At 41.9% G+C, this 72,089-nt stretch overlaps 5 protein-coding genes across 5 annotated transcripts; 2 read left to right on the forward strand and 3 right to left on the reverse strand.

Moving 5' to 3' along the window:
- The first annotated feature begins 3,529 nt into the window (after positions 1–3,529).
- LOC116314349 (olfactory receptor 10J5-like) lies at positions 3,530–4,456 on the forward strand. The gene has a single exon (XM_031732332.2). The coding sequence runs from the start codon at positions 3,530–3,532 to the stop codon at positions 4,454–4,456; it is 927 nt and encodes a 308-aa protein (XP_031588192.2).
- A 5,554-nt stretch (positions 4,457–10,010) lies between these two features.
- Positions 10,011–10,952, reverse strand: LOC116335338 (olfactory receptor 10J5-like). The gene has a single exon (XM_031758998.2). It carries the CDS (start codon positions 10,950–10,952, stop codon positions 10,011–10,013), a length of 942 nt encoding a protein of 313 aa, XP_031614858.2.
- An 8,208-nt stretch (positions 10,953–19,160) lies between these two features.
- Positions 19,161–19,976, reverse strand: LOC116325936 (putative olfactory receptor 8G2). The gene has a single exon (XM_031747000.2). The coding sequence runs from the start codon at positions 19,974–19,976 to the stop codon at positions 19,161–19,163; it is 816 nt and encodes a 271-aa protein (XP_031602860.2).
- Positions 19,977–28,618: 8,642 nt separating this feature from the next.
- LOC116325931 (olfactory receptor 51G1) lies at positions 28,619–34,001 on the reverse strand. The gene is made up of 3 exons (XM_039597973.1): positions 33,879–34,001; positions 29,775–29,852; positions 28,619–29,581 (listed from the first exon to the last, which is right to left on the reverse strand). The coding sequence occupies exons 1-3, from the start codon at positions 33,999–34,001 to the stop codon at positions 28,619–28,621; spliced, it is 1,164 nt and encodes a 387-aa protein (XP_039453907.1).
- A 13,524-nt stretch (positions 34,002–47,525) lies between these two features.
- On the forward strand, positions 47,526–50,398 carry LOC116325930 (inner ear-specific collagen-like). Its single transcript, XM_031746993.1, has 4 exons — positions 47,526–47,769; positions 48,004–48,084; positions 49,317–49,397; positions 49,479–50,398. The coding sequence occupies exons 1-4, from the start codon at positions 47,526–47,528 to the stop codon at positions 50,396–50,398; spliced, it is 1,326 nt and encodes a 441-aa protein (XP_031602853.1).
- The last annotated feature ends 21,691 nt before the right edge of the window (positions 50,399–72,089 follow it).

Below are 72,089 nucleotides of genomic sequence, written 5' to 3' on the forward strand. Positions count from 1 at the left end.
CGAACAACTTCATGTCTTCTGTATGAAAAAGTCTTTTCCATCTTGAGTTTCACCAACTCTGTTACTCTTTTTATGTCCATGTGGTGGGCTTTGACATGTCAATAGCTTTAAGAGTCCCTTTGTCTGCTACTTCTGAAACTGAGGTAAGGTTAAGAAACTCATTCCCAAACAAGGAATCCACAAACTGAAGTCTGAAACTGCCCCGAAGACCACACTGTCTCTTGACTTCAACGATGAGATCCTCAGTTGATTCAGGCGCTCCATTAGAGAGTGAGCCTTCGACAGGTTCCGTCAGCCAAAACAGTCTTTAGGACCACAGGACTCCCCATAGGACTCTGTAGGCAAAAAAGAATTACATATCAGACATTCAGAAAGAATCATTTCAGTTTAGTTTTCATACAGCTATCCATACCCAATAGTCAAAGTTATAAAGATCAGACATAAAAAAAAAAGAATTTATCTAATGAAATACATGCGACTGAACCTATTACACTTATCTGAACACCTTTTATTTCTATATGCCTTTTTAAAGTCACAATGTGGACTGATCCAATCTTATAGTCAACCAATGGATAAGTATCAAGGAGTTCACAGAGTGAAACGAGAGTGAATATTCTTGTGGATACTGGGCTGAGCTCAAAAGCTCTGTCGTGCTCTCTGTACCAGCCACCAAGCTCTCTGACAATGTAGAATATGCTGTGGTACAAGGCAGATATGGTTTTTCAGTATTCTGGCAATCCACCTGCTGCCCTGTGGGACAGTACCATTCCCTTTCTATAAGTTATGCCCTTTAATCTCACACACTGTGCAAGGTTGACCTCTAGAATGTCAGGGAATATGTACCTAATGACTTAAGCTATCTCCTCTTTAAGCAAATCCACTAGAAAGGCCGATACAGCTGAGACCTCTAATTCAGACTTGCCAATAGATGGGGAGTTTAGATGGTAAGCTATCATCATCTGATGTTTTGACTTCTGTAATCATAAAGGTAAAAATTCCACCATCACAAAAAACATTAATTTTAATTGAAAAAAGGTATTCCAGTCCAGAAGAGTACCGATCTTTCTCTCATTTATACATAATGTTTTGAGAAGCAGCTCGCATATGTTCTACACAAAGTAGAAAAAAAGGGGGGGGAAAGGGTCCTAATTTTTGTTAGGACAATGTTGGAAAATTCACAATACATCACTTAATAAGACATACTCTGTTGAACGAACTTATCTCCTTGTAGATATCTGCTGTATTATTTGGGCTTGACCAATAGAATAGTCAATAAGTGACACTTCACCTAAAACAATGACTAAATGGAAAAATGATTTGGCATTTATGGGCACAGGTTCTTAAACCCACGTCTAAGGTGGCAGGATCCTTATTATAACTGGAGTGCGTGTCAGCAGCAAGAATTAAGCTATGGCACTGTGGGGCTCCCAGCTTCTTAAACTCTGACGGTTACAGCCAGACTAATTAGCCACTGTAGCCATAACTAGCACAAGTAACACAAACACTATTGCGCTCTCTCAGTGACTTTTTAACTTGCTAAGCCATCAAAAACGTCAGTGCTCTCTGTCACAGACATAAATTCCATATCCGACCGACAACAGCTGCTTTCTCCCGACTATGTGCAATTTGTTACTATTTTTCAGCTTTAGCCACAAAGCTAATACCAACTTTAGCTAGCACTGTAAAAACAACATGTAGATGCATTACAGATTACTTTTCATATAGCATGAACTACAACAATTCTGTGAAAACGTACCCAACTAAAACAAATGTATTTAAATTACTTACCTTCTCAGTATGCCTGACTCAGTGCCAAAGGTTGCATGTGGCTAAACAGTCTTCCAGAATCTGGCGGTCAATTGCGCTCTCCTTAAATTATGTTGTTGTCTTATTGGATAAGACTCTAGGTCTTATTATCCAATCATATTTAGTTGTTGTCTTTGAATATATTGCATCATTTCGGTTGTGGTCAAACATGATTACAATGGTTTTAGTATTCTAATTTAGTCACTTTAAATCAATGCAAGAAAAATGAGTAGTCTCAGTATTGTTTATAATCAAGTAAATGGTACTTTATTCAATCATGTAAATAAGAGAAACATGAAAGGCTTGTGTAGCATTAACTAAATTCATTTGTGCAAATTCAAAAGCCTGCCAATTCCCATTTTTTCAGTGTACGCATCAAGCCGAGAACGCGAAAAAGTCCCGGATGTGTTCTCGCTTCGCCCGTTTTATCGAGCATGCATCGGTGTGGACTTGGTACAGCTAAATATCCCAGAATGCATTTCGTCCAAAACTCAACAGCGGACTCCCGGCACATCGTTTTCAACCCCCCCCCCCTCCGCTCGCAGTCTTCTCACTACTCAGGTTAAAGAAACCCCAGCAGCTGTCTATAGTATTGAGTGTCCACTAGAATAGAAATAAAAGCGTTCTAACATCTCACCTGCTTGTTTTTATTAAGGTATGTACACGTATGTACATGTACACTATTTTCATTAATAGAGGTTTCACTACTGAGGTTAAAAATGATATATAAGTCACTTAGATCACTTCTAAATGTTAATGTTTGGTTTATTTCAGTGTTTTATTTGTTCCTGAGTAAACCGGTTTGGCTGTGATTACAGTTAAGCTTCATAACATGTTACTCACAGTTAAATTAGGAGGGGACGGCAGTAAAACTCCGGACCTGTGACATCATCACGCACGCAGGTGTTCCAATTGTACATATCGCGAGTCCGTGCTCGCGTTCTCGGCGGGTACGTACTCACCGAGAACGCGAGTACGTACTCGCATACTTGAGAATTGAGAAACGGCCAGTGAGTCCTGAGTGATTTGCTTACGCTATGGTTCAGCACAGGAAAGGAGGGGGTGAGTAGCTCAAATGTGCTGTTAGCATGTTAGCAGAGCGATGCTACTGTGAACCGAGGAGCTATTGTCTTGATGTGAGCTTCTACTCAGGGTTTTTTCTTCCAGTTCAGAGCAGAAATGTTTTTGTTAAGATACTGGATGTTGTGTTTTTCTTCACAATTTGAATTATAAGCTAGATATATTTCTACTAATGAAATTAGTTTGCTAACAGCAACAGGGATGAGTCAGTGAGTCAGTTGCGCTTGTGAATCATGATTCACGAGTCAGTAAAGTGATTCTCGAGTATTGAACGATTCGTTCATGATTCGCGCATCACTAAAGCACACTGTGTTATGTTGCCAGTTTGAAAGCATTTTAAGATGATGTTAACACTTCATAGCAATCAGCAGCCAGTGGAAGGTTCAGAGGATGATGTCATTCTGCTGCTGGGGGGTGTCTGCTGAGCTGAAGGCTTTAAAAGAAGCAGCGCTGGTCTGATGCACTCACTACTTTCTGACTTTTTGGAAGGTTTTCAGTTAAAAACTCTGACAGGTTCCTTTCATTTGCTTTGTGAAATATTGTTATGCAGTTACGTATTTCTCATCAGTTCATGTGTGTTTTTATATGAAAATGTTTGGTGTAAGTATTGTTCATTAAGCTGATTGTGACGGACCTTTGCATCATGACAAACTTCACAGAGGACTCATACTTCATCCTTGATGCCTACTTTGATGCCGGTCCTACAAAATACTTGTTTTTCTTGCTTCTCTTGTCTTTATATTCTTTAATAATTTGCGCCAATGTCCTGCTGATTGTGGTTATCTGTGTGAACAGAAGCTTACATGAACCTATGTACATGTTTCTGTGCAGCCTGTTTGTGAATGAGCTGTATGGTAGTACAGGGCTGTTTCCGTTGCTCCTGCTTCAGATCCTCTCTGATGTTCACACTGTTTCTGCTCCTCTGTGCTTCCTGCAGATCTTCTGTGTGTACTCGTATGGAAGTGTAGAGTTTTATAACTTAGCCATCATGTCCTATGACAGGTATCTTGCCATCTGCTGTCCTCTGCAGTATAACACACGAATGACATCCAACACGGTTTCTGTGCTCATCGCTGTGTCATGGATCTATGCTTTGTTGCTGGTTGCTGTGACAGTTTCTCTGAGCTCACCTCTGCAGCTGTGTGGGAACATCATTAACAAAGTTTACTGCGATAACTATGCCATTGTTAAACTGGCCTGTTCTGACACCACACTCAATAACATCTATGGACTGATCAGCACAGCATTCACCATTTTTGTTCCTCTCACTTTAATCTTTTTCACCTACATGAGGATCCTGAAAGTCTGTTTTTCTGGATCCAAACAGACGCGACAGAAAGCCGTCAGCACCTGCACGCCTCACCTCGCCTCACTGCTCAACTTCTCCTTTGGTGCTTGCTTTGAAGTATTACAGAGCAGATTTAATATGAACACTGTACCAAACATTTTACGTATTTTGATATCACTGTACTGGCTTATATGTCAGCCGCTCTTTAATCCTGTGCTGTACGGGCTGAAAATGTCCAAAATTTATGACATATGTAAAAGTTTGCTGTACTGGAAGGTTTAGCTCATTTAGCAGATGTATTAAACAAATGAGAATAATTAAAGACATTTCTTCAATGGATGTTATTTCCTGTTAGGCTGCATTCAGTCTTCAGCCACTTAAACACTGTAAGAGACAGCAAATCCTTTAATCATTTAGCAACACATAAGCAGCCACACGGTACCTTCCACATGTGTTCATGTAGGATGTCCAGATAAAATTGGTAAAAGCGACACCAACATGGTGGACTTTCTGTCACTGAATTCTTTGAGACACTCAAAAAAACAGATTTCAGCAATTTTTAAAATTAGATTCAGCAACTAGTGATGGGATTTCCGGCTCTTTTTAGAGAACCAGCTCTTTCAGCTCGGCTCACTGAAAAGAGCCGGCTCTTTCGGCTCCCTACCGGCTCTTCAGGTTGTTTTGTTGCTTTAATTAATTTATCATTAACAATAATATAAAATTATGCACAACTCATCAGGAAGGCCAGCTCTGTTCTGGGATGCACCCTGGACCCAGTGCAGGTGGTGGGAGACAGAAGGACTCTGGCCAAAATAACATCTCTGATGGACAGAGTCTCCCACCCCATGCATGGAAATGTTGCTGAACTGCAGAGCTCCTTCAGTGACAGACTGCTGCATCCTCGATGCATGAAGGAGCGTTTCCATGAGGTCCTTCCTCCCTGCAGCTGTCAGACTGTACAATCAGAACTGCTCCCAACAATCACAGATGTTTACATCTGTGCTGTAACTGCAATAAGTTAATCAACCGATTTGCACTACAACCTGGTTTGCCTCTTATCTGTAGTTATTTATATTTAATTTAATAACTGTACAGTACTCTGTTTATAGTAACCATTGTCCTTAATGTAAATATGTAAGAAAAATTGTGTATGTTTCTGTTCTGTGTACTGTTTGTCTGTATATGTGTCTTTCTGGCTGCTGTTACAACCAAATTTCCCCTTGTGGGACAATTAAAGGATTATTCTATTCTATTCAAAAGAAATTACTAATGTAAAACAACAAAGTTGTGTTATTTATATATATATTTATATCTAAATATATACGGTGGCCCCTAGAGACAAAGCATGTACAAACTCCAAAACACATTTCTAGCGTTAACTGAACTTCCAAAACAGAGCTACCTAGATCACTTAAATTACACAATTGAAAGCATATGTATGTTTTTTGTGTGTTTATACACAAGCACTCATATATATTCAAATAATAAAAAAAAAAAAAGTTAATTTACCTGTTACTACCACACACCAAATCCGGTCGTTGGTATTTCCTGGCTTGTGTAGCCACTAGGTAACAAAAGCTCAACACTGCGCCGAGCATCCTGGAGCACTTCTGTTGTGTTTTGTACGTGCTTCGGAGTTTGTACGTGCTTTGTCTCTAGGGGCCACCGTAAATATACTTTTATTTATTCACTCCACATAAAATGTAATACATAAATCATATAATACAAAAAACAACTATTCACATTTCAACTTTTAACTATTTAAATTTTCAGCTTTTTCCTTTTAAAAAAATTTAAAGTGAAACAACATAAAACACTACAAACCACAACACAATTAAATATAAATTAAAATATGAAAACAAAAAGAAGATGCACATCCTCTGTCATATGGGCCTGCATGAATAAACTTTCTGAATCCTTTATCATCTGCAACTGAAAATAGTTGTGGATGATTACTATACCTTTCTAATGTGACGTTGTTGTCCCTGGCTCTCTTTCTCTCTCTCTCCCTCCCGCTCTGTTCCTGTGCTACTGCGAGTGTAACTACCGCCCCTCCCCCCTCTGCCCAGCGCAAAGCACAAGGCTCGCGTGCGGAGAGAGGGTGAGAGAAAGAAAAAAAAAACCCCACGGCGCCCAATAAGGAGCCGGCTCGCGTCGTTCACTTCAAAGATCCGGCTCTAAGAGCCGTTTCGTTCGCGACCGACACATCACTATCAGCAACACTGAAAAAAAACCAGTCGGCACAGAATGCTGAGTTTAACTGTTAAACGTTCCATCTTACTTTAGTAAATAACTTTGATGTAAAATGTTACATTTAATGAAATCTAGTTTGAGATGTTCTAAGAGAGGTGGAGTCTAAGACCCAACCTGACATATAGACACAGACTAACAGGCTGTCAGGGGTCGTGTGTGGATGCGAGGAAGAGACGACCCAAACGCAGGACTCATGGTGCAGGATACACAAGTTTATTATAGTGAGCGGATGAACAGAGCATGAACAAATGCTGACTGGCTGGCTGAATTGAAAACACACACGGGAACGACGGCAGTGACAACATCACATCAATGACACCGAAGGAAAACTGAGGACTTAAATACTCTGACTGATGAGGATGATAACGAGAGACCGATGAGTACACAGCTGAACATAATCGGACACATAGGAAGTAGAACCAGAACTATTGACACTGAGACAGAGGGCTGGCACGGTGAAGCAGGAAACATGAATGCGGAAAATAAACGGAACATGAACTAAAATGCTGGGTCAATGACCCAGGAACCCTGACACAGGCACACACAAACATAAACATGCATTCCCACTCTCATGCACACATATACAAATACTCAGCTCACACCCAACATGGAGACACACAGAAATGAACACTGTACACACACTAACACTCCCAGTACATACTCTATAACAGGTACCATCACCCTCAGAAGGGCAATATGCCCTCAGACCCAGGAGATGTTTCTCTTTAAGCTGGGGTGGAGACAAACAGACCGTCCCCCGGTCCTGCAGCAGCAAGGAGGCCCACCATCCCAGACCCCAACCAGATGGCCAACTCCTCCTCCCGGGAACGGGGGTGTGAGAAGACCCCATACCTCACTCCACCCGCTCATATGTGGTGTTGATGCATGCTTTTCTAAAGTGCATTTAAATGGTGGTGCTAACAATCCTCTGCCAAATAGCATCTGGTAGCAGCATAGCCTCTCCCGGGAACCCTCAATGTCTACATGTATTTAAAATTAAGAGGTGGGCACCGGCGCCAGAAGTGAGGTTGAATAAACAGGCTGTTCTCTGAATACCGGTTAGTGAGCCCACCTCCAAGGCCCTATATGTCGACCCAAATTTAGGCCGTTACAGATGCAGACTGCAGCCCAATAACCATCAGACGGCATCTGAGACTGAAGGGCTTCAAAAACAAAAAACTTCTTCAAAGACCTCGACTCCCTGAACGCCACAGAACTGACCGTTTGGACCAAACATTGGACATTGAAAGGTGGAATAAAGTTTTATTCTCTAATGAGAACAAATGTAACCTTGATGGTCCTGATGGTTTCCAACGTTACTGGCATGATAAGCAGATCCCACCTGTGGTGGTTTCTATAACGATGGAGCTACTCATTACTGAGTTCATGTTTGGAACTTTGATTTCTGTTTTCGGGGGTTTACAGTTTTTTTTTTGGAGGTGTGGTCCTAAACTTTTGATTAGCTGTAAAACAGCCTGTTTCAGTTTAATTGATATTGGTGCTGATTTAAATGCTTCATGACGATCGCGTCAAAGCATCATTCAGCATCCCAATTCTCCCTGCTGTCCTCCAGGGTGTTGGAAATGATTAAGCCTATTTATTTAGTCATTCATCAATTGATTGGTATAATTTGAAGCTTAAAAAGGTTAATTCTAAGCTAACATTTAGTTTTGTTTTGACATCACTTACACATTTCTATTCTATCAGCTACCTTTCCATCCTCAGTGGCATCAAAAACTCAAAGTTTTAGTCCATAATGAACACCATTTTTAAACTTAAGGGCATCGAGAAGTGCACGTGGCACCAGGAAATTCTAGGCCAAAGGTTGATGATTGATGTTATAATCATATCATCAGATCTGTGGCCAGATGTTCTGGACACTCGGGTGAAGAGAGAGGCTGAGGTGATCGCCACCTGGTGATGAATTGGATCAGGTGGTCAGGGAGGACGCTGGACAGACTTGGAGCACCCACATGTATAGTGAGAACCAGCTGGGAACACCTAGCAGAGGGCCCGGTCCGCAAAATCTTCCACCTCTGGCAGATCTTCAGCAGCATTCTAAGGAATACTGAAGTACTCAGTACTCTTGCTGCAGCATTTTGGATTAACTGAAGGCTTTTCAGGGTATTTTTAGAGGCCATGCTGCTAGTGAGTCGGTTATGAGCTAAGCTAAGCTAGCAAAGCCTAAAGACAAAGTGAGCGAATACAAATTAGCGAGTGAGTACACAGAGAGTGTGCTTCGGATGAAGCACATGAAGATTATACTATGAAATAAGATGTTATCCATGTTATCCCAACAGGAAGTGATACTCTGCTGCAGAGAGAGCCAACTCCATTTCAAAGCTCCTGACAGTTGATCTAAACCCTTAAGATAACATGAAAAGCAGTAAAAGTAAAACCTTGAATAAGCATTGAAGAGCTGCATATTAGTTAAATGTAGTTATTGCTAAAGCATAGTCATAGAAATGATCAGTTGGCCTGCTGGGGTGTTTATGCAAAAGGAGCTCTGAGGAGAAAGCAGAGTTGTTTTTCTCAGCCATGAAATCATCCTGGTGTTTGATTCCTGAACATTTCATCTCTTTCTCCTGGACGAAGGTAAACCGGTTCCTCTGGAGAAATTAACGGTGATTTTCAGATTGTTTCTGAAAATTACAATTTGACTGTCATTTTGCAGAAGATAAGACATTTCTACACTCAGTTAAAGTAAGGGTCAAAGGTCATTGAACCACAGACGTTGTTCTCTAAAGTGAGGTGTGCTGGCTGGAACAATTTGTGCATTTCACCTATAAAGATTTTACCTTCACATTTTTTTTTAAATCTCCTACATCTGACCTTAGATCAGCTGTGACAGCCAGCTGTGTCTGACGCCTCTGACTCTGTGATGTGTGTCAGCACTTATAAGCTCCACCCACCTCCTCTTTCATGACATGAAGTAGGTGCATTCACAACCTGAGCAGACTGTTGTTTTTTGTGTTGTTTAGTTTTTATGGGTTGTTTAATTTAACTTTTATACCTTTGCATTCTTAATTTTGCCCTGAGACAAAGAGGTAACAAATGTTGAAATAAAAAATTATAAAACAAACAAAAGAAAAAAAAAAGTGAACTGCAGTAATGCAAAGAATTTGTAATGGTACTGAACTGTTGTGAGGGGACTTGTGCAGCTGCTGCTGTTTGCACCAGCTGATCCTGAGCATGTGCTGCCATGACGCCCCAGAAGGGCCAGGCGTTAAAGCCTCTGAGTGTCTGTGTTTTGTTGAGCTGAGGATGCTTTCAGTTCTGTGAGGAAGGAGCACAAAGCCCACGACTGACTGTCTGCTACCTTATCTCCCTCTCCTGTTTAGACGCTTAGACCTCAGTCCAAAAAGCAGAGTACTTTCAGTGTTTTGCAGGTCCTGTTGGTGTCTAACCAAAGAGAGATGATGTAGTAGTTCTTTTATGTTTCGAAGTTAGAAATAACATTATATGATATAGACTTCAGACGCTGCAGAAAAATGAACAAGCCCTATTTGTGGCAGTAATGAAGTACACAGAAAAATAAAATAAATAAAGCCACACACATTTATAGTTTTCATTCTTTTTTAATCTAACTCAATATTGTGTTAACTTTTGAATAAAGCAAACATTTACATATGTCACGAATTTTGGACATTTTCAGCCCGTACAGCACAGGATTAAAGAGCGGCTGACATATAAGCCAGTACAGTGATATTAAAATACGCAGTACATTTGGTAGATTGTTCATATTAAATCTGCTCTGTAGTATTTCAAAGCAGCCGCTGCAAGAGAAGTTGAGCAGTGAGGCGAGGTGAGGCGTGCAGGTGCTGACGGCTTTCTGTCGCGTCTGTTTGGATCCAGAAAAACAGACTTTCAGGATCCTCATGTAGGTGAAAAAGATTAAAGTGAGAGGAACAAACGCTGTAAATGCTGTGCTGATCAGTCCATAGATGTTATTGAGTGTGGTGTCAGAACAGGCCAGTTTAACAATGGCATAGTTATCGCAGTACACTTTGTTAATGATGTTCCCACACAGCTGCAGAGGTGAGCTCAGAGAAACTGTCACAGCAACCAGCAACAAAGCATAGATCCATGACACAGCGATGAGCACAGAAACCGTGTTGGATGTCATTCGTGTGTTATACTGCAGAGGACAGCAGATGGCAAGATACCTGTCATAGGACATGATGGCTAAGGTCAAAAATTCCACACCGACATACGAGTACAGACAGAAGATCTGCAGGAAGCACAGAGGAGCAGAAACAGTGTGAACATCAGAGAGGATCTGAAGCAGGAGGAACGGAAACAGCCCTGTACTACCATACAGCTCATTCACAAACAGGCTGCACAGAAACATGTACATAGGTTCATGTAAGCTTCTGTTCACACAGATAACCACAATCAGCAGGACATTGGCGCAAATTATTAAAGAATATAAAGACAAGAGAAGCAAGAAAAACAAGTATTTTGTAGGACCGGCATCAAAGTAGGCATCAAGGATGAAGTATGAGTCCTCTGTGAAGTTTGTCATGATGCTCTAATTGTTCATCAAACAGTCTTAACACTAATTTTGTTACATATATGAAGGCTAATTAACACAATTCACAAGCATCAAGACAACAAATTAAGTGCAGATGAATCATATTTAGTCACTGACATCAAAAACATTATATTCAATATAAAAAAACCTTCCTCAATCAAACATGTTTGTGTGAAATACCGTAAACACAGGGTAACAGCATGTGAATCATACACACTCATACACACACCCTCACACTCGGCTGAAGCCTTGCTTCTTTTAAACCATTCAGCTCAGCAGACGTCACAGCAGCAGACTGATCTCATTATGAAAACTCCTGACTGGCTGCATGAGTCAGAGGAAACCTGACAGGACCTGCAGGACAAAGATCATATGTGTCGTGACAGGTTTCCTATATGACAGTGGGCCTTTAAAAGAGTTATAAACTTCAATCAAAATTTGGTTTAGTTACAGTTTATAATAAGTTCATGTGTACTTGTGTGTTTTCAGAGTTCTGCAGCAAACACTGCTCCACTTTAGATCACAGCAGATTAACAGCTCTTCAACAACTTGTAACGGCGGTCTGGCGAGGAAGGAGCGGCTAACAGGTCTAGCAGGTATGTGGTGTGGAGGTTAGCCGGACAACTCAGAGGCCAGTCAGTTAAACAGAACAACAGACCTTTATTTGTTGTTAGCAGAGCGAGAACATACAAGCCAGGTCTCCACGGCTCTAATCTGTCCATACATACATGTGCCGGGGTTAAGTAGTCACCGGCGCCAGCCCCGTTACAAAGGTATGGTTTCTCTCTAAATAGATTGCTCAGCTGTAATGGCTGTAGCTGCACTCACACTAGGAGACTGTCCAACTACTACAATAATAGGACGACACCCTCTAGCGGTGCTATACCATAATAAGGGTTACAAACTGATGGCAAAATTTAAAGCATGTGAACCCACCACCCATAATCACTCATCTAGCTTTCGCTAGTTAGTGTCTGTGTCCTGCAAATGCTCTTTTATGTGGTTTTAATCATTTTATTTTATCACTGAATAATCTCTTAGTCGAGTTGTGTTTTGTATTTTCTTTTATTTTTATTTACTTTTATTACATATCACTTTTTTAAAACCGGCTTATTATATTTGTACATTTTATATAAATATTTTCTTCCCTCTGTTAATACTATCCATATGTGTATAGCGCTGCAGAACTGTGCCCCCCCCCACCCAACACGTTTGCACTGAGTAGGAGATGCTCTGTATCTCATTGTACAACCGTATAGTGACAATAAAGGCATTCTGTTCTATTCTATGTTTTGTATTTTCTTTTACATATTTATACTGTGCTGCGGCTAATTAGTGCTCTCCACCTGTAGGTGTGGTGTACCACCTGTTGGTAATTTAGTGTATTATTGTGAAGCACTTTGGTATACCGCTGGTTTTAAATGTGCTATACAAATAAAGTTGTATTGTATTGTAAGTCATCATCATACAAACCAAAATCATTCACAAAAGCAAAATTCGTAAAATCTTCATTTAACGTTGATTTTCATGTCATTACAGCAATGGGCCCGACACCTCATACTCCTGTAGCATCCTTTGCAGGAGATTCTGAGCGACACAATCCAATACCTTCTACAGTCTACAAAAATGGTGAGCAAGCTTCTACACGACCTCAAATATCTCTGAGAGAATAAAGAGCTGGTCCAACAGTCTACAACCAGGGTGAAAACCACATTGTTCGCCTTGAATCAGAGCTTTGACTAATGGACAATATGCTGGAAAAGACCTTCCCAGGCTGAGGAGTCTGATCCCTCTGTAGTTGGGGAAGATCCTCCAGCCCCTACAACATCCAGGAACTCAGTTGAAGTCAGCAACACCCCACCCTCACTATCCACCGTGTGAGTAGAGCGCCACTTTTCCATTCTGATTCACCTGACGGTTTGGCAGAATCATTTTGTCAGACCAAAAGTCTTGTTTTGTGGCATTACCAAACTCCTCCTTCAGCCTACTTTTTGCTTCAGCTACTGTTTCAAGTGCATTCTGCTTGGCCTGGTACCTGTCCAGTCCTACAAATATCTAGGACTGCTTTCTTCCATTTGTGCAACATCTCTAAAGTTAGAAATATCCTGTCTCAGAGTGATGCTGAAAAACTAGTTCATGCATTTATTACTTCCAGGCTGGACTACTGTAATTCATTATTATCAGGATGTCCTAAAAACTCCCTGAAAAGCCTTCAGCTGATCCAAAATGCTGCAGCAAGAGTCCTGACAGGGACTAGAAAGAGAGAGCAGATTTCTCCTGTTTTGGCTTCCCTTCACTGGCTTCCTGTTAAATCTAGAATTGAATTCAAAATCCTGCTCGTCACATACAAGGTCTTAACCCTTTAAGACGTACCATAGAACCAAGTCCGCCAGACATATTTTTACATGCTGTAGTGCCATTTTTGGGAGCATTTCAAGTTGCTATACATCAATACAACCGTTATAGCCCAAATTTTAGTAATATGTATGCATTAAGTCAAAAGAAACTACATAAATTGCAAAACAGTGCAATAAACTAAAAAAGAATTGAAAATCGTTTTTGTTTTTGTTTTTTACATATATTTCTAGTTAGAGAAATTTAAGAGGTTTATTCCTCAAAACTGTAAATACAAAAAAGTTGCACAAAATAGTTTCCAAACACAGGGAATTTATCTTGAGTGTCTTTATAGTTTCATTTTTGAGATACATCAACTTTTATGTATTGCAGGAAAAGCAAAAATAAATATTATAATGCTAATTTGCAAAAAAAGCAGCATGTGCATCAAAATAAACTATTTCCAGCAGTGCAATTTGAGTTCTAAGCATCCCAGAAACTATACAGAAAAGCATAAAGCCAAATATGACTTTTAAAAACACCAGTATAGGCTTATAAGGCCCCGAAAGTTAAAAACTACATTTTCCGCGAAAATGATGTCACTTCCGGTTTTGGCCAGGTAATGGCGGACATACGATAGTTCCCGCTGACGTCTATTCCAACCTAGGGAGTGTTGCGAACAGCTGATTGGATAGGCAAAGTGTGTTTCTGGAATATTATGTTTTTGTTGCTGCAAGTCTGGAATATTCAATTCAATTCAATTTTATTTATATAGCGCCAAATCACAACAAATGTCGCCTCAAGGCGCTTTATATTGTACAATAGATCGCACAATATAATGTTTTTGTTGCTGGAAGTGCTTTTTATGCAATTTTTGCAAAGCTATATGTGGAAGGAAACTGTGACCTAGGACAAGCTGATGGCATAACATGTAAGTACAACTCCTCCAGTTCCATATGCAAAAAAAATTATTGCGCTAGCTTACGTGGTTCCAGTTCTACAAAGATTTCAAAATAGTTACGCAAAACGGAGCGTGCCCGCTCCGACCAGTTTTAAAGGGTTAGGGTACCTCAGTGTACCAGGAGACTTTAACAAAGCAAACCTCAGACAAGCCATGCCGAACCTTTATCAACATATTATGTGCCCGACAAGGGGGATAGAATCTTGGACCATTGCTACATGCCATACAATTTATTTATTTTCTGCTGTGTTTTACTTGCATCTATTTGAAACAGTGAGTGTAAACACAAAACATTATTTTATTTTATTTTATATGCTGGAATATACAGAAAATAAGTTTAAATGTTAAACAAATTTCTTCCAGTCAGAGAATGTTGCATAGAATTTAATTTTTGCTTGACGCATAAAGTTAAAAAATTAAAACTCATAAAACAAATTTTAAAAAGAGACTTTTCCATTTGATTACATTTTATATGATGGAGTATGCAGAAAAAATAGAATTGGGCTGAATGATCTGTTGCTTTATTACCTGTTCAGGTTGTGTATCATGTCTTTAAAAAGTAACTAACTAAGTAACCAGGTAACTAATTACTTTTGAAGTAATCAGTAAAGTAATGGGATTACTTTTTTGGAGAGGTAATCAGTAATTAGTTACTGATTACGTTTTTCAAGCAACTTGACCAAAACTGTTCCTGAGTATAAACAAAACATACAGAGGGATGAAGTAACCACGAGGGAGGTGATACACTGGTCTGCCCAATCAGAAGCTATGTTACAGGATGCGCTCAACAACATAGACTGGGACATGTTCAGGTCATGCCCAGTCGACATCAATGAGTTTAGGGAAGTAGCAGCGAACTTCGTTAACATGCTAGCGGACGAGATCTTCCCCATATTTAGAGTGAAGATATTCCCAAATCAAAAACTGTGGGTGGACAGATAGATCCATGCTGCAGTGAATGCCAGGACTGCCACCTACAATGCTGGTGATATGAGCGCCTACAAAGCGGCTTCATGTGGCGTGCGGCACGCAGTGAGGGATGCCAAACGCTGGCATCGGGAGCATGTGGAGTCTCACTTCCACCAAGGCAACACAAAGAGCATGTGGCACAGACTATGCACCATCACGGATTACAAAGCCAGGGATACTGGGACGATCAACACCAACTCTGCATTCACCAACGAGCTGAACCAGTTCTACGCCCATTGCCCAATGCTTACTACTGTGTGACAACTGAGGAAAGTGATGTCATCAGAGAGGGACTGGTGATCAGCATCGCAAAGCACGACGTCCGAGCGGCACTAAGGGAAATGAACACAAGGAAAGTGTGGGGATCAGGGAAATTATTTTACTGCTATTGTTCATATTACCATGGCATTAATAATTAATATTGATATTGCATTCAGATGTTCAAACATACTGGTATCATATTAGCCTTTATTACAGGTCCAGTGAGAACCACTTTAAACTGTTGAGTTGAATCTATAATCTTAAATGTTTATATGCAGATTGCATTGTAAAAGACAGGCCTAACGCTGAGTACACTCTGTGCCAAAATAAGACAGGAAACTGCATGCTTTGCAAAAGTGAAACCGAAAGCAGAGTCTAAGTGCAAGTTATTTTGAGGAGCTGTTTGGATGATGCTATTTGAATAACCAGGTTATTCTTTATTATCTTTTATTCATTTATATCTTTTGATTAAGCTTTTAGTAGAGGTTCTTGATTAAAACATTTATTCAGTAGATTACAAATACATAGTTTCAGTTCGGTTATTACATATATGAGAGTGGCTTCTGTCTCTCTGTCTGGTGAGAGGTCAGGAGCAAGTTGGCGAGGTGAAATAGGGTGCAATTGTGGTTAGCACACACACACACATAGACACCCACACACACAGACTCAGAGAGAATCATTTATAGGTGAAAGTTTAATCATATTTTGATTGTGACTGCAAATTGTGCCTGCAAAAGTACCGTTTGTTGCAGAACGACTTGTCCTCTCTTTGAGGTCCCCATGGACTTGTCCTCTTCCGATGTTCCAGAGAGACAAGCGGGTGTCCGGTGGTGACAGGAAGCACCTGCCGTGAAGATATAAGTTCTTTTAATTGTGTTAAAAGTTGTCAACAGAACATTTGTGGTTTTGAAACTGATGCATGTGATGACGTGAGGGGCGTCAGTAAACATACCCTGAGGCTATAAAACCATTCTTGTGTAGTTGCTGGGCGGAGATCTGATGCTGTCTGCGTACAGTGTACATCTCCCCACGCTGCGTGTGTTCATTAAAATCAATTGTTTGACCAAGCTCTTCTGGACCATGGTTGTTTTTACTCTCGTCCTTAACTTTGAACCCTTAACAAAAGCCGTGGGGCCAGACAGCATCACGTGCTGTCTGCTGCGCTGCTGTGCTGACCAGCTAGCCGGTGTGTTTGCTTCCATCTTCAACGAGTCCCTGGCTAAGTCTGTGGTCCCCACATGCTTCAAGAGATGCACCATTGTCCCTCTGCCCAAGAACAACAAGCCCTCATGCCTGAATGACTACTGCCCAGTTGCACTGAGTTCGGTGGTTATGAAGGTGTTCGAGAGGCTATTGAAGAACATCCCCTCTTCCATCCCAAACACCACAGATCTGCTTCAGTTTGCCTACCGACCCAACAGATCCACAAAGGATGCCATCGCCCACGTCCTGCACACCACTCTCAGCCACGTGGACAAGAAACAGGGTAACTATGTGAGAATGCTGTTTTCTGATTACAGCTCAGCATTTAACACAATAGTGCCCGGCAGACTGTTCACAAAGCTGAGGGATCTGGGACTCAACAGCCATCTGTGAGCATGGGTGTTGGACTTCCTCACTGGCAGAACTCAGGTGGTGAGGGTGGGTAGGTGTGTCTCTCCGACAGCATCACCATCAACACAGGAGTACCACAGGGGTACTCTACTCCCTCTACACTTCAGACTGTGTGGCCACCCACGGCTCCAACACCATTGTGAAGCTTGCTGATGACATAGTGGTGTTGGGCGCCATCTCCAACAACGATGAGGCGGCCTACATGGATGGAGTGAAGAATCTAGCATTGTGGTGCACGGATAACCACCTCCAGCTGAACGTCGGCAAGACCAAGGAGCTGGTGGTGGACTTCAGAAGGAGTCTGCACAGAGGCTACAAGTCCATTATCATCAACAGAGTTCCAGTGGAGAGGGTGCAGTCCTTCAAGTATCTTGGTGTCCACATCTCCTCAGACCTGACATGGTCTGCCCACATTCAGGTCCAGACCAAAAAGGCTAGGCAGCGTCTGTACCACCTCTGACAACTGAAGAAGTTCAGGGTCTCTCCAGTGATCCTCAGGTCTTTCTATGCAGGCGCTGTGGAGAGCATCCTCACAAAGAACATCTCATCCTGCTTTGGGAACAGCTGTGTTAAGGACCAAAAAGCTCTTTGGAGAGTGATCCATACAGCAGAACACTGCTGCAGATTTTTCCAGATTGTTTTATTTTATTTACTTAATGTATCTAATTCACTTACGTACTGCACATAATGTCCTCTTTTGTATCTAATTCACTTACTGTATATGATATTCTCTTTTGCACAGTTGAGGAGCATTACAGGACACATTTCACTGCGTGTTGTACTCGTATAACTATGCATGTGACAAATAAAGAATCTTGGAGAGGAGGACACGGGAACTGTACCGTGGGCTGGGAATTAACATTTGGGAGTCACACACTGTTGGGAGCTGGGAGAATTCACTGTGCCACTGTGTGAAGATAGTGAATTTATTTACATTGAAAGGAAGTTATAACAGTTCACAATCTCATTTCAAAAGGAGACCTGCATTCGAGTCCGCTCCCTCCACACCCAGACACGTATGACTGCTGGGGAATTCCCATGATGCACTGAGTGTTAATCACAAATTATTATTCATCTCTGGCTCTCTTCCTGTTGTCATCCGCTCACCCCAACCGGTCATGGCAGATGACTATTACTTGTTACTTTATATTTTATTGTATTATTATGATATTTATATTATATTATAAAGTAAGAAGTATTTGTACAAAGCAGAAGAATATGTTCTGTTTCTGTGTTCATAAGGACTCGCATTCGATAGTCACTGTTTGAACAGTGATTTCACCTTCAGAACAAAACACTGTTAAGTTTTTAGTGTTTTAGTAAAAAAACAACCCAGAAAGTCATTGGCTTTGTTTAATTTAGTCACAGAGTAGTCAGTAAGTTTAGTTATATTAGATAGATAGGTTTTATGTATAAATATCTATCTACCTACCTACCTACCTATCTATCTATCTATCTATCTATCTATCTATCTATCTATCTATCTATCTATCTATCTATCTATCTATCTATCTATCTATCTATCTATCTATCTATCTACATGAATGGAGAAGTACCATGGGCTCAGAGAAGAGCTGCGAAGATGTGTAGGGTGAAGGTAACAGTGGTCCAAGTGGTGATCGGAGCAGTTGGTGCAGTGACTCCCAAGCTAGGCAAGTGGATCCAGCAGATCCCAGCAACAACATCCCAGATCACTGTCCAGATTGGCACAGTCCTAGGAACAGCTAAGATGATCAACAATCAAAATCCAAAGTCCAACTTTAGGAACCCAATGAAGTGTACAGCTATGATACCGCGCAGGACTGTCACACTCCCTGGCCTCTGGTAAAGGACCCGAGTTTAAAGGATAGACCTCCCGCAGGGGTGAGAGGGATTTTTTTTACATATATTACATATATCACCAAAAAACTATTTTTTCTATACATCTGCTATCTATAACCAGTAAACCCTTTAATACAGAAAACATGCTTACAGGCTTTTCTTATTTTGGACATTTGTGTCCCATACATAATCGGATTGAAAAGTGGTTGAATGATGAGGAAATACAGAAACAGGAAGATTCACAGTGTGCTGGGTACACTGCTCATATCGAACCTGCTCTGAAGTATTTCAAACAAACACCCAAAATAAAAGCTTAAGAGTGAGGCCAGGTGCGGTGCACAGGTATTGATAGCTTTACGTCTCGCCTGTTTGGATCCGGAAAAGCAGATTATGAGTATTTTAATGTAGGAGTAAAGGACTGGAAGCAGAGGGACTAAGATGCTGACAGCGGTGTTAAAAAGTCCATAAATGTTATTCACTTTTGTACCTGAACATGCCAACTTAACAATCAGATAGTTACTGCAATACAAACTGTTGATGGTGTTTCCACACAGCGTCAGGCGGAGGGTCAAAGATAAGCCAATCAACATGTTAATAAATGAGAACAAACATACCGAAATAATAAAGAGAAATACTTTGTTATATGTCATTATGGCGTTGTATTGTAAAGGACAGCAGACAGCGAGGTATCTGTCATAAGACATGACGGCTAAAATACAAAATTCAATGACAGCGTATGTGTACAAACAATAAACCTGCAGGAAGCACAGAGGAGCAGGAACAGTGTGAACATCAGAGAGGATCTGAAGCAGGAGGAACGGAAACAGCCCTGTACTACCATACAGCTCATTCACAAACAGGCTGCACAGAAACATGTACATAGGTTCATGTAAGCTTCTGTTCACACAGATAACCACAATCAGAAACGTGTTGGCAGCAATGATCATGATGTATAATACTGTAGTTAATGAGAAATAGGAGAGTTTTAAACTTCCAACATCCATGTAACCTCCAAGAATGAAATAAGACAGAGGAGGGGAAGTTACATTTAGCATAGTTTTTCTTTAAGTCACAAAATCAGTATAAAAAGATGACACTGTGTGATTCAAATAATTACCCCCAAATCTTCAGCAACATTTGGAAACAAAAGTTGTTTTGTTTTTCTCTCAACTTTTTATAGTAAAAACCTGCATTAAAGACACCACCTCACCTGTTCACCTGCTCACCTGTGAATACTCCTGCAGGTGTTTCCACCCATAAAAAGCTGCACCCCAGTGGTTGGTGCAGCTTTTTATTATCTTCCACAAACTGACTCAATCCACACACAAAAAACCAAACAAAACCAAACAAAAAAAACCAAAACCCATTAGCTAAGAAGAGTATGAGTGATTGGTCCAGTTCATGCCAGGAGGAAACCAATGGCCCTTCTCTGAGTAAAATGGTGATTGAGACCAAGAGCATCTTTACAGTTAGGACTGGAATAATTACTGTGTGACATAATAATATAAATGATATAAAATAAAGCGTGCTAGGTTATTATTTCATGAGAATTTCAATACAGATCAACTGCCCCTTGTAGGGTCTCCAGAGCACTTTGGTCCTGGTGAAGGGCTGCACTGTGATCTCACAGGGCCTAAAAACAATAAATCGGCCTAGCCTCCTGTAAGTACTAACACTTGCAGAAGGGGCTGAGGAAGTTGAGTGCTTTCTGGATTGCTTAGTAGTCACGGTGGGAGCTCTGCGGTCTGATCTTTGATTGATGAATCTGGCTTTAGGAACCTGGAATGTCGCCTCTCTGGTGTAAAAGGAGCCTGAGCTGGTGCTTTAGGCTGAGATTGACAGGTTACATATAGTCGGGATTGTCTCACCTTGGTTTCTGGTGCTCCAGGAACCAGTTTCCTGGAAGCGGGCTGGACTCTATACCACTTGGAAATGGTGGGTATTCTTGTATCCCCAAGTTCGTTGCCTGCACATTGGGTTTTTTCTGTTTGGACAAGAGGGTTACTTTCCTGCACCATCTGTTCAACCTCTCCCTGACTCTCCCTGAGTCACGCCACCATGCCCACCTCTCTTAACCCTTTAAGACCTACCATAGATCCAAGTCCACCAGAGCTTATCTTTATATTTTTACATGCTGTAGTGCCATTTTTGGGAGCATTTCAAGTTGCTACACTGCAAAAACTCAAAATCTTACCAAGAGTATTTGTCTTATTTCTAGTCAAAATCATCTCATTACACTTAAAATAAGACAGAATCAGCAATCATACATCAATACAACTGTTATATCCCAAATTTTAATTATTGTACACTTAATGCATACATATTACTACATAAATTGCAAAAAAGTGCTATAAAGTACAAAAAAAATGAAAATCATTTTTGGGTTTTTGGTTTTACACATATTTCTAGTTAGAGAAATTTCAGAGGTTTATCCCTCTAAACTGTAAATGCAACAAAGTTGCACAAAATAGTTTCCAACCACAGGAATTTTATTTTGAGTGTCTTCATAATTTTACTTTTAGATACACGAATTTTTATATACTGCAGGAAAAACAAAAATAAATATTATAATGCAATTTTGCAAAAAAAAAACAAACCAAACAGTGTTTTTCCAACAGTGTAATTTAAGTTTTAAGCCTCCCAGAAACTATACAGAAAGGCATAAACTCAAACATGAATTTTAAAAAACACCAGCATATCTATAGAAAAAAACTACACTTTCCGTGAAAATGACATCACTTCCGGTTTTGGCCAGGTAATGGCGGACATCAGATAGATCATGCTAACGGAAGTGTTATGAACAGCTGATCAGATAGGCAAAGCATGTTTCTGGAATATAATGTTTTTGTTGATGCAAATGCTTTTTATGCAATTTTTGCAAAGCCATATGTGGAAGGAAACTGTGACCTAGGACAAGCTGAATACGTAAGCTGTAATTACAATTCCTCCGGTTTCATATGCAAAATAATAATAATAATGATAGCGTTAGCTTATGTGGTTGGAATTCTACTGGACTTTAAAAATACAGTGGTCCCTCGTTTATCCGGGAGTTTATCCCAACTTTATTTTTGGAGTTACGTTTTTATTGGCTGGCAGAATAAACCTAAACTGGGAAATATAATATGTGAAATCACTGGGAAGTAAAGTAGCCAACTTTATTTTTGACAGTTATTATAGATGTTTTAAGGCTGTAAAACCCGTCACTACACACTTTATACACTTTTCTCAGACAGGCATGAACATTTTCACACTTTTCTCTCTTGTTTAAACTCTCAAAGTTCAAACCTTTGTAGAAAAATAAGTCCAGTATTATAGAATGAAACCAAAGATCAAACCCTGTTTTCAGGTCCAGAACATGGGAATAGAGCCGCTGCCCGAGAACTCAGCATTAATGAATCAATAATGAATCAATATTACAGAAGTGGAGGAAGCAAGAAGAATGAGTAAAGTTTGACTTATCTGACCGTTTTGTTTCGCTTAATGCGCCTCATAATCCGAAAAATACGGTATCTTCTACCTTCCTGTAGCATGTCCAGAAGTCCAGCTTTTTGTGCGATGGTTAGCATCTTCCTCTGCCTTTTGGGTGCTACGGCAGGAGCCTTTGAGCAAAATGTTTCATCGACATTGTTGTGTTTGTTAGAGAAGATAAATATACAGTACAACACTTCAGAGTCACACTGCTAGCGATTGGAGATTTATGTAAATTTGACAAGCTGAATGCGTTCTGTACTGTACAGGAGACACGGCACGGAGGAGATTGATTGACAATGGTCTACAGCCAATCAGGACACAGAACACAAAGCGCTGTAAAAAAAAAAAGAAAGAAAGAAAAAAACATGCAAAATTGCACAAAAAAAGTCAGTGAAACAGCGAGGCCGCGAAGGGTGAATCGTGTTATAGCGAGGGACCACTGTAGTTACACAAAACAGAATGTGCCCGCTCTGGCCGACCATAAAGGGTTAAGGCCTCCACTATCATTCCCATCCCCCAAAAGACTGGAATAGACACCCTCAATGGCTACAGACCTATAGCCCTCATGTGTGTAGTCATGACGTGTTTTAAGTGGATAGTTTCAGCACATCAGAGACTGTCTACTTCCCTCTCTCGACCCCTACCAGGTTGGTTACAAAGCAAAAGGATCCATGAGGATGCCATTACCTTTCACAGAGTGCTAAGCCATCTGGAGAACAGGAAGCACTAGGTGATGATGCTCTTTGTGGACTACAGCTCAGCGTTCAACACCATAATCCCCAACATCCTCAGGACTAAACTGGACCACCTTCAGACCCCTTCTGCCACCTGCTCCTGGATCAAAGACTTCCTCACCAACCGAAGGTTCACAGGGCTGCATCTCAGCCCCCTACTGCACACCCTGTACACCTGTGACTGTACACCAAACCACGCAACCAATGTCATCATCATGTATGCCAATGACACCACTGTGGTTGGGCTCATCTCTGATGGAGATGAGACAGGATACAGGACGGAGGTAGAGAACTTGTCCTGCTGGTGCTCAGAGAATAACCTGAAGCTGAACATCCTAAAACCAAAGAACTCATCATGGACTTCAGGTCCACTCTCATTATAAATGGAGAACAGGTGGAATCTGTCTCCACCTTCAGGTTTCTGGGCACCCACATCTCTGCTGATCTCAACTGGACTGGATAACACCATCTCCCTGGTAAAGAAGCCCAGCAGCGGCTGCACTTCCTCCATGTCCTGAGGAAGAATAACCTGGACCAGGAGCTGCTGCTGCTCCTCAGTGGAGAGCGTGCTCTCCTCAGGGGCCACGACTGAGAGCAGGAAGGCTGCACAGAGTGTCATTAACACTGCCAAAAACATCAGTGGCTGCCCTCTGACACCTTTTTTTTTTTTTTTGATTTGATTTGATTTTATTGATTAGCATTCAAATATCTCAGTGAATACAGAACACAGAATAAAGATTACCACAAAGCAAAAAATCATGACACAAGGCTAATCAACAGGTATTGGCTGAAGCATGTGCTTATTACGCCAACCCTTTTAACAAAAAATCTTTTGCATGCAGCTCCTGTACACAGGGCTCGAAGCAAAGAATAAAACAAAGCAAAGCAAAAACAAACAAACAAACAAAAAAACTTTCCACCTTAGATAACTACATCAAAGCAAAACAATCAAGAGTTTCAGAATTATTATTTTTGCTCTTTTCATTCTTGATTAATATATTTTTCTAATACTCTATTTTTAAACATGTTTTTAAACAAGGAAAATGAACTACACCTTTTTAAATCACTGTCATAACTATTCCACAGGTTAACTCCTCTAACAGAAACACATCTCTGCTTTATGTTTGTCCTTATCTTGTTTTTTTTAAAGACATCTGTTCCCCTTCAGTCATATTGACTCTCTCTGACTTTGAACAGCTTCTGAGTACTGCGGCAAAGCAAGTTATTTTGTGCTTTATACATTATCTGTGCCATTTTATATTCGACTAAATCATAAAATTTTAGGGTATTCAGATTAATAAACAAAATGTTAGTTGGTTCTATATAGTTTGATTGATTTATAATTCTTATAGCTCTTTTCTGTAACTTGAAAATAGGAAGAGTATTTGTTTTATATGCATTAGCCCATATCTCCAGACAATAAGTCATATATGGAAGCAACAGAGAACAATAAAGTGTGTATAATGATTTTTTGTTCAGGACATGCTTTGTTTTGTAGAGAATAGCAATGGTCTTTGACATTTTTGTTTTCACATGGTTTATATGAGACTTCCAGCTCAGCTTATCATCAATTATCACTCCAAGAAATTTATTTTCGTACACTCAATTTCAATTCCATTAACCCTGATTTTAGATACATTTTTCATTTGTCTAGTGCCAAAAATAATCAATTTTGTTTTCTTTATATTTAATGATAACTTATTTACATCAAACCAGTTTTTTAATATATTTAACTCCTTTTCCGCTGTAGTCAGAAGCTGTTCTAGGTCTTTACCTGAGCAATACAGAATGGTATCATCAGCAAACAATACACATTTTAACAGTTTAGAAACACTACATATGTCATTTATATATGAATAATTTAGGGCCCAGCACAGAGCCCTGAGGAACACCACAAGTTACCTTCAACTGATTAGATTTTACATTATTGATTTCGACATATTGATATCTGTCATCCAGGTAACTTTTCATCCACTTATATGCTATCCCTCTTATGCCATATCTCTCTAGTTTATTCATTAATATAGAATGATCAATTGTATCAAACGCCTTTTGTAAGTCTATAAAAACACCAACAGTATATTCCTTATTATCTATTGCATTAGATATCCCTTCTACAAGTTCCATCGCTGCCATCGAAGTGGACCTTTTCACTCTAAAGCCATATTGGTTATCACTTAGGAGATTAGGAGAACTTAGGAGAACTTTTCTAAAATTTTTGAGAACTGTGGGAGTAGTGATATAGGTCTGTAATTGGTAAACTGACATCTCTCTCCGTTTTTATGGATTGGAATAACTTTTGCTATTTTCATTTGTGAGGGAAACACACCAGTTCGAAAGGACAGATTACAAATGTATGCGAAAGGTTGCACTATATATTCTATAATACTCTTAACTAATTTCATGTCAATACCAAAACAGTCGGTGGACTTTTTATTTTTAAATGTCTTCACAATGTTAATTATTTCTCTATGAGTTACAGCACCAATAAACAAAAACAAAGGTGAAAGTCATCACCTGATCCTCCTGTTTCAGGTAAACCAGGGCCATCACAGATGACCACGCCCACCACCTGCTGCCCTCTGGTCGGTGCCTCAGGTCAATCAGATCCCACAAGTCCTGTTTTCTATATATTATTCTTGTTGTATATAAACTCCCCTTGTCTGTAATTCATTCCTGCTGTCTACTATTTATATTTTTATTCCTGTACAGTTGGTGCTGAACACACACAATTTCACTGTACATGTACAGTGACAATAAAAAGCTATTCTATTGTGTTGCTGGGGGATTGTTGCCGGATGTCTGTATGTCTGTACCATGTTCACACATAGGGATGTGCTTAAGCGCACATGGCACCAGGACACCCTAGGTAACAGGTCGATGATCAATTTTGTGATCATCAAATGATCAGATCTGCAGTCACGTGTTCTGGACACCCGGGTGAAAGGAACAGAGATTTCAACTGATCACCAGCTGGTGGTAAGTTAGATCAGGCAGAGGGGGAGGATGCTGGATACAATTAGAATATCTTGTAACCTACTGGTCACAACAAAGTTGAAACAATGACAAGCTGTTTCATGACTAGCTGTGGCCTATTGCTGATTCCAGGCATTGAAGTCGGGGTTGCTGACTGTGAATTTTCAGTATGCAGCCCAAAGAGGTGACAGTGATGTGAAGGAGGCCATTATTAAAAGCAGAACACTGCTGTCATGCCAGGAACTGCAGGAGTGGACAATGTTTGGATGTACCAGGTCATTGGCGCCCCTTTTATGAACTTTTATACCTATTTACACCAATGTGGAATATACATAATAAAACTGCATGTGTGACGCTTTAAAGTTTTCTGTAATGTGTTTATATTTATCTGTTTCTTAGCATGTGGCTAAAGTGCAACATTAAATGGATCAGCAGTGAGCTGGTGGATGTTCAGAGTTGGTGTCCACATACATATGGACAACACACGCATTCTACAACATCAGGAAAAAGCTGGAGCAGTGTTTCAGAAAGTCTGTATGAAGTTTGCAGGATGTGTTTTCATGGATGGATCCTCTGAGGGGGGTCATTACCGTCCTCGGCCCTCTGAGACCAGAGCTGAGGTCTGCTCCGGCTGATTGGTCTCTCTGGTCAAAAGCACTCACAGATAGTTGCATCAGAGGGAGTTGGAGGAAACTGTGGCTAATGAGGAGACACCTCAGGGACAGAAATGTTTACATGCACAGATGACCTTTAATCTACCAGTTACAGAGATGATGTAACTCTTACAGCAGCCTCTGCAGGTTGACTTTAACAGAAAAGTTCTCTCACTTTGTTCAAAGTCTTAAATTTGTCTTTTGTGGAAATAACTAAAAGTTAACTCTGGAACCAACACTGCACTGATCCCAGTGCCATGTTAGCCTCCTAACACACAGCAGGCCTGAGGGCCACTGTCAGGGGTTTAGAGTCAGGCTGTCACATGATTAACCGCACGCTGAGACATGAAGAAAAAGGCTATAAACTCTGTAAAAAGGAGCTGACATCGCTCGCACTAAACACAAAACCCTTTATTTATGCATTTGTATTAAAGGCTGCGTTTGTGTGGTAGAAATTTCACTCCCTTCAGAGAACACTGGACTGTTGTCGCTGCCAAACGTGACCTAAATCTAAAGTGGGTCACTAAAAGTCAGCGTGCCTCTTAACTGCCCCCCTCACAAATCAACTGATTTAAGCATTTCTAATGAAGTGTTGCAAAATTCAAAGAGAGAAAGTTGAGCCAGAAAGTTTTCCCAGAATGCACTTTGTGAACTTTCCTGCAGTGAATGATCAGAAACAGATCTGCCACCAAGTTCCTACTGCTCTACATCACAGACACGAAACTGACGCAGGTTATTGAGACTGATAGACCATCACACGGATCTGGAATGATCAATGTGCAGAATGACCCCACAGTCAGCTGATCCGGTTAAGCAGAAATGTTTAAGGTGGCAAAAATGATGCAAACTCAAACTTATGAATGTATTGTCTTCTACATTTTTTTAAAAAATTGTCAGAAGGTTCAATAAAAACTGCAGTTTCCAAAAAATTTAATTTTCTGGCAATTATTTCATAGTTCAGACTTTACAGGGTCAACAACCTGCAGAACAGCAGGATCCTGTTGGGGGTTAGGTCAGCTTAACTTTTAAGGACTTGAACAGAAAGCATCTGGACTTGTTTAATTTCACAGTGGACATAACCTCATTCAGAACTGACAGAAGTTATCTATGTTCACTATGAATGACCATCTTTGAACAGAGAGGGGCTTACAACACCGATTTATTGTGGGATCCTTCCCAGATGCCTTAACGCCCACTCACATCTTGTGTCAGCTGATCTCAGTAAGTCACATGATAGGGCGAGGCAAGGTCTCACAATGGTTTCAGCCCAAACCTCTGCTGGTAATGACCCACAACCTTTTTCACAACTTGGCTAATGTGATGGGTCACATGATCAATAGCGGATCAACAACCCTCCTAAGGGACCCTCACTAAGGCTTGAATACCCAAGACTCTCCACCATTTGGTGTTAGAACTGAAGAAGCTTCTTACCACCAGTTTAGCTCACTGGGATGAGCGGCTGACCATAGGCCTACATCTAAGGACTGATTCTTATGCATTGCTTTTCTACTCTCCCAGAGTACTCAAAGTATTAATTATACAACATGCCACATTTACACAAGCACTGTCTTCTATGATTTTAAGTGCTTACTAACTAACATTCACACTCCGATGGATGCATCGGCGAGCAACTTCGGGTTAATATCTTGCCCAGGGATATTTGGCATACATGCTAGGTGGATTGAACCACCAACCTTCTGATTAGTAGGTGACCTGCTCTACCTCCTGAGCTACAGCAGAAGAGTTTACACTAGCAGAGTCAGAGGCAGCCATGTATTTACGTGGAATAATATACAATAATAATAATATACAATATTCACCACAGTGTTCAGAGCTGACATGATGATGATTTTGCTTCTGCAGTTATCTCCTTTTGTGAGCAAACAGACGTTTGCGGATGTTGGACATGTTCAGTCCGTACAGTACGGGGTTAAAGAGCGGCTGGCAGGTTAGAAAGTACAGCGATAAAACAATGTGCACCATGCTGTGCATACTGCTCAGACTGAACCTGCTCTGGATCACTTCAAAGCAAACACCAAAAGAGAAGTTTAGCAGAGACGACAGGTGAGGCGTGCAGGTGCTGACGGCTTTCTGTCGGGTTTGTTTGGATCCAGAAAAACAGACTTTCAGGATCCTCATGTATGAGCAAAGGATTAAAATAACTGGAACAAACACTGTGAGAGCTGTGATAAAAAGACCATAAATGTTATTTGCTGTGGTTTCAGAGCAGGCCAGTTTCACAATGGAGTAGTTCAAACAGTAAACCTTGTTAATGACGTTCCCACACAGCTCCAGAGGAGCGATCAGTAAGATCAAAGTAAGAATGGTAAGAAAAGAGTATAACCAGGAAAGTGCAATCAGCAAGACAACCGTCGCAGGCGTCATACGTGTGTGATATTGGAGAGGACAGCAGATGGCGAGGTATCTGTCATAGGACATGACGGCTAAGATGCAAAACTCAACACAGACATAAGAAAAAACACAGAAGATCTGCAGGAAGCACAGAGGAGCAGAAACAGTGTGAACGTCAGAGAGGATCTGAAGCAGGAGGAACGGAAACAGCCCTGTACTACCATACAGCTCATTCACAAACAGGCTGCACAGAAACATGTACATAGGTTCATGTAAGCTTCTGTTCACACAGATAACCACAATCAGCAGGACGTTGGCACAAAGAATCAATAAGTATAAAGACAAAACAACCGTGAAACAGAAATATTTCAAAGTACTGGTGTCGAAGTAAGCAGCAAGTGTGAAGTATGAAACCTTTGAGGAGTTTATGATGAGCTGTATTCTGTCCCCCTGCGTTGTGTCTTCACTGTAATCCTGCAAACACACAATTTCACATTTTAGGCATTTCTCATCATAAACCATCATCACACGATCTTAGCAGGAAAAACACGTTTCTCTCTTTATGTTAATGAACACAGATGTGTAATACACATCTGTCAAAGTATCTACTTAAAAGTATTCTCTGTACACAAATGTACCATTGTGTGTTTGTGAAGCTTTCCCTTACTGCTGCCACGCTCACTAAACTGCCCCTGATCACAGAGGCAGTCGTCACTAAAGCTGGAGCTTTGCTGCGGATCACTGACTGACGCAACAAATCAGCGGAAAAAACCTGAAAAAGACCGCCTACCTATTCAGGGAAATGATGTCACAGTCTGCAGAGACCATGAAATACAGACTTTCCTGATCCTGGACACTAAACCACCAGAACAACCTCCTCTGCAGCACCCTGGTCTCATCACTAACTGTTCTCTGTGAAGTTTGAAGGTTTCACGGGTTTAAGAAGAAGTTAGTGGACACAGGTAGCTACAGAGAGAATCTTTCTGACCACAGTTGTTGAATGAATCAGTGAGAGCATAATCATTATAGGATGGAAGGACTCAGCAAATTCCTGATCAGGGTGGATGTGAGGGAGTGAACAAAAAAAGTGAAAACTTTTTAAAGACAAATATACTTGCCATTGTAAAATGTGTGCATGGGTGGAGGAGGGTGGAGGAGGTGGGGAGGCAGATTTACCTGTTGGCGGGAGAGGTGGGGGCCGAGTCTGACTGAGACCATGTCCACACTAATACGTTTTCGTTTGAAAACACATCATTTTCTCTCCGTCCACACTGAGATGGCGTTTTCAGTCAAGGAAAACAGAGCTTTTTGAAAACGCTCTCCAAAGTGGATACATTTGAAAATCCCGTTTTCGTGTCGCCTTGTGGACTGCAAAAAAAACGAAGGTTTTCGAAAATGATAATGCATTTTAATCATGTGATGCAGTCATGTGACCTTTTCAACTAAGATGGCAGATGGCATTGTACGGCAGTTGTTTTGTTGGCTCTCAATTTTGACAGCCCTATTAAAGATTAATATCAGTTTGTATATGCTCCAGAAGACGGAGTGTTTACTCAGAGCTGTTGTTCAGCAACTTTGTGCCCTTGTGTTACTCGCAGCAACAAGTCCACCTTGTTGTCACAGGTCGAATGCAACAATGGAAAACTATAGTGTGGATGCGGATGTTTTTAGATGAAAACACCATTTTCAAATTTATCCAGATTAGTGTAGACGTAGGCTGATGGATGCCGGTTGGTAAGGATGCCTTTGATGCAGGGGTGGGTGGGTGTCTGAAGGTGGTCCAGTTTGGTGCTGAGATGTCTGAGATTATGGTGTTAAATGCTGAGCTGTAGTCCTCACGTAGGTCTTCCTGTTCTCCAGATGGCTCAGTGCTCAGTGAAGGGCAGTAGTGATCCTACATGGTTTAATTTGCTCTGTAAGCAATCTGGTAGGGGTCAAGAGAGGGCAGTAAACAGTCTCTGATGTGCTGATACACTATCTGCTCGAAACACTTCATCACTACAGACATGAGAGTTATAGGTCTGAGTCATTGAGGCTGTCTGTACCAGTGTGTACTTTGGCTCATGATCTGTTCGACGCCTTCTCCATGCTTTTTTTTTGCCATCATTCAGGAAGAGGTTGATCTTGGTTTGATCGGTTTGTTTATGTATCTAATCATCTGGTAGACTTAGATATCAATACGCCAACCTCCTGGAATGTGTTGCTCACTTGGTTGGCTTTTGTCTGTTTTTTCTGATGTCACAGCTCAAGGATGGATGGTTTCACCTTCACTGAGAGCTCCTTTTGACCGCAGGCTGTCTGTTAACAGCAAAATCTTTAAAATACAAGCACCACACCTCAAATCAACTCCAGGCCTTTTATCTGCTTAATTGACAAGAACATAAGGAAGGAACTATCCACAACTGCCCATGAAATAACTTTTAGGTCAACTGTCCAATTACATTTGGACGGTTGTCCTTTTAAAAAGAGGATGGCGCAAGTTAAGGAGCTGAAACTCTTGAACCCTTCATCCAGTTTGAATGTGGATACCCTCAAATGAAAGCTCTACACATTATGTCCATGTCCATTATATAACTATAATTGGAATATGTTTCAGTAAACAGGTAAATAAACAAAACTTGTGTCAGTGTCCAAATACATATTGACCTAACTGTATAGGTCATAGCATTTCATAGCAGTATTCAAAGTGGCCTAAATGTGTATTGAAAGCGGTTTTCCATTCACCTTCTCTAAACTTCGCTAAGTGAAGCACAGAGGAGCAGAAACAGTGTGAACATCAGAGAGGATCTGAAGCAGGAGGAACGGAAACAGCCCTGTACTACCATACAGCTCATTCACAAACAGGCTGCACAGAAACATGTACATAGGTTCATGTAAGCTTCTGTTCACACAGATTACCACAATCAGCAGGACATTCACAGCAGCAATCGACATGTATAAAGATCGAAGTATTTGAGAGGGCTGTTTCTGAGTAAGCACCGAGTGTGAGATATAAAACCTGGGAAAAGTTTGTTTTCATTCTCACTTTGTTGTGAACAGAAAACATAACTCTGGATAAATGAACAGGTAGTAAATGTTCACCTGTGACAGAACTGTAGCATGTAAGGGTCACGGCAGGGTTGACCGGTGTGTTTGCAGAGCAGACCCAAAAGCAGACACGGTAAAAAAAAGAAAGCTTAGGTACAACAAAAGCAGGCTGTTTATTTGGCTGACAGGAAAAAAAAACAAACAAACAAACAAAAAACAAAACACAAAACAAAGGCAAGACAAACTGGGAACACTAAAACTAACTAGAAAGCGAAAATTTCAGAAGAAATTTTAAGTGTGCCTATGCCGCTGCTAATCAGTGTAGTTTGCCCTTCATACGGCTACAGAGAGCAAAACTCAGCAGAGCAGCCATTCTCCACCATGAACTATGGTAAAAACAAACACCGCTCACGCCTCACAGATGACAGCTTACAGTTTTGGGTAAAGATGAGGTGACTTTGTACAGCGCCGATTTGCAGACGCTGTGCACACAGGTTCATGAGCAGAAGTTCCATTGTATCACGGCAGACCCGACAATGTTTGCATGAACACGCTTTGAAGCATTACGTTATGGACCACTTTTCACACATGGTTGGTTTACCCACACAGCCGGCTGTAGCTTTTCAACTCACAGCCCAACACACACCCAAAAACAGCTGAGAGAGCACAGACTACGCCCGAGAGGCGTGATTGCAGATGCCGCTCAGGTGGGTCCACCTCCCCTGCAGCGGCACTGCAGACCACGCCCTGCCACACACATCAAACACGTAAAATAAATATTTATGCACTTTTGCATTCACTTTTGTTATTTGTTATTTTTACACAGTGTTCTGAATGATGAACAATGGTCTACAGCCAATCTTGTGTAGTATTATACAAACTTTGGTTGTAAGATTCAGATAACTATTTAATAAAAGCTAAATATTTTATATGAGAGTAAGAAAGAAAAGTATATCTTTGTGTCCCCCTTTCCCTGTTAATGCCCTACCTGGCCCCCTGGCAAAAGCTTTGCTAGATCCGCCCCTGCACAGTTACCAGCTGTCAGCTACACAAAAGAAGGAGCTTGGTGTTTATTTGTCTCTCAGAAACAGTTCATAACTTCCCTTCAACTCATTCATGTCACCTAAAGGGTAAACCTGTTTCTCCATCACCAGTTCAGCTCTGATAATTCAGTAAGGACATCTCCTGGTTTCGACGAGCCGCTTTTACAGCTGTGGCTCCAGCAAACATCAGCTGATACTAGAAATTAAAATCAAATGAATTCTAACAACAGCTGATCAAGCTTAAACGTGCTGCTGTTGTTTAGCGCGATAAACAAACAAGAGAGAAAAGCCGATCATTGATCAGTTTCATGGTTGAAGTTGCAACAGGCGAGAGAATGACAGGGGAGGCTTCGTAACGACAGAATAAATCCAGCTTTGTGTCTTTTTCCGTTCTACCTGAAGTACGGGCAAACTGTGTTCCTTTTCAGCTCAATACGAAACGCGTAATATTTTCTCTGAATGCGGGACGATTCCGTTTGTACAGAACGGTTGGCAACTCTATGAACTAACCCTTATGAATAAAATAAAGTTCAACATCAGTAACTTGGCGCCCACACAGCTGTATAGAAACTCCGTCGTGCTAGCTAGCACGCAGTAGGAGTTATTGTAACTGATTGTAAAAAGTCAGCACAACGAAAATAAACTACACCTAAACTCAGTTTATATCTGACCCAAATAGAGTGCAGTTCATAACTTCTTACCTGAAATTCAGTTAACCTGACGGTCCGACCGGCAGCCGCTTTGGGTCTGCTTCTCCTCTGTTTGAGCTCCGCATAAGCCACCACCGGTTGATTGGTGGCCTCGTATGTGTCTTTTTCCCGCATGTCCTTTCTGTCACACACCGGTGGATAGCTGCCCTCTGTTGTAGCTCCGTGTTAGCCACCACCAAACAACTCAGTTATTTTTTCCACGTCGACCAGCATCATCAGCCCATATAAACTAAAAATAAGTCCAGCTGAGACACAGACTCTTTGCGAGCGATCGGGGGGTGAAAGGAGTGTCAGCCGCCTCACTGTAAGCCAAGCCCGGGTGCTTTTTAGCAAAGCAGCACTAGCCGCGCTAGCTAGCTAGCCGGCTAGCAGCAACATCGTAAGAGAACTGTTGCTAATATGGGATGTCTTGATAAAACGAGCAGATATTTGAAGTTTACACACCTACATTCTCGCCTGAAAATATCTTAAAAGTTTATTTTGTGACCTAGAAACACTAATAAAAGCAATATATAAAACGAAGTGGTGGCCGCCATTGTTTGACTCTGTAGAGGCGTGCTATGAATTGTGGGATATGGAGTTTTCCACCAAGCATACACCCTTTAGGCCGTACTACTCCCGGTATACCACTAGAGAGAGCCAACACACCACAAATGAAGTCTGTTTCTATGGGGCCAAAAGATGAATCTTTCCCATGGGCCTAGAAATGGGCCTAAATTTGCACTAAAGTCAAAATATTTCAAAAACTATAAAAGTCATAAACACCAAAAGTCATAGCATACTAGTCCAGATCCAGCCGCACAAAATGATATAACATATGTAACCCTTGTCTCAAAACTGTGCGGCAGATAAGCGCGGGAAAATTTGCACTAAAATATTAATATTTAAAAAACTATAAAAGTCATAAACATCAAAAGTCATAGCACACCATTCCAGATCCAGCCGCACAAAACGATATAACATATGTGAACCTTGTCTCAAAACTGTGGGGCGAGTTACGCGCTGAAATTTTAGGCGGAAGATTGAGAATAATAATAAAAAGAAGAACTAGAAACCGAAAATTTTGGAAGAAATTTCAAGTGTGCCTATGCCGCTGCTAATCAGTGTAGTTTGCCCTTCATACGGCCGCTTAGGGCAAAACTCAGCAGAGCAGCCATTCTCCACCATGAACTATGGTAAAAACAAACACCGCTCACGCTTCACAGATGACAGCTTACAGTTTTGTGTAAAGATGAAGTTACTTCGTACAGCGCCGATTTGCAGACGCTGTGCACACAGGTTCATGAGCAGAAGTCCCATTGTACCACGGCAGACCCGACAATGTTTGCATGAACACGCTTTGAAGCATTACGTTATGGACCACTTTTCACACATGGTTGGTTTACCCACACAGCCGGCTGTAGCTTTTTAACTCACAGCCCGACACACACCCAAAAACAGCTGAGAGAGCACAGACTACGCCCGAGGCGTGATTGCAGATGCCGCTCAGGTGGGTCCACCTCCCTGCAGCGGCACTGCAGACCACGCCCGCCACACACATCAAACACGTAAAATAAATATTTATGCACTTTCGCATTCACTTTTTGTTTTTTGTTGTTTTTACACAGTGTTCTGAATGATGAACAATGGTCTACAGCCAATCTTGTGTAGTATTATACAAACTTTGGTTGTAAGATTCAGATAACTATTTAATAAAAGCTAAATATTTTATATGAGAGTAAGAAAGAAAAGTATATCCTTGTATCCACCTTTCTCTGTTAATGCCCTACCTGGCCCCCTGGCAAAAGCTTTGCTAGATCCGCCCCTGCACAGTTACCAGCTGTCAGCTACACAAAAAAGGAACTTGGTGTTTATTTGTCTCTCAGAAACAGTTCATAACTTCCCTTCAACTCATTCATGTCACCTAAAGGGTAAACCTGTTTCTCCATCACCAGTTCAGCTCTGATGATTCAGTAAGACCTGAGCCTGAGGCTGGGAAGAGTCCCACAGCTCTGGAAAACTTCCTGTGTTGTACCAGTGCCAAAGACTTCACGCCCCAAGGACCTCAACAGCTACAGGCCGGTGGCTCTGACATCCCACCTGATGAAGACCCTGGGCGGCTGGTCCTGGCTCAGCTTCGGCGCCTTGTGAGCTCATCACTGGACCCACTTCAGTTTGCCTACCAGCCTGGCATTGGGCGGATGATGCCGTCATTCATCTCCTACATCGTTCCCTCGCTCACCTGGAGACCGCTGGGAGCACTGTGAGAATCATGTTCTTTGATTTCTCCAGTGCCTTTAACACCATTCTTCCCTCGGTTCTGAAGGACAAGCTGGAGAACTCTGGGTGGACCATCACCTCACTACCTGGATTTTGGACTACCTCACCGACCGACCACAGTATGTGAGGACTCAGGGCTGTGTGTCGGACAGGGTCGTCTGCAGTACGGGGGCCCCACAGGGAACGGTTCTGGCTCCGTTCCTCTTCACCATCTACACTGCAGACTTCTCCCACAACTCCACCCAGTGCTTCCTGCAGAAGTTCTCTGATGACTCTGCAATAGTCGGCCTCATCACTGATGGGGACGACAAGGAGCCAGAGGACTGACTCAGGACTTTGTGGACTGGTGCCAGCTGAACTACCTCCAGATCAATGCCAGTAAAACCAAGGAGCTGGTGGTAGACTTCCATGAGCACAAGCATCCTCCACTGCAACCACTGAACATCCAAGGTATGGACATCAAGGCTGTGGACAGCTACAGGTACCTTGGTGTTCATCTGAACAACAAACTGGACTGGACTCATAACTCAGACGCCCTCTACAGGAAAGGGCAGAGCAGGCTGTACCTGCTGCGGAGACTCAGGTCGTTTGGAGTGGAGGGCCCATTCCTGAAGACCTTCTATGACTCTGTGGTGGCCTCAGCCATTTGTTATGGTGTGGTCTGCTGGGGAGGCAGCATCTCTGCTGGGGACAGGAAGAGACTGAACAGGCTGATCCGAAGGGCCAGCTCTGTTCTGGGAGGCCCTCTGGACCCAGTGGAGGTGGTGAGTGACAGGAGAATGGTGGCTAAGCTGTCATCCCTGATGGACAACATCTCCCACCCCATGCATGAGACTGTGAAGGCACTGAGCAGCTCCTTCAGTGGGAGACTGCGGCACCCACGGTGTGTGGGACGGAGAGATTTCGCAGGTCTTTCCTCCCCACTGCTGTCAGACTCTACAATAAAGACTTTTGCAGCTGATCAAACACACAAACCCACACATGTGCAATAAGACTGCTATATGTGCAATTCTTCTTCTGACGGTTGTGTTTTTGTATTTTCCTACTCAGTTGTATATAGTATTTGTATTTCTATTTTATTCTATTGTATATATTATTCTATTCTATTTTATTCTATTGTACATAGTATTTTTTTTTTTTTTTTTTATTTTATTGCATTCCAGTGTTTTCTAATTTCTGCTACATAACTTTGCACTTTTGCTGTAACAAAACAAATTTCCCACCTGTGGGACTAATAAAGGCCATCTTATCTTATCTTATCTTAAGGACATCTCCTGGTTTCGACCAGACGTTTTTTCAGCTGTGGCTCCAGCAAACATCAGCTGATATTAGAAATTGAAATCAAATGAATTCTAACAGCTGATCAAGCTTAAACGTGCTGCTGTTGTTTAGCGCGATAAACAAGAGCGAAAAGCCGATCATTGATCAGTTTCATGATTGAAGTTGCAACAGGCGAGAGAATGACAGGGGAGGCTTCGTAACGACAGAATAAATCGTAATATTTTCTCTGAATGTGGGACGATTCCGTTTGTACGCAACTCTACGAACTAACCCTTATGAATAAAATAAAGTTCAACGTCATTAACTTAGCGCTCACACAGCTGTATAGAAACTCCCGTCATGCTAGCTAGCACGCAGTACGATTGTAAAAGGTCAGCACAATGAAAATAAACTAGATCTAAACTCGGTTTATATCTGACCCAAATAGAGTGCAGTTCATAACTTCTTACCTGAAATTCAGTTCACCTCACGCTCCTGCCATCAGTTTCCTGCATCATCGGACCATATAAACGAAAAATAAGTCCAGCTAAAACACAGACTGTTGGCGAGCGATCGGGTGGTGAAACGAGTTTCACCCGCCTCACCGTAAGCCAAGCCCAGGTGCTTTTTCACGAAGGGTCGCTAGCGGCGCTAGCTAGCTAGCCGGCTATCAGCAACAGGTAAGAGAACTGTTGCTAATATGGAATGTCTTGATAAAACGAGCAGATATTTGAAGTTTACACACCTACATTTTCGCCTGAAAATATCTTAAAAGTGTATTTTGTGACCTAGAAACACTAATAAAAGACGTTTAAAACAAAGTGGTGTCTGCCATTGTTTAAGTCGGCAGAGGCGTGCTATGAATTGTGGGATATGGAGTTTTCAACCAAGCATACGCCCTTTCGGCCGTACTACTCCCGGTATACCACTAGAGAGAGCCAACACACCACAAATGAAGTCTGTTTCTATGGAAATTGGCCTAAATTTGTACTGAAATCTAAATATTTAAAAAACTATAAAAGTCATGAACACCAAAAGTCATATCATACTAGTCCAGATCCAGCAGCACAAAATGATATAACATATGTAACCCTTGTGTGAAAACTGTGCGACCGATAAGCGCGGGAATATTTTCACTAAAATATTAATATTTAAAAAACTAAAAAAGTCATAAACACCAAAAGTCATTGCACACCATTCCAGATCCAGCCGCACAAAATGATATAACATATGTGAACCTTGTCTGAAAACTGTGGGCCGAGTTACGCGCCAAAATTTAGGCGGAAGATGGAGAATAATAAGAATAATAAATCCGACGAATAGTAATAAGTGTGCCTCTTGGCATAGGCACACTTAATAATAAATCCGACGAATAGTAATAAATGTGCCTCTTGGCTTAGGCACACTTAACTATGAAAACTATGACATGAAAAAACCTGTGACCGGCCATGACAGGAAGGAAAACAGACAACTTGACCCTGAACAGAGGGAGACAGAGGACTTAAATACACAGGAGGGTAATGAGGGATATGGAAACACCTGGGGAAAAACAGCTGACATAAATAATCGTAATGCCACAGGGGAAGCAAAACTAATCACAATGAACATGGAAACAAGACTTTCAAAGTAAAACAGGAAAAATGGAGAGACATGAACTGAGAAACCAAGCTTGACACAAGAGTCAGCGAGAGGGAGTGAGAGATTCATTGATTTTTCACAATAAAACAACAAATCAAACAATGGGTTGGAGTGTGCTTGCCATCAAATACCCAGAACAATTCAAAACAGCAAGTTGATAATACGACAGAGTGCAAGCACATAAAAATGAAACCAATAGATTCAAAATGTCTGTGAAGGTTCTCATTCATCCAGGTCATCGTAGTCAAAGGAGTTTGCAAAGAAAAGCATCTGGACTTCTTTAAGTTGCTTGAAGACGTTTCACCTCTCATCCGAGAAGCTTCTTCAGTTCTAAGGTCAAATGGCCGAGAGTCCCAGATTTAAACCCAGTGGGAGTATCCCCCCCAAAGAGGGACAAAGGACCCCCTGGTGATCCTCTAATCACATGAGCCAAGGTGTGAAAGCGGGTGTGGGACCTAATCAGCCAAGGTTTCGGGTGAGCTCATTGTGAAACCTGGCCCCACCTTGTCATGTGAATTCCTGAGGTCAGATGGCCCAGGATGTGAGTGGGCGTTAAGGCGTCTGGGGAGGGAACTCAAAACTGGATTATAGATGGCAGACAGTTGGTGTCGTAAACCACCGCCTCTGTTCAAAGATGGTCGCTCACAGTGGACATAGATGGCTTCTTTCACTCCTCTTTCAAACCATCTGTCCTCTCTGTCCAATATGTGAACATTGGCATCCTCGAAAAGAGTGACCTTTATCCTTAAGATGCAGATGGACTGCTGAGTCTTGTCCCGTGGAGGTGGCTCTTCTATGTTGTGCCATGCGCTTGTGAAGTGGCTGTTTGGTCTCTCCAATGTAGAGGTCTGGGCATTCCTCGCTGCACTGTACAGCATACACCACGTTGTTCAGTCTGTGTTTTGGAGTTTTGTCTTTCGGGTGAACCAGTTTGTGTCTGAGTGTGTTGCTGGGTCTGAAGTACACTGGGATGTCGTGCTTGGAGAAAACTCTCCTGAGTTTCTCTGATACACCGCTACATAGGGGATGACAACGTTGTTGCGTCTGTCTTTCTTATCCTCCCTCGCTGGTGTCTGATCTTCTTTTCTGTGCCTCTTTGCTGACTTTATGAACGCCCAGTTAGGATAACCACATGTTTTCAGTGCTTCCTTTACGTGTGTGTGTTCCTTCTTTATCCCTTCAGGCTTAGAGGGAACATGTTCTGCCCGGTGGTGTAGGGTCCTGATTACTCCAAGTTTGTGTTCCAGAGGGTGATGGGAGTCAAAGAGGAGGTACTGGTCCGTGTGTGTGGGCTTCCGGTAAACTTCAATGTTGAGGTTGCCATTCTCTTCAATGTGCACAGCGCAGTCTTAAGGATAAAGGTCACTCTTTCGAGGATGCCAATGTTCACATATTGGACAGAGAGGACAGATGGTTTGAAAGAGGAGTGAAAGAAGCCATCTATGTCCACTGTGAGCGACCATCTTTGAACAGAGGCGGTGGTTTACGACACCAACTGTCTGCCATCTATAATCCAGTTTTGAGTTCCCTCCCCAGACGCCTTAACGCCCACTCACATCCTGGGCCATCTGACCTCAGGAATTCACATGACAAGGTGGGGCCAGGTTTCACAATGAGCTCACCCGAAACCCTGGCTGATTAGGTCCCACACCCGCTTTCACACCTTGGCGCATGTGATTAGAGGATCACCAGGGGGTCCTTTGTTCCTCCTTGGGGGGAAACTCCCACTGGGTTTAAATCTGGGACTCTCGGCCATTTGACCTTAGAACTGAAGAAGCTTCTCGGATGAGAGGTGAAACGTCTTCAAGCAACTTAAAGAAGTCCAGACGCTTTTCTTTGCAAACTCCTTTGACCAATAGATTCAAAATGAATTTTAAAACACATGAAGAGAAGTATTTCTTATATATTCTTAACAAGTTAATTCTTACACTCATGCGCCTTCACGGTAATATTATTAATATAATTACATTTCCACACTTTGTCAAATAGATTGCCATAGATTAGACATAAAATATATATAACAGACACACACAAACAAATGTGAATATTACATCATCATCACCATCATCCTCATCACAGTCACGGAGTCGTTTGCTGGTAAAATCCTCAGGTCTTCATTACACCTCTTATTAAAATATACAATATGCACATGTGTGTTAGTATCAGTTTTCAGGCCCCTCTTCTGTGGAACCAGCTTCCAGTTTGGATTCAGGAGACAGACACTATCTCTACTTTCAAGATTAGGCTTAAAACTTTCCTTTTTGCTAAAGCATATAGTTAGGGCTGGACCAGGTGACCCTGAATCCTCCCTTAGTTATGCTGCAATAGACGTAGGCTGCTGGGGGATTCCCATGATGCACTGGGTGTTTCTTCTACACTCACTATGTGTTAATAGACCTCTCTGCACAGAATCATATCTGTTATTAATCTCTGTCTCTCTTCCACAGCATGTCTTTATCCTGTTTTCCTTCTCTCACCCCAACCGGTATTTGTTAGGGTCTTTAACTTATAATAATACATATAATATCAATAAAATTGAATGGAACTGAATGTGAGAATATTAAAATCATCATCATGATTTTTGTTAGTGTGTTATAATTCAGAAGACAACAGGAAGATAAGCTGTGATGGCTAAAGTACAAAAGTCTGAGTTTGCATGTGTGAACAAAAAGTAATTGTGAAGGAAACGGGATCTGAATCAGGCCTGCTGAGTTCAGGACAGACCAGCAGTCTGAGATTAATAACCTATTAAAATATTGGAACAGAAGTACTGTGAGGTCAGTTTCTTAGTATTGATAGCCTAACATAAATGGACTGATGGTGGTCCAGTCAATCAAAGCTGGATGTCTAAACTTTATTCATAACCTTATTAATTCATTTCAAACAGACATACATGAACTGTATTAGGATACATGCACCAGTTTTGGGCTGTAAAATACACTTAACACACACACACACACACACACACACACACACACACACACACACACACACACACACACACACAGACAAACAAATTGAGTTCATGCCTCGCTGTGTATGTTATTATCTGTTTCTTAGCATGTGGCTAAAGTGCAACATTAAATGGATCAGCAGTGAGCTGGTGGATGTTCAGAGTTGGTGTCCACATACATATGGACAACACACACATTCTACAACATCAGGAAAAAGCTGGAGCAGTGTTTCAGAAAGTCTGTATGAAGTTTGCAGGATATGTTTTCATGGATGGATCCTCTGAGGGGGGTCATTACCATCCTCGGCCCTCTGAGACCAGAGCTGAGGTCTGCTCCGGCTGATTGGTCTCTCTGGTCAAAAGCACTCACAGATAGTTGCATCAGAGGGAGTTGGAGGAAACTGTGGCTAATGAGGAGACACCTCAGGGACAGAAATGTTTACATGCACAGATGACCTTTAATCTACCGGTTACAGAGATGATGTAACTCTTACAGCAGCCTCTGCAGGTTGACTTTAACAGAAAAGTTCTCTCACTTTGTTCAAAGTCTTAAATTTGTCTTTTGTGGAAATAACTAAAAGTTAACTCTGGAACCAAGACTGCACTGATCCCAGTGCCATGTTAGCCTCCTGTAAGATGTTTCATGTTAGCGTCACAGAAGTGTTAGCCAGACAAACCTAAACCTGACCCAGCAGGCAGTGTTTGTGTTCATAATATCAGATGTTTTATTCATGTGGAATCAGAGTGACTCTTCAAAGTTCTTGTAAAATGGAGTATGGGCAGAAATCTGTGCCATCAGAAACTAAATTTGAATAAGTTAAATTTGAATTTGAATTGCTCAGATTGAATCTGAATTGTAACTTGAATAAATGCTTTTGAAAACTGAATTTGAATTAGTCTAATTTGAAATTGAATTTATGGTTTGAAAATGATCATCACTAAATTGAAATTGAATTTTATATATTGAAAATGAATTCATTCGCTTTGAAACTGCATTTTATCCTTAAAAATTCAGCTCTCGAATAATTTCAGTTTCACTCTCACCATTCAGTTTCAGTTCTACAATTCACTTTAGCTAAAGTTATTAAGTTAGCTAAAGAGTTGGGATGCTGTGTAAGACATAAATAAAGCTCAAATACAAAGGTTTGGACACTGTTCTGCATGTTTCCCTACTGTAGGGGTCTCTGCAAGCATACAGGGCTCTGACAGGGTACAAGATGACAACTTTGGAATTCTACTAGAAACAGTCGATCATATTTGTTTGTCAAAGCTAAATCCAGGGCAAACTAGGCTAAATTAGCGTTTTTAGCTAACAGCTACAATAAGCATAAAAGTTACTGTACGGCTATCAATTGTTAACATGACGCTTGTTCTTATACATGTAATACATTTATTACCAACCTGAGAGTTTATCCGCTGGTCATTCGACATGACGAATGACTTCTGAAGTCTTAATTCAGCTCAAGACGCTGTAGATTCCGTCAGTAACACTTTCAGTCCGCTAGTAAAACGTAGTTCTATTAATCTGCGCTTGTTTACTCTTGAACCGGAACCGGATGTAAGTTCCAAAAAACTGAATTGTAGAACTGAAACTGAAATTATCCGAGAGCTGAATTTTTAAAGGATAAAATGCAGTTTCAAAGCAAATGAATTCATTTTCAATATATAAAATTCAATTTCAATTTAGTGATGATCATTTTCAAACCATAAATTCAATTTCAAATTAGACTAATTCAAATTCAGTTTTCAAAAGCATTTATTCAAGTTACAATTCAGATTCAATCTGAGCAATTCAAATTCAAATTTAACTTATTCAAATTCAGTTTCTGATGGCACAGATTTCTGCCCATAATGGAGACCGTGGTTACTGCTGGTTACTGAGTAATTCAGTGTGACAGCAGCTTACTGCACAACGCCTTCATGTTAGCAATGACAGCCGGGCCACACTGTCATCGCTTCCTTTCTCCTGGCTGTGGTTACGGTGCGTCAGCTGATGCTGCAGTGAAGAGCAGCGAGCATTAATGCAGTAACTATATTGAAAGTGCAGCATTTTACTGATAGGTGGAAGAAGATGTAAGAAAGAGTGGAGTGGGGTTATTTTCGGAGGTTAGGGCCGGTAAAATTTAATATTCTGATTCATTTGAAAGATTTTCCTTTTTGGATCCAAACTTTTTTCCACTTTCTGTTTGGCGTTGGTGTGTTTAACATTTCTTTCGTTTTTCTTTTTTTTATGTCTGTCCTGTCCAGCACTGTAGCAATCAGAACTGTTGTCTGAAGGCCAAGAAAAAGGCCCAAGAGATTTACTTCCCCAAGTGGACCTTTTCCTATACTCGTCCACTTGATTGTCATAGTTGATTCACTCTTTATTATTTGTTTTTATTTTAAGTTATTACAATCAGAAAGAATAAACTAGAGGAGAAGAGGGATAGAGAGAAAAGACACTGAAAATCTTATTCACCACCTGCTGAGAAAAAAAACAAGCAAAAAGAAAACAGCAGAGTAGGGAAACTACAGCAACAACTAGCATAAGCATCGGTAACAGTAAATAATAAATACTGAATCGTACTGACAACGCATGATATGTTTGGAGGCAGCAGCCAACCAAGAGAGTGTGTCTGTGAGTACCTTTTTGTACACCTGTGTGTGTGAGAGCACATGTATTCATAAGGTTTCTCCATGTAAATGTCTAATAGTAGGTAGGTAGGTGTGGGGAGCCATAGCCCTGCCCCCAGGAACATGAAGCAGGCATGGAGGAGATCCAGGCCCCAGACATCTAGAGGGCGTCCAGAGTGCGAGAGCCCACGGAGGATCACCAGAGGGCCAGCAAATCCACCCTCCTTGAAAGAGCTGTGAACAGTTCCAGATGAGGGGTCACCCAGCAGCCACGGCGCAGAAGCCACAGGGGGGCTGCTGGGGGACATGCCCGCAGGCTCTGCCAGCAGCCAGCTGTGCCAGAGTGGACTGAGCCCCAGGTCCAGAGGACTGAGGGCCCTCCATCCCCCGAAGGGGCCCGACCAAGCCATAGGCGCCAGGCCCCTCCAAGCAGCCATGAGCTGGCGGGAATGAGCTGTTACATACCTGAGGGCCCAGCACCGGACACCAAGAACCACCAACTCACCGACGCCTGAGGGCATCAGCCACCGGCAGGGAGTGTGATGGGGGGAGATGGGCCTCCATACTTTGGAGGGCCTAAGATGTTCACAGAGAGGTGGAGTCTAAGACCCAAGCTGACATATAGACACAGACAAACAGGCGCACACAGACACAAACGTGCATTTCCATCCTCATGCACTCATATACAAACAGTCAGCACTCACTCAACGTGGAGACAAACAGAAATGAACACTGTACACACACTCACACTCCCCGTACATACTCTATACCCAAGGTCCAGGCACCATCACCCTCAGAGGGGCAATCTGCCCCCAAACCCAGGAGATGTTGCCCTTTTCCCTGTGGTGGAGAGACCACCCCTGGTCTTGCAGCAGCAAGGAAGCCAGCATCCCGGATCCAGACCAGACGGCCAACTCCTCCTCCCAGCCCCCTGCCCCCGATGGCGAACAGAGAACGGAGTTATGAAGACCCCATACCTCCCTCTGCCTGTTCATATGTGGTCTTGCTGCGTGCTGTTCTAAAGCGCATGTAAAACAGGTGGCCTCCACTGCACCTCAGTGACATACCTGTACCCCAAGGCCCTGCATGCCTGGGGGGTTTGATGGAGTGGGAAGAGGGAGGCAGTTGGGGCAGTTTAATAACACACTTTAATAAATGACAGTTTTAATCTAGTTAAAAAACAAATACGTTGATTAATTGAAATAAGTAAACCAGTTAAAGAAAAACAGGAAAATGTATTGTATCATGTGCCTTTTATGGCATCACGGAGGTTTGTAACGTATAGATCTTGTATGTTGTTATCTCCTTCGTATAAAGTGTCTTGTTGCCCATAAAAGAGGAAGTTCACTCAGGCCCTAAAACTTCTCCTCTTTCTGAGGTCATATTATGATGATGTCACTACAGCGTTGATAATACTATAATGCCTGTGCCAGTAAAACAGCAGGAAGAACAGATGGAGGCCTTTGCCATCGGGAGGGATTGATTTCCACCCATGTAGCCTATATTTCTTTGTCCTTGCATGTGAAGCTGGGAGTTTTGGGGATTTGGGGAAGAGTCTGGTCCTGAAACTGAGCCATCACGTCGTGGGCGTATCACCCGCTCTGCTGTATAGTTGACCCACATCCTGATTCCCAGGGTGCGGCTTTAATAAGGTCCCGCCTATGGAGCGTTTGTCTGTGCGGGACACGATGACGACCTTCAGTCGACCTGCTGGATCGTACATCAGAGAAGGATTACAGTTACACCTGGGCCTATCGGGGCCTCCTCCACTCACCTGAGCAGCTTTCTTTTTTGGCTTTAACTGACTTATTCTGATTTTGTTCTCATATTCTGTTTTATTTAAATGATGTTTCTCCTTCGTGTTGTTGGTTTGATGTTTCAGTAACAACGTGCAAAAACTGTACTTGTAACCGCACACGCTGAGGAGACCGTCGTGCACCACTGAGACGAGGAGGAAGAGAAGGAGGAGGAGACGAGGGTCTGATATCATTCTGCTGATCACAAACAGCTGCAAAAATAAAACAGAAAAGAATTCAAACTGTAAGTGTGTGTTTGTGTGTGTGAGTGTGTCTGTGTGTGTGTCTATGTGTGTGTGTGTGTGTCTGTGTGTGAGTGTGTGTGTGTCCAGTCATGTGACACCTGTGAGGCTGCAATGAGGTCACATTTTTCAGTACAGTCAAAAACATGAAATGCAGACTAACACACACACACACACACACACACACACACACACACACACGTGTGGGTGGGGCACCAGGTGGGTGTGGTCCAGGTGTTTTATTAGCTGCTGTGAGAGGTGAACTCAGAGAAAAGGCAGAAGGCGTGAAACACGACAAGGTGAGTTTCTTTAAAAACTTTAATGAGTGACTATTTTTATTAATTTGTATAAAATGCATTTTCAAACACTAGACGAGAAACACAGGACACCAAAGCATGTTTCTAACATTCAGATTAAAATGAATTAATGGAACAACACCAGGCTTAGCTAAATAATATTTAACACTAAAACACTAAAACCTTTAAATATAAACGTGATATAATCTAATAACACGGACAGATTTTAGGCAGATTGCACTGAATGAAACCCTCTTTGAACAGATCTGAAAGGACAGAAAGTTTCCAGAAGATAAAATCTTTTTTTAAAAGTGACCCGAGAACTCCAGGGCACTGTTTTTTAAATAAAAATGAAGATGTTTTCTTTATTTTCATGGCAAATGTACAAGCCCTCATCGGTGAGTTAACCAGAGTTCATGGAAGCTCCTGACCTCCGTCGCTGGCTGACCTTGCTTTAACTCCCCAATGAAACGTTCACGTCCTTCCAGGAAACTCTCCTCTCAAACACAGCTTCAGAGCCCTGCAGAAACTGACATCAGCAGCAGGAGGAAGTTCAAACATCTCCTTTGTCTCTGCAGACCATGGTGACCTTTCTTCTTCATGCCCTGCTGGCGGTGATGTCCCTCCCTGTTGTTATGTTAAGAAATGGGACCCAGTCCCCTGTCCTCACCTTTGACCCAGCAGCTGTCAGTGACCGCGATGCTTATTGCCAGATGCTGCTTCAGTCCAGCGTCCCCGAGCAGCAGATCCCCTGGTTCTGCGTCTGCACTCGATGCCAGAACACCAGAGGGCCCAAAGGAAGCCGCGGAGATGAGGGGCTTCCAGGTAACCTGGATCTATATCATGACGTTACAGATCACACAGAACATTTTTATATTATTTTATTTCCATCAGACCGAAAATAAATAAAGAAAAACATGATGAATATGAGAAGCTTACAGTTTGTGCATCAGTCTGCACACATGCTTATTTTAACATGGGGCTGCTTCTGCTGGACAGTGAATGAACTGCAGCTGTTGCTGCTTCGTTGGTTAATCAGTCTGTCGCTCTCCCCGTCAGGTATTCCTGGTAGTCCTGGGAAAAGAGGCATGTCTGGGTTCAGAGGTCCTCCAGGTTTCGTGGGCAGACAAGGAGCCAAAGGTTACTGCTCCCTGATGGGGAATGCTGTGAAGCAGGCTCAGTATTCCCAATATTTCCATTTTTCCTTCTTTAAGAGTCTCTGTCAGGTAGAAAAAAACTAATTTTGCAAGATGTGGCTCACTGACTGGGCACTGATTCTTTTCACCAAAGCAATCTTTGGTCCTGGCCAAGCATCTGATTCCTTTGATTGGAAATCTAAATGGGATTTAAAAAAACATTTTTATGTGCAGGAATGTCAAACTATTTTACACTGTGAGCCACAAACAGGACGATTTGAATTTCAGAATCAGAATAAGAATACTTTATTAATCCCTTAGGAAATTATGTTATGTTATGTTAAATTATGTTTCAGTGCTCCCGAGAAGAGAAGCTTTTCTTTCTCTCAGTTTAAAGAAGATTAACTGCACATTTAATCCTTTACTTATGTTAATTTTCTTAATATGAGAACAATAAGTTAATTTGTGTCAAGGTGAGGACAGGGGACTGGTTAACTGTATGTGTCAGTTTTTCTACAGGACAAAGACGTGGCCATAGTAAATGACTGTCAGCACGACTGTTTGGGCTTAAATTATAATAAATAAATGTTACAGAAAGAGTTCTGATAGCTCATTGCCCACAGTGTCCTATTATTATATAATTAATAATTTCTCTAGTAGATCATGAAAAATCAGGAACTCTTCTGTCATTTAATTGTTTATCTATTACATTGTATCGTGTGAACAGCCATTATTATTATTATTATTTACTTTATTTTATTTTATTTGAACAGTTTTACCCAAAATGCCTACAGCCAGTCAAAAACACCACTTCAAATTTGAATCTCTTTGTTTTTATAGCGTTTACCATGAGAGCAAAGAGAAACACAAACTCCTGGTTTAGCTCTTTTTAAAAATATTCATACATGCTGTGTTAGTTACCCCGAAAGCTGCTGTGAGAGGCTGAAGTTAAATTATTGGACGATAGCTGATCAGTTCCTGTTACCAGCAGTGAGAATCATAAAAGAGGTTTCAAGCTGCTCCTTTTTCTGCATCACTGACTGTCTTCTCTTTATGAACTTGTCTGAAAAATACTTCATTTCACACTAGGGGCTGCTGTAGTAAAAAGAAATGTGTGTTATCTTCTTACTGCCCTAAACTGCTTGGACTCTACTTGTGGTTTTCTGTTTTGCTATAACTAAATGTTTATCATGGTGTGAGTCACCTGACTTCATCTGTTTTGTGTTCAAACTTTAGGACAGAAAGGCGATGATGGGGATAAGGGCGACTGCGGACCTCAGGGGCCTGCAGGACTCAGAGGACTGCAGGGCTTCAAAGGTGAGCGATGAGGCAGTCATTGGGTGCTTCAGCCCATCGAGCCTCAGAACACCTCCTCACCCTGTTTTTGTTGCTCTGCAGGTGAAAAGGGGGAGCAAGGTTTTGCGGGTCTTCATGGGGATCCGGGTCCTAGAGGAGATGATGATGTCTGTCCTGATAATTGCAAGTCCATCGCTGGAACTCAGGGACCAACTGGTTTGATAGGCCCTGCAGGATCCAGAGGTCTGCCTGGCACCCCGGGGATGCCGGGTCCCAAAGGTGTCAAGGGTGAGATGGGAGAGTTTGGGCCCCCTGGTGTTCCTGGATCTGTGGGTGAGAAAGGAGAGCTGGGGCCACAGGGGGAGTGCAGATGTATAGATGGAGCTGATGGACATAAAGGCGAAAAAGGAGATAAAGGAGTCAAAGGTGATGTGGGAACAATGGGCCTCGTGGGCCAAATAGGGCCTCGGGGGATAACAGGAGACATGGGGCACATAGGGATGATGGGTCCTCCAGGTCCCTGCATGCCCACCATCCAGTCGGCCTTTGCTGCAGGCCTGATGACCAGCTTTCCCTCACCCGACACCCCCGTGGTTTTCTCCTATGTTTTCTACAACATCCAGCAGAATTACAACCCCAGCACCGGCATCTACATCGCTCCCATCAATGGCACCTACGTCTTCAGCTACCACGTCACCGTCTTTGACAAAGTCCTGAAAATCGGCCTCTTTCGTAACTTCATGCCGGTTATTAAAACCACGGAGGCCAGCCAGTTAGCGACCACCTCACAGTCGGTTGTCCTTCACCTGCTGAGGGGAGATTGGGTGTGGATTCAGGTGAAGGATATGGTCACCAACGGCATGTATGCCAGCAATGAGGCCAGCAGTGTTTTCTCTGGCTTCTTGCTGCACCCAGATTCATGTGATTTGGCTTTACTCAGATCCCCCATGCCCCACAAGAAGGTTCCCGATGATGGATACACCTGGGGCGGCACGCCTGAGTCCAGCACCCCCCAACCCTGATCAAGTTACACTCATGTTACACAAGACAAAAATATTTCCCACCAATCAGACCAACACAAACACAGCGTAACCACAGACGGTGTGCTTGAACATCAAATGCTCCGTCAGGTTTTTGCACTTTGTGAATCATCCTTTAGAAACCTTATGTTTTAGACCAATAGGGTGACTTCCGGTGTTGTGGTCTCATTAATTTTGGAGCTTTTCTGTTTTCTTTGTATTTCTAAAAATTACAGATGGTATCTGATAGGGAAGTTTCTCTCCGAGCCTCTGCTGTAATAACATCCAGTATTGTTGCCGTGTCCTCGTTTCCCCCATGGTTTCAGTCGTGCTGGAGTATTTATCTCCCCACTTATCTCTCTGTCTTTGTCTGTAAACTGGTGTGAGCTCCAAACTCTGTTGGAGATTTACAGGCAACGAGTTACCTGATGATCCCCTGACACCGACCCGACTGGGCGGGTTCCCCCAAAACAGCTCCGCTCTGCTCCAAACAATGAAACCGAGACAACACAAGTCTCTGTCGCCCTGATGACTCAGCCAGAGCTGTTCTCTGTTTTCCAACAAGACATGCATCAGAAACATCAGCTCTGAAACATCTTCACATGCAAAGATTTCTGTGAGACGCACAGCTCAGTAACAGCTCAGGATCTTAAAATTCCCAGAAGAAAAAACTTATATTTTAATATTGGAACACTTGCATTGCAGGATGATTTACTTAAAACTTGAAGATGTTAAAGTGAAAGCTAAGGGGATTTGGGAGCTCATGTTGCTGTCTTCAGATAACATCACACAGTTTCTCTTTTAGAGTTTATTGATCAGTGCTAATTGGCAATGAGTCTTTTAAAAGAAAAGCTTCTATCGCTGTGTGTTATTAGGTTCGGGTGTTGGTGTCATCAGGTTCCTCACACAAAGCTAAGAATAAATAATCTGGGAGCTCAATATATAAAACGCAGCTTATTTAATAAATACATTAATTTCAGAACATCCATGTAAAAAAGTCTCCCGCATCCAAACCCAACAGGAAATCAGTCATTTTGAATTCCATTTTGGCATCTTTGCTAATAAAGTTTTCTTAATTGAACTTTTATTTAACAGGAAGTTAATTAAAGTTTAAATGTTTCTCTGCATAGTTCTGTCCATCAAGATACATTTTAACAAACTCCTGCTCGAGTTGTAACAGATCAGTTTTCAGAAGACTTTGAAGAGTCTGATGTGCCGACCTCTTCATGCTTTGATGGAGGTGTGTCAGGGGCACCGTGGCGAATTTTGATATTTAGATATGAAATTTTAAGTTGCTGTGATTAATAAATTGTTCAGTTGACCCCATCACATGCGAGTCCCAGCCTGAGCACAGCTACCTGCCAGTATTCAGTTACAGTGACAGTGACACCTAGTGGCAACAGGGTCATTGCCATATCATCCAGTATATGTAGCAGCCAGTGAGTCCCAGCCCTGCCTACAGGAAGTGCCTGAAACACATGCAACATGCTGACGGTCACTGCAGCTGTAACGTTTCGCTGTTCTTATCGTCTTTATTCAAACAAAACAGTTTCAAGAGCTTCATTCTTGTGGTCCACATTAGAAACTGAATCATTAGCAGGTCGGGTGATTCTAGTTCATGCTGAAATAAAAATCAAATATTAGAGATGTTGTGGGTTTCGGTTTGTGATTGTCCTCTGTATGAATACTTTTGTGTTGTTAAATTTAACAATCCTCTATTAAAACAAGAAAGAAAGGAATCTGTCATTTCATGTCTGAATGAAAACTAACTGCAAATTCAACAAGAACAATGTCAGCTTTAGAGATGGACTCCAGACGAGTCCACCCGAGCTGTCTGTTGTGTCTCTACAAAGTAAACCTCGACAAAAATTCATTCACATTCACAAAGAAACAGTGTCTGAAGACTGAGCACATGTTAAGCACGTGTGATGCTTCAGCTGGCTGCCTGTCTCAGTAAGAAAGTTGCTTCATATTTTTCCACCAACAACACGTTGGTTCAGGCTTCATTCATTTCTGTTTAACATGTGCCTCGACTGCTGGGGTTTGCATTGTTGGCTGCACAGCAGTGTTCGATTTTCAACAGATTATGTTCCTCTGTGATGATGTGACTCTGACACAGTGACAATCAGTGATGGGAATAACGGCGTTACTAACGCTGTTACTTTTATCAGTAATGAGTAATCTAACTAATTACTATTTCTATCATTACAACGCCGTTACCGTTACTAACAAGAAAATGCGGTCGTGTTACTATTTTTCCTCAACAGTTTCGTCACATTTACTGTCTAAGGACAGTGCTAGCAAGCACTCTCTGCTTATGAGCAGAAAATAAAAAAACTGAACAAAAAACTGCCCGTTCGTGTTGGTGGAAAAATGCACCATGTCGACCAATCAAAAAACTGATATGGCAACATGACATTTGTTTATTTAGGAAGACGAGAAAGTTTTAGGAGTGACGGCGAGAGAGAGAGAGCGAGTTTTGAGATGTGAGATTTGTGACGTTTAGCGTGTTTGTTGCGTGTAGTTAATGTGTTGTCTTGTGTAGTTAGTGTGTAGTGTTGTGGATAGTTTTGTGTTGTGTGTCAGAACAATGAGGCGACTGCTGTCTCCAGGTAGAAACAGCAGTGATACACCTGCTGCTGTCAGACCTGCAGGTATCAGGCTGTGATGTTCTGCTTTATAGTGGACAGAAATGATTTTTTTGGAGTGGCACAAATAATTTGTGGCATCTTATTGAAGAACAGCTGATTGTTCTGTAAATAGTTTGAAATGGTTATTTAAAAAAAGGGTAAAAGGTAAATGGATGCAAATAACTTTGTTGTTTGTAAAACTTGTGCATAGGATTTTAAAATTGACAATTAATATTTGCATTTAAAGTTATGAAATATGATTCATTAAACATGTTTGTGGTTGTTACAGTAAAAAATGTAACTTTTTCTACTGTGATTTTATGGTTTTTGTCTGATTTTAAATCAGTTGTGTTAATACAGTATGTCAAAATGAAAACATGACTGTAAATTCAGACACGTGAGGTTGTGCTGATGATACCAAACAAGGCAAAGTAAATAGTTTTTAAAGGTAAAATGTGGAGAGAAAATCAAAAGTGGTTAAAATGGGTAATTATACCCTGGACCCCACAGAGTTAAACTTTTTTTAAAGTAACTCAATAGTTACTTTTCAAGTGATTAATTACTTTTAGAATCTTTTAACTCAGTTACTAACTCAGTTACTTTTTTGAAGAAGTAACTAGTAACTATAATTAATTACTTTTTCAAAGTAACTTGCCCAACACTGGTAACAAACATACTCATTAAAATTAGTCAAAAACAAAGAGAGTGTCTACAAAAAACAAACTATTTTTCTCATTTTGGTTCAATATGAGGCGAGCAGTTTTGTGACGCAGGAAGAGCAAAAAGATTTGGACCTCTAAACAGTTTGAGAAGACTCAACACTTGTGCCTTTGAGACTCTGACGCCCTTCGCAGAACGAAAACTCAAATCTGTATTTGAAACTCTGTTGCTCACAGACCACATGAAACAAATCAAACCCAGACACCAGGATCAGCTGATGGGCTTCCTGCCAAGAGATCCTGTTTGATGAACGTCACCGATTCTCTGAACTAATAAAGAAGTAAAACTAAACCTGGTTTACACTGAATAAATCTGCCCCTGAGTGGGTCTTTTTTTGGATGTGTTCCCATGAAAACCATAGCCCAACAACATCAGGCCAGGTGAGTTGAGCGTGATGTGGTGAAGTTTAGATGAAGATCACAGAGCTTACATTTCTGCATTTATTTTATTGGATAGTTTTCCCAAATACACCTGCTTGTAACATCTGAGAGCTGCATCATCAACATGGATCATTCACAAAGCTTGTTTTTACTTTTCTCTGATGAGAAAATTGTGCTTCTATTCTCTGATTGCTGTTTTATAACAGCAGCATTAAGTTCCTGGAGATTTTTTTTACCTCAGAAAGTTTCTTGGTGTTGATTTTTCTGAAGACTCCTCAGATAAGTTGGCTGAGGCGTGTTATCAGGAAGTAAAGAGAACAACAACAGTAAAATACAAACCTCAGGTCACATGTCAAAATACAAGAAAACTGATCAGCAAACATGAAGCTACAGTGTTTACTCGTGTTTCAATAACGTATCTGTTGTCCTTACAAAATTATTCATAGAGAGATTAAAACAAGATGAGAGAGAACTCCAGGCCAGAAATCATCGACGCAATTCCGCAGTCACAAAATCGATTTCACCACAGTTATAAAACACTTGAGAAATAAAGTCCACGTGGATTGTCTGGATTTGAAAAGGCTCGAATGTCATGATCTGGGTGAGTCAGACTAAAATTCCACAGCCTCTGCTCTCCTCCTCTGGGTGGAGTCTTCCTGGCTCCTCCCTGGACTCCCACCTGATGACAATCAGACCAGCAGTAAGAAAGCAAGCAAGCAAACAAGTGGCCTCTTGTTAGACCTGCTAATCATAGAGTTTGTATTTACCTTGTTCTCTGTTAAAAACCCAAACTCTTTGATCCTCGGGCTGAAGGAAGAACAACATTCGGTGTTTAATACTCAATCAACAATTCTCTTTATTCCATACAACATTTTGAGCATTACAAATGTCTGGACGGGAAATTTGCACAGGAGGGTGTCTGGCAAAATCTCAAAGTGTCTGACCATTTCTCACATTCTTATAGCTTCAGCCCCCCTCCAAACTAAGCATTCACATTCTTTCTCTCTCTCAGTGAGCCGGAGTTATGACCTAGGCTTCCTGCTCACTATGTTTTCGACACCAACTGTCTGCCATCTATAATCCAGTTTTGAGATCCTTCCCAGACGCCTTAACGCCCACTCACATCCTGGGCCATCTGACCTCAGGAAATCACATGATAGGGTGGGGCCAGGTTTAACAATGAGCTCACCCGAAACCCTGGCTGATTGGGACTCACACCCACTTTCACACCTTGGCTCATGTGATTAGGTAGAGGATCATGAGGGGGTCCTTTGTCCCTCTTTGGGGGGATACTCCCACTGGGTTTAAATCTGGGACTCTCCACCATTTGACCTTAGAACTGAAGAAGCTTCTCGGATGAGAGGTGAAACGTCTTCAAGCAACTTAAAGAAGTCCAGGCGCTTTTCTTTCCAAGCTCCTTAGACTACAATGACCTGGATGACTGAGAACCTTCACAGACATATATATTGTATAGTATAGTATTAGATATATATATATATATATATATACATATATATAAGTATATATATATATATATATTGTTAAAGGGTTCAAATATTGAGGGTGAGTATAAAAACAACGATGGTCCAGAAGAGCTTGGTCAAACGATGATTTTAATGAACACACGCGTGGGGAGATGTACACACGCGTGGGGAGATGTACACACGCGTGGGGAGATGTACACACGCGTGGGGAGATGTACACTGCACACACCAGCTGTAGATCTCCGCCCAAAAACTACACAGCAATTGTTTTATAGCATCAGGGTAGGATTTATGACGCCCCCTCTTTACGTCAACACAGATACAATACATGCATTTTCAAAACCAAAAATGTTCTGTTGATGACTTGTGACACATTTAAAAAGAACATTTTCTCCTCTCCAAGCCAGGTGTTTCCTGTAGCTGCCGTACTCTGCTTATCTTCTGGAACATCAGCAGCGCATCTTAAGGCACACTCTCACTTATGCAGACACAATTTTGCAGTTGCAAGCTTGTAAACTATTATCTGAACTCTTGCCTCCCCTGAGTCTAACTACTGTGTATGTGTGTGTGTATGCGTGTGTCTCGACCTCACACGAACTCTGTCTCATCTCACCACCTAAAGCTTCTGACCTTTCACCAGAACAGAGGCTCATCCTAATATGTGTAATAACCTAACTGAAACTATATATGTAATATGTTGAATAAATGTTTTAATCAAGAACCTCTATTAAAAGCTTAATCAAAAGATATAAATGAATAAAAGATAATAATGAATAACCTGGTTATTCAAATAGCATCATTCAAACAGCTCCTCAAAATAACAACCCAAAAAATGCACACTTTACAGAGGAAACAAAGACATTGCAGAAGTATACTTCCTGACTTATTCTGAGTCACCTGTTACCAAGCAAACTCAAACGCAGCAGATTGCTGAATACACTCAGGCCTTTGCTCAGCTACTATTTTACTGTAAGATTAACCTTCTAAGCTCCACATCACTCATACTCTGCTTAGTTTCACTTTCGCAAGCACGCTCTGCAAAAGCATGCAGTTTCCTCTCTACTTTGGCACAGAGTGCTGGATAGTAAGTAAGCTGGATAGTGTAGTGGTAAGACAACACACCTTCGGCGTGGGAGTCACAAGTTCGATTCCCACCCGGTATCCAGTAAGGGTCCTGGTTAGACCCCTCATGCTAAAAACAAACCCCTGGAATGGCGCAGCTATGTCTGCAGCCTGTCCGCAGCTCGGACACAAGAATTTCACTACATGTTGTACTCTGTATAATTGTGTATTTGACAAATGAAGGTTGTTTGTTTGAGTGTACTCAGAGTTAGGCCTTTCTTATATAATGCAATGTAATCCGCATCTAAGCATTTAAGATTATAAAAAAGCATTCAAAAGCATTTAAGATTGTAAATTTAAACTCAACAGTTTAAAGTGGTTATAACTGCACCTGTAATAAAGGCTAATTGGGTGCCAATATGTTTAAACATCTTAACGCAATATCAATGCTGTAGATTATGTTATTAATGCAATGGTAATGATGATAGTTATGAATAATAGCAGTAAAATAATTTCTTTAATCCCACAATATATTTTCAAAAACTGTATATTGATCCACGTTCATGCTGTTGGTTTTGCACACAGAAATCTGTGGCAATGTTTACAAATGAATGTTAAACGTGAAAAGCTTGAAATTTTTGTTGTTCTTTCTTACCATCAAAATAAATCAGGATGTGTAATTTGGGACAGACCATATTGGCTTGTTAAAATAAGAAGTGTGACCATTTCTAAATAATATATAGTGTATTTTCAAAACATCGACAAATAAATTAATTCCTTTAAAAAAGAAATTCTTGAAGAAATGCTATTTCGATTTAGCTTTCATGCAGGATCAAGCAGATATCACAGGCTGTACCACAAAAACAGAAATATCAGTGGATAGTCTACTTCAAATAGAACAAAAGTAGATGGCTTTTAAATTATAACTCAGAAAAACAATTTAAGCATAATTTTTATTTTTAATTCATTTGTCACTCCATCTCAAGTCATAAACTTCTCCAATGTGCCATAAAATGTTGTGGTCCAAAGTTTGAGCATTCAGTTCAATTTTCAATTCATGTTTATTTATACAGCGCCCGTATAATGATGAATGCTTTTATATAATGCTTTTGATCATGCCATTTTTTGTGTACAGTAAAATTAGAGATGATAATTAATTCCCCTCTCGCCCCTGCGGGTGGGAGCAGGACAAATCAGGATGAAGGGTTGAGCCACCCTCTCCAGTGCTAAAGTCCCTCTGTCTAAGCTCACAGTACAAGAAAAGAAGGCCGTCACATCCCTGAGCAAAGACCATAACATCACCATACTACCAGCTGACAACGGGAGGTGCACTGTTGCTCTCAACACAACGGATTATCACATGGAAATTACTACACTCCTCAGTGACAACAACACCTATGAAGCCTGAAGACGAGACCCCACAAGCAGCTACAAAAGAAAGTTATCAGTTGCCTCCAAAAACTTGAAAAGGATTGACCGCCCTACATACCACCGTCTGTACCCAGGGGATGCCATACCCTGTATTTACAGACTTCCTAAGATCCACAAAGGGGTCCCACTCAGACCTACTGTCAGCAGCATAAACTCAGCCACCTACAACATCTCTAAACACCTTGCCACCATCCTAGCTCCCCTGTTGGGGAACACCCCCATCCCATCAAAAAGTCCACCGACTTCACCAACAAGGTCCAGAAACTTACACTTGACCCAGATCATACCATGGTGTCCTTTCATGTGGTCTCTCTCTTCACTTGCATACCTACAACAGAGGCAGTGGAGACTGTCAGAAAACAAGTACAAGAAAACCCCTGCTTAGAAAACACCACGATCGGACCTGCACACTGTTAGACCTCTGCCTTACCCCCACATATTTTAAATACAACGAGGGTTTCTACAGACACAAACATGGATGTGCCAGAAAGGCTCTTGGATCTTTTAAAGGGACAGTACCCAGCCACTGGTACAGATATATTGATGACCTCTGGATACAAATCAAAACCCAAAAAGTGGAGTCCTTCACTGCTCACATCAACACTGTGGATAAGAACATAAAGTTCACCAGGGAAGACACAAAGCATAACCTTTGGCCATTCCTGGATTGCGCCGTGCGCATTGAGGAGGACGGAAACCTCAACACTGAAGTTTACTGGAAGCCCACACACACACCAGCGCCTCTTCTTTGACTCCCACCACCCTCTGGAAAACAAACTTGGAGTAATCAGGATCCTACAACCTCGGGCAGAAAGTGTTCCCTCTAAGCCTGAAGGGAAAAAGAAGGAACACACATATGTAAAGGAAGCTCATTAGGATAACATGCGGTTATCCTAATTGGGCTTTTATCAAGTCAGCAAAGATGCAGAGAAGAGAAGGTCAGAGACCAACGAGGGAGGATCAGGAGGACAAACAGAACAACATCATCCCTCATGTAGCAGATTTATCAGAGAAACTCAGGAGAGTCTTCCCCAAGCACGACGTCCCAGTGTCCTTCGGACCCAGCCACACACTCAGACAAAAACTGGTTCATGCCCAAGACAAAACTCCTAAACACACACTTAACAATGTGGTGTATGCTGTACAGTGTAGTGAGGAATGCCCAGACCTCTACATCGGAGAGACCAAACAGCCACTTCATAAACGCATGGCACAACATAGAAGAGCCACCTCCACGGGACAAGACTCAGCGGTCCATCTGCATCTAAAGGTCAAAGGTCACTCTTTGAGGATGCCAATTGTCAAGGGATTTCAGGATTTTGGGATTTTTATTATGTTATGCTTAAAAGTACATTTCATTATCTAAATGTGTTTGCTCTTTCAGTATTCAGCTTAAATGGGGAAGTTACACTCTGTGCAGACTCAACAGGAAGCCTGCACGCAGCACAGTTCTATTTTATCTCTTCCTGTACGTGCTATGAACAAAGGCTTCCTTTATTGCACGGTGCGAGTCTCCCTGAGTCTCACCTGTGTACACGTTAACCTGTCTGAGCGTTTTTATTCTGACCTGAGTTGCAATACAGGAAAACTCCTGACATTTCTTGGTCCTTCGAGCCGGATTCGAACCAGCGACCTAAGGACAGTTGCTCCTAGGTTCTGAACACAAACCTACAGTAACAATCCATGTGAATGGCCGACCCATGACCATGTTATGTGACACTGGAGCATGTAAAACCGTGCTAAATCAAAAGCCCAAAAATTTAAAATACTCAAGTGACACCCTGATAGTTAAATCTGCGTCAGGCCACACCAGTGTTAAATCACTAACAGAAGAACTGTTGCTAGTACACAAAGAGAGCGGCAGAAGTTGTAAAAACCAATGTATATATGACCCATCCTGCCCTATCAACCTGTTAGGGAGAGATGCCTTAGAGAAACTAAAGATCGGTGTAGTGCCAGGGCTAGAAGGCATGTACGCTAAACTAATGTTACATGAAGAGCAGTCCTGAGGCCCGTCAGCTTAATGTGTGTAAGGGACAGGGAGAACCCTACTATTATTGGACACTAGACCTGCCTCCATTAGAACCCTTGCAGCGTATAGCAAATCGCTACTTGCCAACCCATTCAAGAAAGCTAGACTTTGCTGAGTACCATAACACCTTAAGGTTCAAACAAAGCCCAGGTCATGACCCCATATATGACCAACAAGTGCACAGACTAGGACCACAGAAACTCACACTGCAACACCTCTATGTTACCCAAAGCGGTAACGCAGTGTGCTCTGTAATACAGCCAGGAAAGGTACGAGAGCTAAACAGGATGCCAAAACCACATGTGTCAGTAGCACGCAATGACAACACGGACTGGAAAGACTTAGGCCACATCCTCACTCAGGTGGAAAGGGACAGATATGAGAAAACTGAAGAAACACATGAAGGGTGGCTTCAGGGCCGTTTGTATGAGGTAACATTAGGGTGGGCACGCGACACAGCCAGCAACCCACATGACTGACTGCGCAGATGCACACATGCACGAAGTTAGTGAGGGTTGATACACTCTTTCCTCTAGTTCTCATCCAGAACTAGAGGAACTACCTGCTAAGCTGTGGTCTACAGGACCAACAGACGTAGGACTAATTAAAGGAGCAGATCCTGTCGTAGTAAAAACCACCACAACTTACAGGCCAGTAAAGCCACAGTATCCCCTCACAACGGAAGCCAAAGCAGGAATAAAACCAGTAATTGCAGACATGGAGAAGGCAGGCATCCTGATAAAAACAACTGAAGCAACCTGTAACACGCCCATTTTCCCAGTGAAAAAAGCAAATACGGGAAAGTACCGTCTAGTACATGACCTCAGGGCAATAAATGAAGTAACAGCACAAATCCCACCTGACAGTGGTTTTCAGTCATAGATCTGTCTAATGCATTCGTTTCTGTACCACTACACCCTGACTCGCAGCATCTGTTCGGGTTCACTTTTGAGGGTCAAAAGTACACATATACGAGGTTACCTCAGGGCTTCCAGAACAGCCCCACTCTGTATGCAGAGGCTCTAAAGAGGTCCATGTCACTGTGCACACTCCCCGCCCCGGGACAGTTTCTCCTGTATGTAGATGATACCCAAGGCTGGCGTAGCTTGCGGCACACTTTGCCTGAATTATGTCCATTGCCTTTGTGTACAAGGTGGCGTATTGTGTCGTTGGGGGCATATAGGAGCAAACATAGCAGTCTTTTCTGGGTGTGCTGTCATGTATATATCGATACCAAGCGTTGTTCATCCATGGGTGAATGTGGTCTTGTGTCATGTCACGAAGATGTGAGTTGTCATGTGTCCATCTTGTCTGCAGGTGGTGTTGTTCATCCTTTTTCTCTCGGGTGAGTGTTAATAAACTCACCAGGAGTGCAACATTAGCCACTAGGAGGACGAGTGTCTTCATGATGACCAGACACACCTGTGACCTCTGATGAGTAGACTACCGGCAAGAAGAAGAAGGCGGGGTGTACCCGATCAGCCCTCCCTCCACCAATAGATCACCAGGAGTTGGGTTCACTGTTCACATATTGGACATCTATGACCACTGTGAGCGACCATCTTTGAACAGAGGTGGGGCTTACGTCACCAACTGTCTGCCATCTATAATCCAGTTCTGAGATCCCTTCCCAGACGCCTTAACGCCCACTCACATCCTAGGGCATCTGACCTCAGGACATCACATGATAGTGTGGGGCTAGGTTTCACTATGAGCTCACCCGAAACCCTGGCTGATTGTGAGCCACAGCTGTTTTCACACCTTGGCTCATGTGATTAGATAAAGGATCAATAGGGGGTCCATAGGTCCAGATTTTAAGCCCAATGGGAGTGTCCGCAAAAGGGTCTCTTGCAGACACTCCGATAGGGCCAGCTCTGTTCTAGGATGCCCTCTGGACCCAGTGGAGATGGTGAGTGACAGGAGAATGGTGGCTAAGCTGTCATCTCTGCTGGACAACATCTCCCACCCCATGCAGGAGACTCTGACAGCACTGAACAGCTCCTTCAGTGGCAGGCTGCACCACCCACGGTGTGTGACCGAGAGATTTCACAGGTCTTTCCCTCCAACTGCTGTCAGACTCGACAAGATGATCTCTGCAGAAGACCACACATGTGCAGACAGACACACACACACACACACACATCCCAGACACAATTGTAAATGTCTCCCTGGTGTGAATGATTAAAAAATGCATTTTTCAGCTGATCCAAAATGCTGCAGCAAGAGTCCTGACAGGGACTAGAAAGAGAGAGCAGATTTCTCCTGTTTTGGCTTCCCTTCATTGGCTTCCTGTTAAATCCAGAATTGAATTCAAAATCCTGCTCCTCACATACAAGGTCTTAAATAATCAGGCCCCATCTTATCTTAATGACCTTGTAGTACCATATCACCCTATTAGAGCACTTCGCTCTCGCTCTGCAGGCTTACTTGTTGTTCCTAGAGTATTTAAAAGTAGAATGGGAGGCAGAGCCTTCAGTTTTCAGGCCCCTCTTCTGTGGAACCAGCTTCCAGTTTGGATTCGGAGACAGACACTATCTCTACTTTCAAGATTAGGCTTCAAACTTTCCTTTTGCTAAAGCATATAGTTAGGGCTGGACCAGGTGACCCTGAATCCTCCCTTAGTTATGCTGCAATAGACGTGAGCTGCCGAGGATTCCCATGATGCATTGAGTTTTCCTTTCCAGTCACCTTTCTCACTCACTATGTGTTAATAGACCTCTCTGCATCGAATCATATCTGTTATTAATCTCTGTCTCTCTTCCACAGCATGTCTTTATCCTGTCTTCCTTCTCTCACCCCAACCGGTCGCAGCAGATGGCCCCGCCCTCCCTGAGCCTGGTTCTGTCGGAGGTTTCTTCCTGTTAAAGGGAGTTTTTCTTCCCACTGTCGCCAAAGTGCTTGCTCATAGGGGTCACATGATTGTTGGGTTTTCTCTGTACCTATGAAGCGCCTTGAGGCGACTTTTGTTGTGATTTGGCGCTATATAAATAAAATTGAATTGAGTCGAATTGAATTGAATTTTTTCCTACTACAACACAGTTCTTTGTACAGTATGTTATCTGATTTGTATGGTACTTTATCTATTGTATATAGTATTTTATTCTTGTTCTATAGTATGCTATTGTATTTTATCTTACCCTATCCTATTGTGTTTTTCTAAACTTTTACTGCTCTTAAACTTGTACTCTGCTGTGACCAAAAAATTTCCCACGTGGGACAAATAAAGGTTAACTTATCTTAAATTTGGGACTCTCCACCATTTGTGCTGAAGAAGAACTGAAGAAGCTTCTCGGATGTGAGGTGAAACATCAAGTCTGGATGCTTTTCTTTCCAAGCTCCTTAGGCCTCTAATGGGGTGTTATGGTACTATAAGGTCATTAAGAGAAAATGGGGCCAGATTATTCAGCATTTCATTTCAATTCAATTCAATTCAATTTTATTTATATAGCGCCAAATCACAACAGTCGCCTCAAGGTGCTTTATTGCACAGTAGATTGTACAATAATAGATAAAGAGAAAAACAAAACAATCATATGACCCCCTATGAGCAAGCACTTTGGCAACAGTGGGAAGGAAAAACTCCCTTTTAACAGGAAGAAACCTCTGGCAGAACCAGGCTCAGGGAGGGGCGGGGCCATCTGCTGCGACCGGTTGGGGTGAGAGAAGGAAGACAGGATAAAGACATGCTGTGGAAGAGAGACAGAGATTAATAACAAGTGCAATTCAATGCAGAGAGGTCTGTTAACACATAGTGAGTGAAGAAGAAACACCCAGTGCATCATGGGAATCAGCACCCTACGTCTATTGTATGTCTGTGAAGGTTCTCAGTCATCCAGGTCATCGTAGTCTAAGGAGCTTGGAAAGATAAGCGTCTGGACTTCTTTAAGTTGCTTGAAGACGTTTCACCTCTCATCCGAGAAGCGTCTTCAGTTCTAAGGTCAAATGGCCGAGAGTCCCAGATTTAAACCCAGTGGGAGTGTCCCCCCGAGAGGGACAAAAGGACCCCCTGTTGATCCTCTACCTAATCACATGAGCCAAGGTGTGAAAACGGGTGTGGGTCCCAATCAGCCAGGGTTTCGGGTGAGCTCATTGTGAAACCTGGCCCCACCCTATCATGTGATTTCCTGAGGTCAGATGGCCCAGGATGTGAGTGGGCGTTAAGGCGTCTGGGGAGGGAACTCAAAACTGGATTATAGATGGCAGACTGTTGGTGTCGTAAACCACCGCCTCTGTTCAAAGATGGTCGCTCACAGTGGACATAGATGGCCTCTTTCACTTCTCTTTCAAACCATCTGTCCTCTCTGTCCAAAATGTGAACATTGGCATCATCGAAAGAGTGACCTTTGACCTTTAGATGCAGATGAACTGCTGAGTCTTGTCCCGTGGAGGTGGCTCTTCTGTGTTGTGCCATGTGTTTGTGAAGTGGCTGTTTGGTGTCTCCGATGTAGAGGTCTGGGCATTCCTCGCTGCACTGTACAGCATACACCATGTTGTTAAGTCTGTGTTTAGGAGTTTTGTCTTTTGGGTGAACCAGTTTTTGTCTGAGTGTGTTGCTGGGTCTGAAGTACACTGGGATGTCGTGCTTGGAGAAAACTCTCCTGAGTTTCTCTGATACACCGGCTACATAGGAGATGACAATGTTGTTGCGTCTGTCTTTCTTATCCTCCCTCGCTGGTGTCTGATCTTCTTTTCTGTGACTCTTTGCTGACTTTATAAACGCCCAGTTAGGATATCCGCATGTTTTCAGTGCTTCCTTTACATGTGTGTGTTCCTTCTTTTTTTCCTCAGGCTTAGAGGGAACATGTTCTGCCCGGTGGTGTAGGGTCCTAATTACTCCAAGTTTGTGTTCCAGAGGGTGATGGGAGTCAAAGAGGAGGTACTGGTCCGTGTGTGTGGGCTTCCGGTAAACTTCAATGTTGAGGTTGCCATTCTCTTCAATGTGCACAGCGCAGTCCAGGAAAGGCAAGCAGTTGTCCTTTGTGTCTTCCCTGGTGAACTTTATGTTCTTATCCACGGCGTTAATGTGCGCACTGAAGGATTCCACTTCTTGTGTTTTGATTTTGACCCAGGTGTCATCTACATATCTGTACCAGTGGCTGGGTGCTCTTCCTTTGAAAGAGCCAAGAGCCTTCCTTTCCACTTCCTCCATGTAAAGGTTGGCTACAATCGGTGACACGGGGGAGCCCATGGCACAGCCATGTTTTTGTCTGTAGAAACCCTCGTTGTATTTGAAATATGTAGTGGTAAGGCAGAGGTCTAACAGTGTGCAGATCTGATCGGGTGTGAAGTTGGTCCTGTCTTCCAAGGAGCTGTCTTCTTGTAGTCGTTTTCTGACAGTCTCCACTGCTTCCGTGGTGGGTATGCACGTGAAGAGGGAGACTACATCAAAGGACACCATGGTTTCATCTGGATCCAGGGTAAGTTTCTGGACCTTGTCGGTGAAGTCGGTGGAGTTCTTGATGTGATGTGGGGTGTTCCCCACGAGAGGTACTAGGATGGTAGCAAGGTGTTTCAAAATGTTGTAAGTGGCTGAGTTTATGCTACTGACAATGGGTCTGAGTGGAACACCTGCTTTGTGGATCTTAGGAAGTCCGTAGATGCAGGGTATGGCATCTCCTGGGTAAAGGCGGTGATATGTAAGGCGGTCAATGATTTTGTCCTTTTCGATGGCCTTCTTTTCTTGTATCACAATACTACGTCTATTGCAGCATAACTAAGGGAGGATTCAGGGTCACCTGGTCCAGCCCTAACTATATGCTTTAGCAAAAAGGAAAGTTTGAAGCCTAATCTTGAAAGTAGAGATAGTGTCTGTCTCCTGAATCCAAACTGGAAGCTGGTTCCACAGAAGAGGGGCCTGAAAACTGAAGGCTCTGCCTCCCATTCTACTTTTAAATACTCTAGGAACAACAAGTAGGCCTGCAGTGTGAGAGCGAAGTGCTCTAATAGGGTGATATGGTACTACAAGGTCATTAACCTCCTAAGACCCGAAGTCTTCCATGGCATGCATTTTTAATTTCTCTTCGATATTTGGGCATATTGGGGCCCGATGAATGTAAAAACAAAGAATTACCAGATTTTTTTTTCCACCTTATTTTTGTTTTTGTAACAGGGCGGCCCTTAGCGGCTGGAAACACAGTGAGCTGGACCAAGGCAAGTGTAGTGGAACAAAAAGTATTTATTTGCCATACAGGTCTCCTTACAACAATTCACTCGTCGAGCTTCTTCACAGCACAATCCACCCTCTCTAATGACAACTCTGACAACTCTCTAATCTGTTGGAAGCCACACATTGCTTATGTTTGGGGGAAATTGGCACGGGGCATTGCCGTCCTGGGGAAAGCAAAGCATATGTTGGATCAGAAAGCACTGCACATATTATACTGTGCTTTACTACTGCCATATATGAGCTACTGTGTAGAGGTCTGTGGAAACACATACAAAAGTAACACACAAACAATAACTATAATACAGAAAAGTGCCATTAGATTAATAAATGATGTGGGGTACAGCGACCATACAAATGCACTCTTTGTCAAAATGCAAGCTATTAAATTCCAAGACTTGGTGAAGCTTAAAACAGCGCAAATAATGTATAAAGTAAGAAATAAATTGCTTCCAAAAGAAATCTGTAAATTGTTCATAGAAAGAGAAGGTGGGTATAACTTAAGAGGGAAATGGAATTTAAAAATACAAAGTGCTAGAACAACTTTAAAAACTATGTCTATCTCAATTGCAGGAGTTAAATTATGGAACAGTCTAACAGAAGAAATAAAAGAAAGTAAAAACATAAACCAGTTTAAAATAAAATATAAAAAACTAATTTTACATAATTATAAGAATGAAGAAAACGGGGTTAACCCAGGACGGTAATGTTGCTGGTAATGGGTGTTGTAGTTCTTTTTTTTGTTTGGTTTCTTTTGGGGGTTTTTTCCATAACTTGTGAATCTGCAAATTTACACATTCTGTCTTTTTCATATGAAAGAAACTATACTGTGGTGGGGCTTGCTTATTTCTTGTTTTTGATTTATGTATGTTTGTTTTGTTTTGCTTTACTTTTGCTTCATATGTTGTTTATTTAATTTAACCTCCTAGGACCTGGCGTCCACATATGTGGACATCACATTTTGGGTTATTTAGATCAAAATACTCAATTTTGCTCTTCAAGGGCCTGATATCCACTTACGAGGACATTATACTGCTACTGTTCTATCAAAATTTTAAATGAATATCCTCATATGTGGCTCTGATTTTTCATAAAAACAAAAATAAGGAGAAAAAAAAATCTGGTAATTCTTTGTTTTTACATTCATTGGGCCCCAATCAGCCCAAATATCAAAGAGAAATTAAAAATGCATGCTGTGGAAGAGTTCGGGTCTTAGGAGGTTAAGACTAAAAGAAAATTAAATGAATGACAGGCAAAACTTGAGGGGGTAGGGACAAATAAGTATATACTTCTGCCTACTCCTTTTCAAACAAATAATGGAATGATATTTTGTAATGACTGTGAAGGCACATGTTTGAAATAAAATGAACTGAACTGAACAACCGGCAGCCTTAAATATGTTCAGCTGTCACAGACTAAACCATTATTCCACTCTCAGGTAAATTCTTAAATCCCAACCTTCCACCACAGTATACAATATACCAATTTGAATAAATAAATACATAAATACATTTCACATTTTTATATTAATAAATATTTCACACTTTAATTTTACACTGTTACGGGTTTCAAATATTAAGAAGGAGTATAAAACAATAATAGTCCAGAACGGTTGGATCAAACAATGATTTTAATGAACACACGCGTGGGGAGATGAACACTGCAACATCAGCTGTAGATCTCCGCCCAAAAAATACACTTCAGATTGCTTTTATAACATCAGGGTATTATTACGCCCCCTCTTGCGTTTACAAGAACATAATTTGCATCTTAAGAACATTATTTGTATGTTTTATAGACAATGAGCAATTTTAAGAGATAAATGCAGACACAAAAGTTCCTGTTTCTGGCATCTCCTTCCAAATAAGGCGATGGTCTCAGGCCTTTGAGGTCCCCATGGACTTGTCCTCTTCTTCTGTCACCTGTTACTAAGCAAACTCAAACGCAGCAGGTTGCTGAATACATTCAGGCCTTTTTGCTCAGGCCTGTTTCTAGATCATATGTGGTATGTGTGTTTTGTAAGCGTGTACTCAATTTTACCTTCTACAGCTCCACGTCACTTACACAATAGATTGTCTGGACGTCGCACCAAACAAAGCTTCTGACCTTCAATTAATTGACTGAGCTTCAACTCTTTTAATAAGCACAGAACTACAATGTGTGTAGAATATGGTCATAACTGCATCTGTAATAAAGGTTAATATGGTGTCAGTATGTTTAAACGTCTTAATGCCGTCTTAAAGCTATATGTTATATTGTTAATGCAATATTAATACTGTAGATTATATTGTAGCGGTAAAATAATTTGTTTAATTCCACAACACCAAACCCAATATTATAAAAACCCAAAAACCCAAGCACAAAAAGATTCACCACTCTCTCTTAACCCATGGTCTCTCCCGGAACCTTTAAATGGTGTCTGGACCCCCAGGGACACATTTGCCCAAACACCTTGAAGAGGACACGGGCAAGAAAGGTGAGTAATCATATCTTACAAACACTTATTTGCACCACTTTTATTCCTAGATTTTCCACACACACATTTGCATTAGTTTTCCTTACTGGTAAACCTTAATCACAATCTCAATCACCATTCTTCTCTCCTCACAGACAACCACCACATTCCTTGATGAGGAGCAGCTGTGCAGGATCTGAAACAAGGCTACCAACTGATTTTAAAATTCCCAATAAATAGTCAATAAATAATTAAACTTCTTGTGTGCAAATGTTTTACTGTGCAAATCCATGCTTAAAGTGCAATGCTAAATAAAGTGCTTGATAAGGTGCTTTTGATAAAGTGAAAGGTGTGCTCTAAAGTGCTATACAGATAATATAATATAAATAAATGTAGTAAGGGAGTCCTCTTCCTTACAGTTTTTAAGGAAAATAAGAGCCACATGAGGATATTCGTTTAAAATTTTGATAGAACAGTAGCAGTATAATGTCCTCGTAAGTGGATATCAGGCCCTTGTAGAGCAAAATTGAGTATTTTGGTCTAAATAACCCAAAATGTGATGTCCAGGTCCTAGGAGGTTAAGATAAGATGGGGCCTGATTATTTAAGACCTTGTATGTGAGGAGCAAGATTTTGAATTCTGGATTTAACAGGAAGCCAATGAAGGGAAGCCAAAACAGGAGAAATCTGCTCTCTCTTTCTAGTCCCTGTCAGGACTCTTGCTGCAGCATTTTGGATCAGCTGAAGGCTTTTCAGCGAGTTTTTAGGACATCCTGATAATAATGAATTACAGTAGTCCAGCCTGGAAGTAATAAATGCATGAACTAGTTTTTCAGCGTCACTCTGAGACAGGATATTTCTAATTTTAGAGATGTTGCACAACTGGAAAGAAACAGTCCAACATATTTGTTTAATATGTGCGTTGAAGGACATGTCCTGGTCAAAAATGACTCCAAGGTTCCTCACAGTGTTACTGGAGGCCAAGGTAATGCCATCCAGAGTAAGAATCTGCTTAGATACCATATTTCTAAGATTTTCAGGGCCGAGTACAATAACCTCAGTTTGATCTGAATTAACCCTCTGGGGTCCAGGGTATAATTGGCCGTTTTTGACTACTTTTGATTTTACCTCTATATTTCACCTTTAAAATATATTTATCTTGCCTTGTTTGGTATCATTATTTTCAGCACAACCTCAAATATCTGAAATTTGAGTTATTTTTTCATTTTGGTATACTATATTAGCACAGTTGATCTAAATTCAGACAAAAAATTCAAAATCCGAGTAGAAAAAGGTTATATTTTTTACTGTAAAACCCACAAACATGTTTAACGAATCATTTTCATAACTTGAAATGCAAATAGAAATTGTACATTTCTAAAAATTATGCACAAGTTTTGCAAACAACAAAGTTATATGGTACTATTTACCTAAAAATGCAGCCAAGGCCTCAGGCGTTTTTTATATAACCATTTAAATCTATTTACAGAACAATCAGGTGTGCTGCATCAAATAAGAAGGCACACAAATTATTTGTGCCAGTCCAAAAAATGTAGTTTGTGTTCAGTATAAGACAGAGGAGAACACCACAGGCCTAAACCCTGCAGGTCTGACTGCAGGAGGTGCATCAGTCCTGTTATCCACGTGGGAACAGTGTTTACACTGGAATCCACCTTTGACGGCTTTTTTGGAGAAAATATGAAATTCAGCAGTCTAACCGACACACAATACAAAACAATAACTACACAACAAACTAACTATAGCCTCCAAACACACTAAACATCACTAATGTCTCACATATGAAAACACGCTCTCTCTCTTTTTTCGCTCGCCCGCTTTCCGTCGCGGGTGTCACTCCTAAAAACTTCCCCTCCTCCCTAAACAACCAAATGTCACATGTTGCCGTATCATTTTTTTGATTGGCTAACATGGTAAACTCTAATCACCATCATGTGATTTTGACGCGCCGGCGCGTCCGCCGACCCCAGAGGGTTAAGGAATGTTTTGGCTCTGCACCCAAACTTGTTCAACCGGACATCGGTCTGCAGTTCATCCTGGAGGTGTACGCTTCAGATTCGGGGGTGGGGGCCATGCTCTCCTAAAAGCAAGACGGTAAGCTCAACCCTGGTCACATATTACAATCAACTTCATCACGGGCTTGCCGCCTTCTTCAGGTAACACAGTCATTCTTACCATTATCGACCGTTTTTCTAAAGCAGCACACTGTGTCGCCCTCCCTAAGCTCCCCACCGCTCTGGAAACCACCCGACTCCTAACAACCCACATCTTCCGTCTCCATGGGATCCCCACTGATATCTTCTCTGACAGAAGCCCGCAGTTCACTTCCCACGTCTGGAATTGGTTCTGTTCCATCCTGGGAGTTGAGGTCAATCTCTCTTCCAGCTTTCACCCACAGTAAAACGGTCAAATGGAGTGGGCCAACCAGGAGCTTGAGGAGGCCCTCCAATGCGTGGCCTCCACCCACCAGACCACCTGGAGCAAACAGTTCCCTTGGATTGAGTATGCGTATAACAGCCTCACCTCCTCGGCCACTGGAATATCCCCCTTCGAGGCATCCCTGGGCTTCAAACCACCCCAGTTTCCCACCGTCGAAGATGAGTATATTGTGCTATCTGTTCAGCAGCATGTCTCGAGGTGTCGGCGCACGAGCGGAGAGCCACACGAGCCGCCCTACTCCGCATGGCAGACTGGAACAAGCATTTGGCGGACCGTCATAGGACCCCGGCACCGACTTACACACCCGGACAAAAGGTTAGGCTATCAACCAGGTTCATTCCACTCAGAGTGGAATCAAAGAAACCCTCCCCTACCCTTATTGGCCTGTTTGTGATTAAGTCTCTTGATGTCATCCATGTGGATAAGGTGGCTGACAACTGCTCCATTCCATAGTCGGTATCCATAGCCAATCCTTTTAATGAACTCACTGAGGGGGTTTAGGCCCATGCAGAACAGCAGTGGGGAAAGAGCATCTCCTTGGTAGATCCTGCACTTGATGGTGACTTGTGCCATGGGCTTGAAGTTGGCCTCCAATGTTGTATGCCACATTCCCATTGAGTTACTGATGAAGGCTCTTAGGATCCTGTTGATCTCTCCCCACAGGACACTCTGAGGGACACGGTTATATGCCTTCTCCAAGTCTACAAAACACATGTAGACTGATTGGGCAAACTCCCATGCACCCTTAAGTATCCTTGAGAGGACAAAGAGCTGGTCCAGTGTTCCACGACCAGGAAGAAAACCACATTGTTACTCCTGTATCTGAGGTTCACTCTGTGCAACCTGGCATAGAGTTTCCTGGGAGGCTGAGGAGTGTGAAC

The sequence above is a fragment of the Oreochromis aureus genome, linkage group 14, assembly GCF_013358895.1.
Source record: "Oreochromis aureus strain Israel breed Guangdong linkage group 14, ZZ_aureus, whole genome shotgun sequence".
In the NCBI taxonomy this organism is placed as follows: Eukaryota; Metazoa; Chordata; class Actinopteri; order Cichliformes; family Cichlidae; genus Oreochromis; species Oreochromis aureus.

What these genes read in the sequence shown, in the direction of transcription:
- LOC116314349 (XM_031732332.2), top strand. Translation starts at nt 3,530, where the DNA reads ATGACAAACTTCACAGAGGACTCATACTTCATCCTTGATGCCTACTTT.
- LOC116335338 (XM_031758998.2), bottom strand. Translation starts at nt 10,952, where the DNA reads ATGACAAACTTCACAGAGGACTCATACTTCATCCTTGATGCCTACTTT.
- LOC116325936 (XM_031747000.2), bottom strand. Translation starts at nt 19,976, where the DNA reads ATGCTAAATGTAACTTCCCCTCCTCTGTCTTATTTCATTCTTGGAGGT.
- LOC116325931 (XM_039597973.1), bottom strand. Translation starts at nt 34,001, where the DNA reads ATGCGGGAAAAAGACACATACGAGGCCACCAATCAACCGGTGGTGGCT. An exon ending in TCAGGTTAACTGAATTTCAG is followed by an intron (nt 29,853 to 33,878) that starts GTAAGAAGTTAT and finishes TTGTTGCGTCAG; the next exon opens with TCAGTGATCCGCAGCAAAGC. An exon ending in GTTTAGTGAGCGTGGCAGCA is followed by an intron (nt 29,582 to 29,774) that starts GTAAGGGAAAGC and finishes GTGTGTTTGCAG; the next exon opens with GATTACAGTGAAGACACAAC.
- LOC116325930 (XM_031746993.1), top strand. Translation starts at nt 47,526, where the DNA reads ATGGTGACCTTTCTTCTTCATGCCCTGCTGGCGGTGATGTCCCTCCCT. An exon ending in CGGAGATGAGGGGCTTCCAG is followed by an intron (nt 47,770 to 48,003) that starts GTAACCTGGATC and finishes TCTCCCCGTCAG; the next exon opens with GTATTCCTGGTAGTCCTGGG. An exon ending in GGGCAGACAAGGAGCCAAAG is followed by an intron (nt 48,085 to 49,316) that starts GTTACTGCTCCC and finishes TTCAAACTTTAG; the next exon opens with GACAGAAAGGCGATGATGGG.